The sequence below is a fragment of the Malus domestica genome, chromosome 13 (assembly GCF_042453785.1).
Source record: "Malus domestica chromosome 13, GDT2T_hap1".
Classification (NCBI taxonomy): domain Eukaryota; kingdom Viridiplantae; phylum Streptophyta; class Magnoliopsida; order Rosales; family Rosaceae; genus Malus; species Malus domestica.
In genome coordinates, this window is record NC_091673.1 from 4,436,569 (window position 1) to 4,503,017 (window position 66,449).

A 66,449-nucleotide genomic window follows, 5' to 3' on the forward strand; every position below is an offset into this window, starting at 1 on the left:
TTTTTTTTTTTTTTTAGCACAGAGCTCACTCTCCTCTTCTCATCAATCATGCATGCCCGCCCAGATGGACTCAGAAGCTTCTCACGTGCGTTTTATTAGAAAAGTATTCTCATTGAGTTGAATAGTCAGGGTACATTTGGTATTTACACAAAGAGCTACATTTGACAGCTCATCAAAACTAACCTATAACTATTCAATAACAAACTAACTGTCCAATTACAACTAATCACTATCCTTAATACGTTTGACTCACTCAGATTTTGAAACCTAATTTCCATATATATGCATATATTTATATAGATATATATATATGTGTGTGTGTGTGTGTGTATGTACGTAGAAAGATAGTTAAGCATCAATCTGAATCCTATCTGTTTTAGGCAGTAAAACCGAAAACTGAAAACTAAATTTAAACTTGATTTCCAGAAATGAAGTTCGGGAAGGAATTTTCTGCACAAATGGTGCCGGAATGGAAAGACGCATACATGGATTACGACTATCTAAAATCCCTCTTAAAAGAAATTCAAGTCTGCAAGCAAAGAAACAACCCCGACCCACAGGCCGCCGCCTCGCCCCGCAGCTACGGCCTAAAGCGCAGGTTCACGTTGTACAGATCCTTCAGCGGTCTGACAAAAAGTAGGCACACCCAGCAGCCCGCCAGCCCGTCTTCCACCTCCGACATTGAGAGCCAGGCCATTCTCGTCAACTCCGTCAACGAAAACGGCTCTGAGAACTACCAGACGATGTTTCTGATGGCGGCGGAGGAAGGCGGAGTTCAGGAGCTGGAGTACTTCAAGAGGCTTGACGACGAGTTCAATAAAGTGGACAAGTTTTATAGGTCGAAGGTTGACGAGGTGATGAAGGAAGCTGCGGTTCTTAACAAGCAAATGGACGCTTTGATTGCGTTTCGGATCAAAGTGGAGAACCCTCAGAGAACGTTTGATTGGTCAGGGGGGATGACTCGCCTTGCTTCCGATGTTGCCACGTCTACAGCTGCATTGGCTGCAGCCACCCCATGCAGTGCCAGAGCAAGCAGTAAGTATACTCATAAGCACTTCTGCTAGAAGTGCTTAAAAACATGTTAGAAATTTTATTGAAAATTGGAAGCAGTAATTGCTAATATTGTGTTTACGTCTAAAATTGCGTCGTTTAACATTGCGATTTGCGAGCAGGGCGGGTACTGGCTATGGATGCGATTGAAGAGAGCGGATTAAACAGTTCGGGTGACGAAGAAAAAGAAGACAAAAGGAGTGGAGACGTTGAGATGAAGGTGAAGAAGCCGGAGAGCTTGAGAGGCACTAGGCCTACGCCACTGGATATACTGGACCAGGTGACAATGAATCACATGGCTGAGACGCCGCGTTCCACCATCAAAGGCTTCCTCAACGTGGCTCCACATACGGAGCTCAAGTTCAGCAGGGCTAATCTCAGCAAAGTTGAACAACAGCTCAGGCGCGCTTTCATTGAATTTTACCAGAAACTTCGGCTTCTGAAGAGTTACGGGTAAAGATATAACGACTTTGGGGCACCTAATTTGGTTGGTTTTCCTTCTGTTTTCTTGACTGTGAAGCTAACTTTGTTATCCGCGAATGAAACAGATTTTTGAATACGTTGGCTTTCTCAAAGATCATGAAGAAATACGATAAGGTGGCTTCAAGAGATGCATCAAAATCTTACATGAACATGGTGGATAACTCGTACCTTGGCAGCTCCGACGAGGTGAGGATTCTTCATGCGTGACGCTAAAGAGAGGAAAGATTTTTCTGTTCATAGTTTTAATTTCTTCATGGCATTTGCCACTACTGCAGATTACCAAGCTTATGGAAAGGGTTGAAACTACGTTCATCAAGCATTTCTCGAACTCCAATCGCCGAAAAGGAATGGCGGTCTTGAGGCCAAAACCGAGGGTAGAAAGACATCGGACAACATTCGCTATGGGTAAGGTCTCTAGCTTAATAAGTATGGTAAAATTTCTTTCACTGAACAACGACAATTTCGGCATCAATTTCTTTCGTCTGAATCTGTTTACTCAAAAACCTTCAGGTTGCTTTGCTGGCTGCACAGCTGCCCTCATATTAGCCCTTGTATTGATCATTCGTGCTCGAAATATTATGGATAATCCGGAGAGAAGTAAATACATGGAAAACATGTTTCCTCTATACAGGTGACTAACCCTATGCTTTTCTATTCATTCTAAGTTTCCGAAAAAAAGGGATAATACTGAATTTTTCGTGACATGTTATTCTTCGTTGCAGCTTGTTCGGATTCATAGTTCTCCACATGCTTATGTATGCCGGAAATATATACTTTTGGCGGCGGTTCAGAGTCAATTACTCTTTCATATTCGGTTTCAAGCAAGGAACCGAGTTGGGATACAGAGAGATCCTCCTTCTGAGTTCTGGTCTGGCAATGTTAGCACTAGCCTCTGTGCTCGCAAATCTTGACATGGAGATGGACCCGAAAACCAATGATTACAAAGCGCTAACCGAGCTTCTCCCACTCTTCTTGCTCCTGGTAAGATCATATTTTCAGTTGAACTATTTAATTTCGGCTGCATTGGCTCATCAAACATCTAGAGATTATATACTGAAACTAAATTCTTCTTATGCAGCTTGTGATTGTGATATTATTATGCCCCTTCAACATCATATATCGCTCGAGTCGCTACTTCTTCCTGGTTTGTGTGTTCCACTGCATCTGTGCTCCTCTCTATAAGGTAAAATTCCACTGCAGACACCTTGATTATTCGAGTTAAAAACTGTAAAATGTAACTCGGTTGGACGTTCTAATAGAAGTTTTAATTCCTTTACAGGTCACACTCCCGGATTTCTTCTTGGCAGATCAGTTAACTAGCCAGGTGCAAGCCTTTAGAAGTCTGCCATTCTACATTTGCTATTATGGCAGGGGAGACTTCAAAGTCAGAGAAACAACTTGCACATCAGATGACGTCTTCAAAATTTTTACTTTCATCGTGGCGTGCGTTCCATATTGGTCCCGCCTCCTTCAGTGCATCCGCCGTTTGGTTGAAGAGAAAGATCCAATGCAAGGTTATAATGGACTGAAATATTTCTTCACCATCGTAGCTGTCAGCATGAGAATAGCCTACACTCATAACAAAGACGTGAACTGGAAAATTCTTGCTGGGATTTTCTCAATTGTTGCAGCCATCTATGGAACATACTGGGATCTTGTCGTGGACTGGGGACTTCTGCAACGCCGCTCCAAGAATCGATGGTTGAGAGACAAACTCTTGGTCCCTTACAAAAGCGTATACTTCATAGCCATGGTGAGTGCTCTTGATTAGTGGTTCAGATTCACAGTATGACAGTATAAGTTTTACTAGCGATTTATACAATGATTAAAACATTGCAGGTGTTGAATGTGCTGCTGAGATTTGCCTGGCTGCAGACAGTTTTGAATTTCAGTGTCTCCTTCATGCATACACAGACAATGATCTCGGTTGTGGCGAGCTTGGAGATAATTCGTCGAGGGATATGGAGTTTTTTCCGGTTGGAGAACGAGCATCTCAACAATGTCGGAAAGTACAGAGCATTCAAGTCAGTGCCACTGCCCTTCAACTATGATGAAGACGAATGCAAAGATGAGTAGGCAAAGCAAATCGCAAACATCTCAAATTGTCTACAGGCTGCTGAAACTTTTCTTCTTTTTCCTCCCCCTTTTCCCTTCATTTATTGCTGAATGCAGAGTTGCATCTGTAGTTCTTTTTTTTCCTTTGATTTTTTGGGAAATTTGTATATGGAATTCGTTACATTTTACGTAATGTAATCGCCTTGAAAAAATTATACTCCTATGACTGATTAACAGATCGAAAAATTGATGCACTCGTCAATACAACTTTCGCTATATGCAATTTCTTATAAACCAGAACCAGAGAATTTTTTTTCAGGATCAACAACGAACAAGGCGATTTCATATGTACAATTACGAAATGAGCCTACATATGTTAATTGTGAATTCTCCACAATTAACCACAGATCGTACGTTTGTTCTTGGTTTGCTGCTTCATTATACTCGGGTGCATGAATGGAGCGAGACTGTGTCATGTTTAGTCATCCTTGTCAGCGTCCTCATCGTAGTAACTGAAGGGAAGAGGGACTGACTTGAAAGCGCGGTACTGGCCTACATTGTTCAAGTGCTCGTTCTCTAACCTGATTAAATTGTACATGTTAATCTCTCAAGCATAAGTTGCTTAAAGGATGCAACGACTGAAGACAAACACAGTAAAAAGTCTCAATGTTGAATTTCATGAGAAAAATATACCTGAAGAAGCTCCAAATGCCACGACGAATGACCTCTAGGAAGGTGATGACAGTTGTTATTGTCATTTTATTAATGGTACGCAATTTAAATTCCAACACCAACTGCATCCAAGCAAGTCTCAATACTACATTCAAGACCTGCAATGGATTTCCATAAACATACTGTGAATTAATAGTAGAAGTTGCAACATAGAACCCCATAACTCTCGAATTCAGTCACTTTAACCTTACCATGGCTGCAAAGTATACGATCTTGTGTGGAACTACAAGTCTATCTCTCAAATACTTGTTCTTTGATGTCTTTCGCAGAAGGCCCCAGTCCATTACAATGTCCCAATACGTATTCATTGTCGTTGCGACAGCTGAGCTAATCAAAGCTAACACCATCCAGGATGTCTTTCCCTTTTTCATTTCATAAACAGTTCGTATAATAACTGCAACGATTGTTGATAAGTACTTCAAACCATTGAAAATGTACTTCACATCCTTCTCATCACAGAATCGACGAATGCACTGCAAGACAAGATACACTACATTTAAGTGCATCTTTCCACACAGAAGACGTGATCTTCCAGAGATTATACGAAATTATAAGCTAGAATACAAGTGATACTATCCATCTCCATATTCATTTTCATTGTGAATAAGAGTGGCACACGCCTTTGAAAACACTAGAAAGTGAAAAATGTAATGAGACTGATGTAGAACTGCGGTAGTATTAGGGTGAACAAGGGTGTGACGGGACCGAGAAGAAGTAAAAGATCGAGGAGACGAATTAGGGGTCGAGGAGACGAAGGGAAAGGGGAAGAAATCAGGGAGTTCTAGTAAGGAGATTTTTCATTCCTCAAAATTAAATTAAAAGATTACAATCTGCTCTATTTATAGAGACAAACTTTGAAAAATTAGGAAAGCAATTTAACTAATAAGAAATCCTTTAACAACGGGGAATTCTTAACTAAAATAGGAAAACTAATAAAAGGAAAGCTAATCCAAGTAGAATTAGGAGATGCATTCTGCATCATTCTCGCCTACTGAAAAGAACTCGACACAGGCGAGTAAGCCAATATTAAGGACAACGACGACGTTTGTAAGTATGGATGATAGGAGGACGGGATGCTGCCAAATCAAGATCCTGAAGAGCATCTTGATAATGGTGCAAAAGACTGGAATCCAACTCGCGAAATTCAGCTTCTGTAATCCAAGTATCCTCAGTAGCAGGCTTTCCCACCCAACGAACCAGATAACGGGTCGATCCTCCAGTAGACGAAGTCACAACTTCATGATCCAAAACGTCAGCAATCTGCTCTGTAGGGGCAGAAATAGTGGACGGAAGTCGTGGTGCCATAGGAGGAATGGAACTCTGAGCAACATCCATCGACAGAGGTGGAGAAAAGGTTCCCCGATAAGGAGATAAGTCAGAGACATTAAAAATGGGACTGATCTGCATCGTGGCAGGTAACTCAATCAAGTAAGCATTGGACCCAAGCTTCCTAAGGACACGATAAGGACCCATCGAACGAGCATGAAGCTTTTTAAAAGATTGCTTAGGAAAACGCTCAGGACAGATCCGCACCATAACAAAATCCCCGTGCTGAAACTCCTGGTGACGACGATGAGCATTGGCGGCCAGTTGATAACTGTCGGTGTGCATGGCTATTTGCCGACGGACGTCATCATGCAGTTGTCTAATATGTTCAGCAAACGACATAGCAGAGTCGGAGGCGCGGGCAGCCATAGGAAGAGCAACTAGATCCACAGGTGATCGGGGAGAAAACCCGTGAACAACCTCAAAAGGACTTTTACCGGTGCTTCGATTAACTGAGTTGTTATAAGCAAACTCAGCCACAGGCAACAAGAGATCCCAATTACCAGGCTTATCCCCAACTAAACAGCGAAGTAAATTTCCAAGACTGCGATTAACCACCTCCGTTTGTCCATCCGTTTGGGGATGGAAAACGGAGGAAAACTTCAAAGTAGTCCCGAAAAGCTTCCACAAGGTTTTCCAAAAATAACTAACAAATTTGACATCACGATCAGAAACAATAGAGACAGGGAGGCCATGCAAACGAACTACTTCCTTAAAAAATAATTTGGCCACATGAGAAGCATCGGTATTTTTGGCACAAGGTAGAAAATGCGCCATTTTAGAAAAGCGATCAACTACGACAAAGATAGAGTCATGGCCGCGACTAGTCTTAGGTAAACCAAGCACAAAATCCATACTAATATCCTTCCAAGGAGCATGAGGGATTGGTAGAGGGGTATACAGACCTGTGTTACGTTTGCGAGCTTTAGCTAGCTGGCATGTGCGGCATTGGGAGAGGAGCCGAGCAACATCACGTTTTAACGACGGCCAATAGAAACGATCTTCCATCAAGGCAATGGTTTTATCTTTACCAAAATGTCCAGCCAAACCACCACCATGTAGTTCCCAAATAAGGAATTCACGAAGAGAAGTACGAGGAATGCATAATTGGGTTTTCCGAAACAAGAACCCATCCCTTGTAATAAAGTCCACATACTCACGACGGTTACCGTTGGAAACTTCATGGAAAATAATTCCAAAATCTGGACACGACGAATACTCGGCCTTAATACGATCAAACCCAGTGACCTCAACTGTCATTGTGTGCAAAATAGTAGCCACGCGACTAAGGGCATCAGCTGCCTTATTGTCAATGCCTGGACGGTGTCGTAAAACAAACGTAAAGATCTGTAGATATTCGGACCACTTGACATGTCGACTGCTGATGGTGCGTTGAGAGTGGAGATATTTCAAAGCTTGATGATCGGAATATAGCACAAATTCGTTTGGCAATAGGTAATATTGCCAATACCGAAGGGCCTGTACCACAACATAAAACTCCTTGTCATAAGTAGAATAACGTTGCTTTGCTGCATTAAGTTTCTCACTAAAGTAGGCTACTGGATGTCCTTCTTGGCTAAGCACGCCACCAATTCCGACTCCGGAAGCGTCGCATGCCACTTCAAAGACTTTAGTCAAATCAGGATGTCGAAGAACAGGTGCTTGACTCATCTTTTGCTTCAAAAGTGTAAAGGCCGTGGCAGCTGCAGGGGTCCAAAGAAACGCTCCTTGTTTCATGCAATCAGTTATTGGTGCCATAATAGTACTGAACCCGGGAATAAATCGGCGATAAAAAGAGGCGAGACCATGAAAGCTGCGTGCCTCTGTTAATGTCGTAGGTGTTGGCCAACGAGTAATAGCCTCCACTTTAGTGGGATCGGTGCTAACCCCAGCTGCAGAAATATTGAACCCCAAAAATAGAACTTGCGGTTGAAGAAACGAACATTTGGGTAAGTTAGCATACAGTTTTTCCGCTCGTAATGTAAAGAAGAGCGAGTGAAGATGTTTGAGATGTTCTTCTCGAGAGTGGCTGTATACAAGGATGTCATCAAAATAAACCACCAGAAATTTGCCAATATAGGGCCGTAACACATGAGTCATCACCCTCATAAACGTGCTAGGTGCATTGGACATGCCAAAGGGCATAACAAGCCACTCATATAAACCATCAGGGGTTTTAAACGCGGTTTTCCACTCATCTCCTTCACGAATTCGGATTTGATGGTAACCACTGCGAAGATCTATCTTAGAAAACCATTGGGAACCAGCCAAATCATCCAACATATCCTCAAGTCGCGGTATTGGGAAACGATACTTAACTGTAATTTTATTTATGGCGCGACTATCCACACACATTCGCCAGGAGCCATCTTTTTTTGGTGTAAGGAGAACTGGAACAGCACAAGGACTTAAACTATGACGAATAAAACCCTTAGCCAGCAACCCCTGGATTTGTCGATTTAATTCCGCTCGCTCAGGTGGGTTCATACGATAATGGGGAAGGTTAGGAAGTTGTGAACCAGGAACAAGGTCGATGGCATGCTGAATCTCTCGTGCTGGAGGTAGTTCATCTGGTAAGTCCTTAGGTATAACATCAGAGAATTCCGTGAGTAGCTGCCGTATGGGTTCGGCAAATGGAGTGGGGGTACATTTAGAAACCGGTTTAAGCAAGAGAGCAAAGACCACACCCGTGTCTTGTAGTTCATGTGTAAAATCTACAGGTGATAAGATACTTAAACGATGCTCCGAAGCCTTCCCGTTTAAGGGCAGTGTCGGTTGAACCTCCTTAATTGGTTTGATGGCTGGGTTGGAAGGCTTGAGTGTTATGTTTTTCCCTTCATGTTGGAAAGTATAGGTGTTCTCTCGGCCGCAACTTTTGACGTTACGGTCATAAAGCCAAGGCCGGCCTAGTAGCACATGTGCAACACTCATAGGTAGGATATCACAATAAAGTTTCTCGTGACAGGGACCCAATTGAAGAGGAACAAGACATCTTTCAGTAACAGGTAACCTAGTTTTATCTACCCAGCCGACTTGAAAAGGATGGGGATGTGGTTCAGCCTGAAGGTGAAGACGATCGACGGCAGCTTTAGAAATAACATTCAGCGTACTTCCCCCCATCAATAACTAGCTGGCATCGAGTGGTACCGCAAGGGACATAAGTCTGGAAGATACTTGTGCGTTTCCATGAATCAGGAGGTGGAGGTGTAGATGCTGAATAAATACAACGCATAACACTCAGTTGTTGCAATGCTTCTTCCTCACAACAATTATCAAGGTCGGGATCATAAATAGGTTCAAGGGGCTCCACATACTCGTCCACACGAGGGTCCTCAGTGTTGGAGCTAATATTTAAAGTTCTGTGGGGGCAACGGGAGGCGATGTGGCCCTTAGCATGGCAACGATAGCATTCGAGGTGAGTAGCCGTGGATAGGGCTGGTCCCTTCTCTGTGGCAGGTACCGTGGGAGCAGGTGGACCAGTGATGCCATATTTGGAGCTTGGATTACTGCGGTTTGGAGCAGAAGTGGCAGGATACCCGGGAGTCCCGGTGTACCTACGTTGTGGCCGCAAAAAGGTTTCAGCTTCCAATGCATGGCAATATGCATCTTCCAACGTATACGGACGGAACCGACGGACTTCACGCTTGATATCGTCCCGAAGACCATGAATAAAACGAGACATGGTGATGTCGGGTTCTTCACGAAGCCCCGCACGTATTTTGTGTTCAATAAAACGAGCGTGGAATTCTGTAACGGTAAAACTTCCTTGTGAAAGGGTCCATAACTAATCATACAATTGATGGCGATAAAATGTAGGAAGATATTGTTCGCGAAGCTTGAATTTCATCTCGTCCCAAAGAGTCACAGGCTGTTGTCCCAGTTGGTATAGTTGCTCCTCCACGGAATTCCAATATTGTCTAGCGGCTCCCTGTAATGTCATCTTACCAATGCGTAGTTTATAAGCATCCATCAAATCATACCAAGCAAAATAATCTTCCAGGGCTTGGATCCAATCAAGAAACATCGTAGGATCCCCACGACCATCAAAAGTAGGAGCGATAGGTTTGATGTGGCGGATGATCTCGTTGTCAAACTGGCGAGGGGGAGGAGGGTACTGATCATGTGGAGCGGGTGGGAGGTTTAGAGCCTGAGGAGTCACTGGAGGAGGACCTATTGTGTGTTGAGTATAATGGAGTGGCGGCATAGACCCAGTGGAGCTAAGCGGCATTCCGTAGGACACTGCCTTTAATTTAGGATCCACCGGTGGAGTGGGCAAAATGCCACTTGTTGGTGGTGGCGTAGACGAGCTTGGGATCACTGTGGAGGAAGACGAAGTTGCAGCGTGTTCAACCCGAAAGTGGTTGATAAGTAACTGAACGGAGTTTTGAAGTTTAGTGATGGCAAGGTCCGTCGTTGAACGATGGGCTTGAGCCTGTACCAACTCTTCTTTGAGGTCAGTGCTGAGTTTAGAGAGTTGGGTTTCTATGCCCGCGATATCGTCCGTGACTTTGTTTTGGAACGTATGACATTGTTCTGCAAGGTTGGCCACGGTTTGGGGTGCCATGGCAGGGATCAAACGCCAACGAAAGGGATTGTAGGCCCTGATTACCAAATTGATGTAGAACTGCGGTAGTATTAGGGTGAACAAGGGTGTGACGGGACCGAGAAGAAGTAAAAGATCGAGGAGACGAATTAGGGGTCGAGGAGACGAAGGGAAAGGGGAAGAAATCAGGGAGTTCTAGTAAGGAGATTTTTCATTCCTCAAAATTAAATTAAAAGATTACAATCTGCTCTATTTATAGAGACAAACTTTGAAAAATTAGGAAAGCAATTTAACTAATAAGAAATCCTTTAACAACGGGGAATTCTTAACTAAAATAGGAAAACTAATAAAAGGAAAGCTAATCCAAGTAGAATTAGGAGATGCATTCTGCATCAGAGACCTGTAGGAAGCGCATCCAAAATGGTACGACAGCAATAATGAAATATAACGTATTGTAGAGACCATGACTACGGCACTTGCTTTGCCTCCTTGAAGATTCCCCCAAACCGTAGTAGCAAACGTATAACACAAAACTCCTCAGGGCTTGCACCTGAGATCAGACAAAGGCAAAGAGCCTGCTCAAAACAGAGTTGGGAGTATTTACTACTTAATACCAATAAAGTTATAAGGGGGCTTTTATACCTGGCTTGTAAGCTGATCTTGTTGTGCCTTGGCCCGTTTGTCAGTGCGGAAACGAGATTCAGATTACAAACTCACCAAAATCACACTCAGTTGAACATAATAAAATACAAGAAATAAAGACACCGAGAAATTTACGAGGTTCGGCAAAAACCTGCCTACGTCCCCAGAGAGATATTGCTCTTCACTATGAGAATAACAGTACAAGTACACATGAGTTAAATCAACATAACCCAATCCCAAATCCCTTGCACACCCACTCATAGAATTTTCCCAAGAGCCTCACTCTACCCCAAAAGTTCTTTCACTAGAATACTTTTCACTCTAGCTCTCTTGATTTTCTCTCACCTGTGCCCATGCTTTCCCATGGGAGAGCCGAATGCTCTCACCCTTTGGATGCTCTCTGATGTCTTCTCAAGAGAGAACCAAATCTCTCATTCTCTCCCTTCGGTTCTTAGCAAAATAAATAGCAAAAGAAAAAGGAATCAACTTTCCCTTTTTCCACAAACATCATCATTAAAGTAAAAGCAAGCATCATCATTATGTTTTACTCATGATGATGTCCACCAAACTTTTGCTTTTACTTTGTCTGCAATTTTCATGCAACCCACACCATGTGATATTTCCACCGAAAGCAAACACAGGTCACTTCATTGTTGTTAACACATGACTCATAATTACTCACAAATGTATGAGCCAAACACAACAATCTCCACCTTGGCGAATGCACCATGCAAAAATCCTTGCACCCATCACCAAAGTTCATTGGCCTTACGTACCAACATGCACACTCTGAATCCACCTCATTGGTCCTGTTCCGATTGAGTCACTGCCAATGCATGTGCAACTGCTGCAAGCTAAAAAATCACCATTTAGCTTCAGACAGGATCTCGACACATCCTCGTCTCCTCCAGCAGGTTTTCCTCATCTTCATTGTCTGCAACCTGGAAACTCGTCAGCGCGCCCGTTTCCAGCAACAACCCATCGAGCCAGACAAAATTCCCACACTTCCTCCTACCTCAGGACCATCTCATCACCTGTGAATCCCATAGCTCCACCTGCTGCAAAACCCCTGCAACACTTGAGACTAAACATCACCAGGAGAAGTGTTGCTTCGAGTACCTAAAGGGCATACTCGAAGCCTTATGCCACAAACTTGCTACCACCCGGCCTTGCACCGTAGCACTGTGGACCCTTGCCTCCGGAACTGGATCTGAACCTGCTCTTTCTCAGATCCTCTTTCCAATTTTCTTCCACGATTCCGACCTTGAATAGCTTAAGCAGTCTCGTGCCCACCATCATCCATGGTCTCCTTTGTGTATCATTCCACACCAAAGAAGCTTGCACTTGCTCCAAACTTACTGTATATTTCCATGCAGTAAAGTTTCACAAGGTTCTAAGACAAATCTGAAAGTGAGGTAAGAAGAAAGAGGCCTTTGTCTTCTTCCTCAACATCAACTTTCGCAGTTGATCAAGCATCCCATGAACACTTCTTCTTGTTTAGGCTTCCATTACTCTCCTTTGTCAAGAGTAAAACCGCCTCTTCCTTTAAACCGCTCAACTGAAAATTCCATGGTGGACTACAAATCTGGACCTCCAACGAACCAAAGCCCCCAACGATGCTCTGATACCAATTGTTGTGCCTTGGCCCGTTTGTCAGTGCGGAAACGAGATTCAGATTACAACCTCACCAAAATCACACTCAGTTGAATAGAATAAAATACAAGAAATAAAGACACCGAGAAATTTACGAGGTTCGGCAAAAACCTGCCTACGTCCCCGGAGAGATATTGCTCTTCACTATGAGAATAACAGTACAAGTACACATGAGTTAAATCAACATAACCTAATCCCAAATCCCTTGCACACCCACTCATAGAATTTTCCCAAGAGCCTCACTCTACCCCAAGAGTTATTTCACTAGAATACTTTTCACTCTAGCTCTCTTGATTTTCTCTCACCCGTGCCCATGCTTTCCCATGGGAGAGCTGAATGCTCTCACCCTTTGGATGCTCTCTGATGTCTTCTCAAGAGAGAGCCAAATCTCTCATTCTCTCCCTTCGGTTCTTAGCAAAATAAATAGCAAAAGAAAAAGGAATCAACTTTCCCTTTTTCCACAAACATCATCATTAAAGTAAAAGCAAGCATTATCATTATGTTTTTACTCATGATGATGTCCACCAAACTTTTGCTTTTACTTTGTCTGCAATTTTCATGCAACCCACACCATGTGATATTTCCACCGAAAGCAAACACAGGTCATTTCATTGTTGTTAACACATGACTCATAATTACTCACAAATGTATGAGCCAAACACAACAGATCTGCCAAGAAAAAATTTGGAAAAGTCTCCTGAAAATTTGAAAACAATCAAGAAATCATGCTATTTAGCTACATAGTCTACTTAAATATCCAAATTGTTATCCCATGCATTACCGGGTAAAGAGGGGCGCATGTGCAGCGGAATAAGGATCGAATGAAAAAGAAACGACTTGAATGGTATATAATTTTGAAGGGCAGAAGGTGATGGCAAGGACCAACTGCACAGAGAAAGGTAACACAAATCATTTGCACAAATTGAGGAAGTTCTACAACAGAGGCACCAGGCTATAGTTCATGGAAAGGGTCATGCAGCAGAAATCAATTGTGATAATCAAGTTCAAAGGACGCCACAAAAGTGTTAAAGATCAACACCAGCCCATTAAGATCAGTCGGTACAAAGGAACTAGATTGGTCTAGTTCAAACATGCATGGTTTTCTCTAGAAGATTCTATAATGGGAATATGCTAGAAAACTCTAGCAAAGAAGGTTGTTCCTTAAGTTGGTGGAAGATTCTAGAAGAATGGTGAGGTTTCCACCAACATACAAGATTAGTGTAGATAATTCTAGCTTGGGAAGTTAGTAGAATTATCTAGATAACTCTAGCATGATGTTTCCATGCTTCTCCAAGGTTCGATCCATGCCTATAAAAGGAGAAGGCATCCACACCATTTGTATCAACCAAGTAACCAACCAACCAATCAAGAAGGCAACCAAGTGAGAGTGAGATGCAAGAATAGTCTTGTAGGAGTGTGAGTGATCTAGAGTGTGTCTCTAGAAAGTGAGTGAGTGTCATTGCTTATAAGTTGTGTCATTGTGAGTGTTGTAATATTTTGTGTGTGTAATACAAGTAATTTGTTTACTTGTGTTGTCTCTCCAACATTTGTGTTGGAGTTGTGTACTCTAAAGTTTTTTCTCAACAAAAAGATACTCCAGCACTTTATAAATCTTACAGCAAGTAAGCCCAACGGAACCAATTCTGTCACAGTCTTGTATTTTTCAGCACTCAAGTCCAAGTGTAAGTTTGCCAGGAAACCACCCAATGAAAGTACTGCAAGACCAGTGGCAAGGAGAAAAACTTCGAGGTAGCCCAGCTCCGTTCCTTTGTTGAAACCAAATATAAAGGCATAGTTGACCCTATAACACCTCCAGAAATATATATCTGCAGCATACAAGAGCATATGCAGAGTGATGTATCCAAATAAACTGCAAGAAAACCCACTTGCATATTAGAGAAAAGACAGGTCCAATGAATAAGATAACTTTTCGTAGTTGAATACCAGAGGTTTAGCGGTCACCTGTAAAGTGGGAAAACAATAGCTACCAGTAGTGCAATTGAGCAGCCAGAAAAGAAACCTGAAAGTTAAAACGAAATAGGAATTAAATTATTTTCTTTAACAGATAACTAGGAATTAACAATTGGAGACTCCATGACACACTGCTACATGTTGCAACGGTCATATTTCTAGAAAAAGGTGGAGCAAAAAGGTTAATTGGCACTGTTACTACTCTTACCGGAGAAGAATGTTACACTGTGCCTTTCTCTTTTAGCTTTTGGCCTCAGTGACTTCATACCTTCCCTGCGATTTGAGTTTGAAAATTTTTGTATGAAGGTAGTCTCCACTCTCTCCAACAGGTTAGTGACCTATAAAGAAATAAAAATGAATCGATAACTTACAAATATACACCTCTTCAACATGTTTACAGGAAGAAATGATTAGAACTTGAAGATCAACAAAGCAATAGAATTCTGAATGCTGAAATGATTAACAATAGAAAAACAAGAAATACATCTGACAAACCTCATCAGAACTGCCGACATTAGAGTTGTCTACTATTAGCATGTATGATCTGGCCGCTATCCTTGATGCAATCTGTGTTATTAGAATGGATTTTTCGTCACAACACTTTGCTTAAATTCAAATTGAGAATATGGAACTCAAAATTTTGACACATTTTGGTTTGAAGTGTATGTCTTACCTTCGCATATTTTTTCATAATCTTCGAAAATGCTGAGAGGTTCATAAAACTGGTTCATCCATTTGCAAAAGTAAGTATAAGTACATAATACTGAGTGACAACCCAAATGCAAGACCATGCATCCAAAGTGGAAGGTATGCTGACGCAATTACTATTTATCACCTGTAGTGCTTTAGCAGTTGAAGCTGGTGGTAAAATTGAATGAACGCAGCTCTTAAACGTTCTTCCACTCTCTTCAGCTCCTCTTTATCAAAGCTCAACTCTTCTTCCCTAGAGTCCTTGAAAACACCTTTTATGGTGGATATTGGAGATTCAAGCGTATTGGTAATCCTCACATGCTCAAGAACCTCCATAGGATCTTCTTTTTGGGTATAGGTTTTCAATAACTCTCTTCCATCGCTACTAGAATTCTTGACATGGTTCGGATTGACTTCTGAACCACCAGTGCTTGGTTCTCGTCGATGCTCCTCATTTACTTGCAATCCAGATGTCAAACCAGTAGGCTCATTTCCTACACATTTGGCAGGAAACTTGAATTTGTAAGAATTAATTAAAAGATTATTGTAATTGTCAACCAAAGCTTCGTAATTAACCACTCTCAATTAAGTGTACCACCTATTAATATGCTTGCACTGCATTTATTATATATATATATGCACATATAACACAAATTGATCATATATCTCCACTTACCTAATTTGTCATCTGCACTTGACTTATTACTTGTCAGGTGTACTGCAGAATTGTTATGTCTCTTTGAACGAGAGCCGTATTGATCAATCTTCTTGACTTTTAATCTCAGTGCAACCAAAGCCTCCATTTGCTTATCCAGATTATTTGCTTCTTTCTTCACCTCCTCCACTTTATCATTATAAAAGGTATTGACTTTGTTGTGTAAGATTGTGAGTGTCAAGGAGAATGACTTCTGGTTCTCAACAGCTTGTAATTCGGTTATGAGTTATTGTTGAGAAGATTACGCTATTACTTGGATGAGGTTGAGAGTCCTAATGACATGCAACTATATGTGAGAAACCTTATCAAGATCTTGACAAGAGTTCAGCAGTAAGTTGGACTGCTGCGAAACCCTAATTGATATGGAATATCCGAGTATCAGTTGATAGGCCTGGTATCCGGATTGTTAGCTATATATAAGGAGTATCCCTGCACTTACGATATTATTATTCCATTACGTGCTAAACCCTATTCTAAGCTGGAACTTCAGGCCGTTGAGTGTAGAAGATATCCTTTCATTCTTCCATTCAGAATGGCGAGTCTTTCTTCGGGTAAGTATATCTTCTTCATGTATGCATGTTCATCTATATATGTGATTCTATACATGCAGTGATTTATATGCTTACATGTGATATCAGAGCACACACTGTCGTGTTTAGAATCCTTACTAGCACAATATTTATCGAGTCGTTGATCCTGGTAAAAGACTTCCGCATATTGAACTGAAATAATTATGATCATCATCGATGTACCTTATGCTATGAACTAGCATCTATGTACACACACATATACATATGTGCACATAGATTGTTCTGCAAAATTTTATTTGCAGAAAGTGAAGGAGACTCTACGGACCTTGAAGAGCAGAATGGTTCGCTGTCACTAAACCACCTGACAGCCGAATCTCTTTTGTGAATCATGATCAATTTCAACTCAAAAGTGTTTGTATCATGTTTTCAAGTATTTGTTCAAATTGAACGTAATGATTAAACTGATGATGAATATATTCTGAGACAATTCTAAAGAATTCTTATATAATTTGGTGTATAAGTGGAATGCAAAATTAATATTGATGCAATTTTATCTGCTCAAAAGTGTTAAAATTGTGTAGCCAATATGAAACTTTGTATTTCGGTTGTGCGAACCCTAATATAATCAGTTTTCGATTTAAAGATGTGACTGGTATTATATGCTATTGATGCCATTAATTGTTCATTTGAACTTTTAATGATGAACTTATGAGAATGAGTCACAAATAAATATGGTTGATGCATATATGACCTCTCTCAACTTCTCGAACATAGAAACCCTAACAGGTTTTAATTACAAGAAGTGGAAAGAAGACCTGGAAATTGCCCTCGGCATGATGGATTTCGACTTGGCCTTGAGGGAAGACAAGCCTGCAGCGATAACTGATGCAAGCATAGGAGAACAAAGATTGAAATTTGCTCAATGGGAGAAGGCAAACAGGATGTCTCTTATGATTATGAGGAGGGCCATGACAAGTAGTGTGAAAGGTGGCATTCCAAAGAGTGACAGTGCAAAAGCATTCCTTGATGCCATAGGGAACAAGTGGTGTAAACTTGCAAGTGCACAAAGTAGTCGTAATATAGCGTTTTGCAAGTCCAAGTATCGTTCCCACGAGGATTCTAATTCAATCTCCAATTCGATAAACTAAACCAAATCTAATAATATTAATAACACACAAACACAAAACTATAAATTCAAACAACGGACTAGACTCGATCTTAATTAATAAATCAATCGAGGATGTGAAGAATTTGTTGTGATGATTTTATAAACGAACAAAAACAGAACCTTAAGTAAAAACTGAAATTAAAGAGAAGAAAATGTTGTGTTTTAAGGCAAGTGATGAAAAGTCTAGGGATTCGGAATCAACCACAAGCAATCTAATTTAGGTTTCAATGCATTCAACGGATCTTTCGATTCTTTAGATGATAATTCCCGTATCTACGTCCTTGTCAGGCACATTAGACCATAGTTTTCCTTAAGTGAATGATTCTCTCCTAGTTCAGGCAGAGGTCGTATATCCTAACATGCAATCTATCCTGGTTAAGGCATAAATTTAACAAATAGGACTCTGTACGCTCTAGAAAACAAGGGAACCAAGCAAACCATTATTCTTTGTCAAGCAACAATGTAATTTACCACACTTAACCACAAGAAGCTAATTGAATTATATTGCTAGTTCAGCCTCAAATTCATCTTCCAATCTTACTAGATGCAAAGCCCTAAGGTGATCAATCAAAGAACCCATACAAAGAGTAACAATTCAAACAGTGATTAAACATTCATCTAAAAGAATCTAGAAACCCAATGAATAACATTAAAAACCATAAACATCCATGCTAGGGCATCATCCTAACCCTAGAAGAAGAGTTTAGTTACTCATAGAATATGAAAACATAATTAACAATCTTAAAAACATGAAGAACTTAGGATCGATGAAAGGCGGCTGCTGCTCTTCCAAAAACACGCAGAGAATCCCTCCCCCAAGAGAACCCCTCTTTGCTTCCTACAATCTCTCCCTTATAGATTCGTCAAAATCCTAGCATCCTTAGGTCTTTTTCAATCTTTTCCTCATTTTTATTGGATAATTGATGATGTGGCAGGTAAGTTTCCCAAGTAAATTACTCCAGACCCATTTGAAATAGGACTAAAATCATCTCCAACGTTTTCTATCTTGGGCTTTGGGCTTCGACTGAATTATGACTTGAAAAACCCAACAGACTTTGCAATTTCCGCGTAGACTTGGCTGACCGACGTCTTGTACAAAAACTTTCATAACATCGTCTAGGAAACTCGAAATCACAGTCCGTAAAATTCCTCTGAAAGCTAACATCCATATCTTTCCAATGGTATAAGGCTCAACAGCTGGTTCATTCTGAGGAAGTACAGTTTATTCCGTCAAGTTGGCTGATCTGCACAAACAGCTTCTGCTTCCAGGGCACATAACTCACTTCAATCGCCAAAGTGCTCATTTTTCTTCTTTCTTCATCTTCACTCTTCAAATCTAAGAAAAACATAAAACTAAATGAAACAAACTAAATTCACTCAAAAACATAACAAAAATCTAAACTAAAGGGCATTAAAATGTATGCAATATTGGTCGTATCAACAAGTTCAGAGAATCTGAGAAAGCTGAAACTGGAAATTTTCTCACTAAGCTAGCATCCATGAAGTTCGATGGTGTTGGAAGCGTGAGAGAACACATTCTGAAGATGTCAGACATTGCACAGAAACTGAAGGACCTGGAGCACCCTTTAACAGATCAGTTTTTAGTGCACATGGCACTGAATTCCTTACCTGCACAATATGGCCAGCTGAAAGTGTCATACAACACTCAGAAAGAAACTTGGGATATTGATGATCTAATCTCCATGTGTGCGCAGGAAGAGTTGAGGCTGTCAACTGATAAGGTGGAAACTGTGAACCTTGTTCACACGACAAAGGGGAAGCATGCTGATGCTGATCAGTCATCTGTGACTGCTGGTAAGCAGAAGAAAAATTCAACCTTTTCTTCTTTTAAAAATACTAACCCCCTTAAACGATCTTAAAAGTTTAAAGTCACTGCTGAAGCACCAAAACCTTGTTACTTCTGCAAAGAGGTTGGTCATCTGAGGAAAGATTGCACTGGTTTTAAAAACTGGCTAGTTAAAAAAGGTAATGAGATAAATGTTTATGTCTGTTTTGAGTCAAACTTGATTTATGTTCCTCCTTTTAGCTGGTGGTTTGATACTGGTTGTTCAATTCACATTACAATTACCTTGTAGGGCTTCTCAAAACTAAAGGAGAAAAATAATGAAGTTTACAATGTTTTTGTTGGGAATGGGAGCAAAGTTGCAGTCGAGTCCATTGTCAGTGTTTCATTAAAGCTTTCTTCTGGTTTCATTTTGTTTTTAAATCCAGTACTCTATGTACCTTCCATGAGAAGGAATTTAATTTCAGCTTCAAAATTAGTTCAATCAGGTTATACTTTTATTGGTGACAATGAAAGTGTAAGACTTTTTCATTTGAATAAATTGGATACCTTGCTCGGTTATGCTTCTCTTCATGTTGATATGTGGCAATTGAAGTGTGATTACTTGAATGAATGTTTTACAGTCTGCCATGTTGGTTCCAAAAGATTATTTCAAAATGAAAATTCTCCTTTTCTTTGGCATAAAAGACTCGGACACATATCCAAGGAAAGATTAGTAATTTTATCAAAACAAAATCTTATACCAAAGCTTGATTTTGAAAACTTACCAACTTGTATCGATTGTTCCAAAGGAAAAACGACCAATACCAGAAAGTTAGGATCCACAAGAAGCAACCAACTTTTAGAAATAATACACACAGATGTGTGTGGTCCTTTCCCAAACAAAACAATATGTGGAAATTCATATTTTGTCACCTTTATTGACGATTTTTCAAGATATTGTTATGTATTTCTTATAGCTGAGAAGTCTTCTGTCCTTGATAGTTTTAAAATATACAAAACTGAGGTTGAAAAACAACTTGATAAACAAATTAAAATAGTGAGATCGGATATGGGTGGTGAGTATGTTGGCAGGTTTACATAGACTGGACAACATAAGGGAGCATTTGCATATTATCTCGAAGCATCAAGAATAATCGCACAGTATACTACTCCAGGCACTCCACATCAAAATGGCGTGGCAGAAAGGAGAAATAGGACTTTGAAAGACATGATTCGATCCATGTTTTCAAGGTCCAAGCTTCCAATTTTCCTATAGGGAGAAGCACTCAAGACAGCCAATTATACATTGAATAGGGTTCCAAGTAAGTCTGTAAACGTTGTGCCTTTTGAAGCTTGGACAGGAAGAAAACTCAGTTTCAATCATTTCTATATCTGGGGATGTAGGGCAGAAGCTCGGTTTTACAACCCTGAAGAAAGGAAGTTAGATCCAAGAACTGTAAGTTGTAGATTCATTGGATATGTTGACAAGTCTAAAGGTTTCAAATTTTATTGTCTTGATTCCCACACCAGAATTCAGGAAACAAACAATGCAAAATTCATTGAAGACTTGGAAGAAGGAATGGTACAACATAGCAGCACAGACTTTGAAGAAATTGGAGATGGTTTTGATCAAGATTCTGTCTCCAAGGGTGCACCGTTACTTACAACTCAAGGAAGTTCATATTCTCTTCTTGTTGTTCTTCAAATTCCCCAACCAGATTGCACCACGCCAATTCCAGAAGCTGCACCGTCACTAGTGCACAATTATGATCATGAACAGCAAGTAGCTGACTCTGAGCCTGTTGCTGCTCAGCCTTTGCACCAACAGCAGCTGCCAACACGACAATCAAGTAGACAAAGAAAGCATGTGCAACTGCCTGATTTTGTCTATTTACAAGAGACAGAATACCACATTGGAGATGAAGATGATCCTGTTACTTATCATCAAGCTGTTAACAGCTCAAGAGCAGATTTATGGTATGCTGCTATGCTTGAAGAACTTGCAGCAATGGACAAGAACAAGGTTTGGACGTTGGTGCCACTACCATGCAATGCCAAACCCATCGAGTGCAAGTGGGTGTTCAAAACCAAAATAAATGCAGTGGGAAAGATTGAAAGACATAAAGCTAGGCTTGTAGCTAAGGGTTTTACACAAAGGGAAGACATTGATTATAATGAAACTTTCTCACCAGTTTCATCAAAAGACTCCCTAAGGGTTATTATGGCCTTAACAACTCATTTTAACCTGGAATTACATCAAATGGATGTAAGATCAGCTTTCCTGAATGATGATCTGGTTGAAGAAATAGTAATGGTTCAACCACCAGGTTTTGTGCAGAAAGGGAAGGAATTTATGGTCTGCAGACTCAACAAATCAATCTATGGTTTAAAGCAATCATCCAGGCAGTGGTACGTTAAATTTGATCAAGTTGTTGCTGCTTTTGGTTTTGAAGAAAACAAGATTGATGACTGTATATACCTCAAGGTCAGTGGCTCAAAATTTATTTTCGTGGTACTGTATGTTGATGATATATTGCTAGCTAGCTCAGATTTGAACATTATGCACACAACTAAACAAATGTTGACTGCAAGTTTCGATATGAAAGACCTTGGTGAGGCACATTTTGTCCTTGGTATTGAAATTGACAGAGACAGATCCAAGAGAATGTTAAGGTTGTCTCATAAGACTTATATTGAAAGAATCATGAAGCGTTTTAATATGAAAAAAATGTGCAAGTGGCGAGCTTACCATTGCAAAAGGAGATAAGCTAAGCACCGATCAATGCCCTAAAAATGATCTAGAGAAGGATGGAATGAAAGATAAGCCTTACGCTTCGCTTGTGGGCAGTATCATGTATGCTCAAGTATGCACAAGACCTGATCTAGGGTTTGCAGTCAGTGTCCTAGGTAGGTTTCAGTCTAATCCTGGGAACACTCACTGGATTGCAGCTAAAAAGGTGCTCATGTACTTAAAAAGAACAAGGAATCTGGCACTAGTGTATCAACAAGTTGAAAAATTGGAAATGGTTGCATATTCAGATTCAGACTTAGCAGGCTGTGTGGATGATAGAAAATCTACTAGTGGATATGTTTTTCTTATCACTGATGGTGCTGTCTTATGGAAAAGTTCCAAACAGAAGGTGATTGCTTCCTCAACCATGGAGGCAGAATTTATTGGTTGTTACACTGCCACCAAACAAGCAATCTGGTTGAGGAATTTTATCATGGGACTAAAAGTTGTGGACTCAATCGAAAGACCCATAACCATTTTTTGTGACAACAAGGCTGCGGTCTTCTTCTCCAGAAATAACAAGAGGTCAATTGCTTGCAGACTAATGGACATTAAGTTTTTGCGTGTGAGAGATGAGGTAAGAAAAGGGCTGATCAACATAGTGCATGTAGGAACTGACGCCATGATAGCTGATCCAATGACTAAGGGTCTACCAGTGGGAGTGTTCAAGAAACATGTTCACAATATGGGATTGCGAGAAGATTTTGATTCTGTTGATGAGTGGGAGTAATATCTCACTTGTTGTTTCTGTTAATAAGTGGGAGTAGTCCTCCACTTGTTGTTTTTGTTATGTTTTCTTGCTAATTGGATGTTTTCATGATGTTTAGTTCTCATTATTGAAATAATACGAGTCATGCGTATGCATGTGGCTCGGTTCAGGAGTTGAATTTTGCTTATCAACCTGAAATAATTACATCTTGTCAGACAACATAGTGCTCATGGTTTGAATGCCTGTGATGATAAATTGCACATGTAGAAGGAATTACATACTGCGTTTATGGTCTAGTATTCAAGTCATGAGTGACAGGTTGCTAAAGGTTTTGTTGCAGTTCTTTTGTGGACTAAGTGATCACCTTAGTCTCAACCAATGTAATATCATTCTTCTGGACACTCAAGTGGGAGAATGTAAGATTGTGAGTGTCAAGGAGAATGACTTCTGGTTCTCAACAACTTGTAATTCGGTTATGAGTTATTGTTGAGAAGATTACGCTATTACTTGGATGAGGTTGAGAGTCCTAATGACATGCAACTATATGTGATAAACCTTATCAAGATCTTGACAAGAGTTCAGCAGTAAGTTGGACTGCTGCAAAACCCTAATTGATATGGAATATCCGGGTATCAGTTGATAGGCCTGGTATCCGGATTGTTAGCTATATATAAGGAGTATCCCTGCACTCACGGTATTATTATTCCATTACGTGCTAAACCCTATTCTAAGCTGGAACTTCAGGCCGTTGAGTGTAGAAGATATCCTTTCATCCTTCCATTCAAAATGGCGAGTTCTTCTTCGGGTAAGTATATCTTCTTCATGTATGCATGTTCATCTATATATGTGATTCTATACATGTAGTGATTTATATGCTTACATGTTGAGCTCTTGATCGAGTTTTCGGAAGAATGTCACCTCAATATCTCCTCCTTCTTCGGATTGCCTCAGAAACTTGGTGTTGTAAACCTCTCTGCAACCGTCTCCGTGCAATGTGTTGACATCGATTACTTGGTCCTCGATATCTCCGTTGCTCCGGAGACTGCCAGATTGTAGCTCAATCACACTGATGGTTCTGCCAGGGGGAGAACGTCTCCGCTCAAAGTCTTTGGAGGGTGTTACGGAGTGCTTGTTTCGCTTGTATTCTCTGAGCTCCCTTAGTATCCTCTTGAGACCATTGTAATCCATGTAGGCTTCTGCTCACTCAGGCACCATTTGTTTCTTGAAATCTTTCCCGAATTTCATCTTGATGTTGGGTTGCAAGTAATTGCTTATGGTTACATAAAACTGATGAAAGTTCAGAACTTCCAGCTACCCCAAGTTCTGAACTCCAATTCCCTGCAAATAATAGGTGGTTTCTTAGAGAAAAACAATATCCAAAACCAAAAACCAAAACCAACAAAAGTTATGAGAAGCTTGAGCAATCAACTATGCATTTATCTGTAGATTACCCTGTTTTACTAAACCAAATGGAAATTAACGAAGAACAAAAGATGGGGGTTTTTTTCTTTCTCAGAGACCCATCTCCTCGAAACTGCCATTTTGTTAACTACATTGCAAAGATTAAGGAATTGTACAGAGAAAGAGGAAGAAGGCAGAGAGAAACAAAAGATATTCTAGAGAGAGAGAGTATTTAGAGAGAATAGGAATTGTATTGATTGAATGAATATTTACAACTATGAGACAACAGTTTATATAGCCACATTCTCAACTATCTAACTAACTATTGTTGAGCTAGAATGATATATTCAACATCCCCCCTCAATCTCAACTGGGATCCCCAGGTTGAGATTGAATGAATGCTGCAGGACAATGAAATCCTTCTTGTCGATGTACTCCTAGCCCCGCTCCCATCATCAATTAATCCTCCATGGCTGCAAGCATTGAAAAAATTACTCAAGAGCAGTGTTATTTCATACTCATCAATCAACTTCCCAAAGAATTTCAGCCCCTCAAACTGATTCACCGTTGTAGCTACCAATACCCTTTCAACCAACTGGTTCAGGTTTACATCTGTCAGATCATATCCAACTGTGGCAGCAGATAGTTCCACAACAGCCGTGGCAGCAGCATGGATATATCCCAAAACTTGTCCAATCTCCACTTCTATGGTGAAATCACATCCATCTAGTCTTCAACAGAATCAACAATCTCCCATTCATCAGTCAACACAATCTATGCTTCAGCAGCATCCACAGTCATCAAACAACAAGCTTTACAATCACAGAAATCAAGAAACACAACCCTCTTCGGCAATCGGCCTTTAATGAAGAAAGGGAACAAGAAGTGCACTCCGGCAATCGGCCTTAATGGAGTTGCACACAATAACAAGAAACAAAACTTTTCAAGAACGTTACTCCGGCTATCGGCCTTTAAGGAGTAACACACAATATCTGAACAAGAACTTTTCACTCCGGCTATCGGCCTTATGGAGGAAACAATTTGCATTCAACACACTCTTGGCAATCGGCCTTCAAGTGCACAAATCAAACAACAGAAAGGAATGGCTATCGGCCTTTGTATTCCTTCAACACACTCTTAGAAAATGGTTATCGGCCTTAATAGAGAAACCGACATATATGAAAACCCCATCGGAGAAATAAATTGTCACTGTAACATTTAAGCAAACAGATGGAGTGCAGAGCCAAGAACAAAACCTGAACCACGAAATCGACGATCTTAGACCCATCAGAGTCAACCAAGAAGTTTCCGAGCTTGATGTCGCCGTGAAAGCGTCTGTGACCATGGAGATACGACATGGCATTTAGCGTCTCTCTCATCTTCTGCCAGTCTCGAACCCAGAAGGAATTGTACAGAGAAAGAGGAAGAAGGCAGAGAGAAACAAAAGATATTCTAGAGAGAGAGTATTTAGAGAGAATAGGAATTGTATTGATTGAATGAATATTTACAACTATGAGACAACAGTTTATATAGCCACATTCTCAACTATCTAACTAACTATTGTTGAGCTAGAATGATATATTCAACACATTTGAGTTCCTCTTTCTTCGTCTTGAAGTAGTAAGAAACAAAAGAGTCGCCCAATCCAATTAGCTATGCCGTTTCGATATATGTGCATACAACAAAAGTCACCGACTAAAATAGACAAACACGTAGTGGGCATTACATGCAGTCCCGTCACATTACCTTACGTGCTTCAATTTTCCAAAATCCAACCTTAAGGTAGACCGTCAGTTTCTGATACGACACGAAAACGACACGAAAATAACAGGTTTCGGGTCAACACGATAACTTATCGGGTCATTATCGGGTGACCCGTTAAGAACCTGTTAATAACGGGGTTCTTAACGGGTATACAAGCGGGTAACACGTGGGTAACCTGTTTCGACCCATTAAGAAAAAAATTATAGTTTTGTATTATTATTCTATATAAGTTTAAAAAAAAATTTAGTCATTATTTATTTTTATTATGAGAGTTCCTTATGTTTATACCATACTTAGGGCCTCCGTATTTAGATCTCGTATAAATACTCGGGGGACTTAAATGTAATTATGTAATAAAGGAAGGGGCAAATATGTAATAAGTGAGGAGTCCTTATTCTATAAAAGGACTCCTCACCCTCACAATTAGGGGAGGCCAATTCCTAGGCCATCAGAGACCTCACTCTCTCCCTCACTCCCCTCACATCTCAGATACATACATAATCAATGTGGACGTAGCCCAAACCTTGGGGTGAACCATGATACATCTTGTGTTATTTACATTACTTGCAGATTCACGGTCGGATTTACGTTGTTCCAAGACCTCCGGTTTTGTGCATCAACATTTGGCGCCGTCTGTGGGAATCGATACGAAAAGTTATGTCGGTTCTCTCTCAATTTTTCATACCACCACCGTGAGTCTGCAAAATCAAAAAAATCCAAAAAACCAAATCTCTCTCTTTCTCCTCTCTCGGTCAGTCATACGCAGAGACCAAAACAAAAAAAAAGTCAGTCTCTTTCTCCTCTCTCAGTCAGTCTCTTTCTCCAACTTCGAAAAGCACAACTTCAAAGTTTTCGAAAGCCCAACAAAGAGAGGGTGGTGAGTCTCTTTCTCCGGAGAAGATCTGCGTCGGCTGAAGATCTGCGTCGACCGAGATCATTTCAGTCAGTCTTTTTCTCCAGCTTTCGAAAGCCCAACAAAGAGAGGGCGGTGAGCACTGGAGCTGTGAAGCCGCTAGTGGCGCTGGTGGCGGAGCAGGGGACGGGCCTGGAGGAGAAGGTGATGGTGGACCTGCCATCTGAGTACGCCCAGTCCAACTTCACTGTCTCTTCCGGGTCGAGCCAGAACCGTACTGACGACCCGAATCTGACTCTCTCTCCCTCCGACGACTTGTTCTTCAAAGGGAAGCTTGTGCCCATCGAGCCGTTGTTGATTGAATTCAACTCAGATACAGGTACCGAGGAGGAACGAGCAGAAGTTGAAGCTGCACGTGAACATATCTACCAAAATCGCTTTAAGGTCCAGCTTAGCAGTGACCTCCTATGGCGTTTTCAGCAGGATTAGCCCGTTTTCAGAGTCGATGGGATTGGGAGCCAACTGATTTGTATTCATATATATTCTCTGATACCTTATCTCATATAGATCTAGCTCTCTCGCTCTAACATGAAAGATCAGGCAATGAAGAAGGTTGAAGGAGATGATCACCATCACAATGGGTACGCCAATCGATGCCTTCCTGCCACGTCGCCATCGTCAAAATTCTGAGGAGTTGAGATCTCCAGTCCAGCTCAAGACTCCGTTTCAGTCAAGGAGGAGAAGAAGATGATGACCATCACCACGGAATCGGCTTTAGCCTCGAATTGATCCACCGTGATTCACCATCATCTCCGTTGTACAATCCGGCAGAGTCTCATTGGCAACGCGTAAGCAACGCCCACATCACCGTGTGACCAACCATTTCGGCAGAAAAGGTTCAGGACTACACGCTACGAGTCCTATAGCGAAAGACCGTTTAATCTATGTTGCAGGAGAGTATTTGGTGAACATATCGATCAGGATACCGAGTCTTCGTCCTCCTCGTGCCTTTACACCATGAAAATCGTCGACAAGGAGGCTCTGGCGATGAAGAAGAAGGTGCAGAGAACCGAGATGGAGAGGAAGATCCTTAAAATGCTTGACCGCCTGTTCTTGCCCACTCTCTACGCCTAGTTCGAAGCCTCGCATTTCTCCTGCATCGTCATGGAGTACTGCCCCGGCGGTGACCTCCACTCCCTCCGCCACATTCAGTCTCACGAACGCTTCTCCCTCAACTCCGCAAGGTTCTACGGTGCAGAGGTCCTGGTGGCATTGGAATACCTCCACATGCTGAGAATCATCTATAGGGACTTAAAACTTGAGAACGTGCTGGTCAGATTGGACGATCACATCATGCTCTTCGACTTTGAACTCTTACCATGCTCGGACGCAATCCCTGCCAGCTCAACCACCAAGCAAAGAAAAAGAAAGGCCCATCACTCCAACAAAAGCAAAAGCAAAGCAGGAAAGGGAAAGTAAAAGCAAAAGCAAGTAAGTGTGTCTGGAGGTGGAGAGATCAGGTAAAGGAATAGAAAAGAAAAAGAAAAAAGATGGCGTCGTTAGGAGAATATTTCAGAAAGCATAAAAGAGAAAGTAAAAGCAAAAGAAGATAATTGCGGTGGTGATGGCATTATGGGCGTGACCCATTGAGCAGATGGTCAGATTTATTTTTGAAAGATGTAATTTATTTTGTATCTTTCGGAGACATCTGTATAAACCCCATCAGAGGGTAATTAAAAAAAAAAAAGGGCAACCCCAAAATAATGGGCTGCAATGTTATGTGGAGGGCGAATGCCCATATGCCTAAAAGAGCCAGACCCTTTATTATCACCAACCAAGTGACCAAAAGTACGCCCAGTACTCCACAATTATTCAGCAACCTGCCGCTATTACCACCAACCAGGTGATCAAAAGTACGCCCAGTACTCCAAAATTATTCGGCAACCTGCCACTATTACCACCAACCAGGTGATGAAATATACAACCCGTACTCTAATATCATTTGGCAACTAGCCATTCATGCCACCAACCAGGTGATGAAATGTATAACTCGTACTCTAATATCATTTGGCAACTAGCCATTCATGCCACCAACCAGGTGATGAAATGTACAACCCGTACTTTAATATCATTTGGCAACTTGCCACTCATACCACCAACCAGGTGAAGAAGGAACTCATCTTCATGAGCATGAACACTACTCATGTCAATCATACATAAACATTCATGAGCATCACTCATATCAATCATACATAAACATTCATGAGCATCACTCATGTCAACATTTATGAGCATCACTCATGACAACATCCATGAACATCACTCATGTCAATCAACATAAACATTCATGAGCATCACTCATGTCAATCAGCTTCAAAAGCTTCATTTACAGAGCTCTAGCTTCGAAAGCTTCATTTACAAAGCTCTAGTTTCGAAAGCTTCATTTACAAAGCTCTAGCTTCAAAAGCTTCATTTACAGAACTCTAGCTTCAAAAACTTCATTTACAAAAGCTCTAGCTTCAAAAGTTTCATTTACAGAGCTCCAGCTTCAAAGCTTCACTTGCAAAGCTTCACCTACAAAGCTTTAGTACAGGGTATACAAATACCGCATTCGAACAACCGCCACTTCGGCTCATACATGAATTCAATTTGAAGTCTCTAGCCAACAGACTCTATTGACCGAAGACTTGGGGGACTACATTATGTACCATATATTGGGCCTCATGAAAAATACTTGGGGGACTTAGCCCATTATTTATGTATTGAGGAGCGAGCCTTTATTTTATAAAAGGGACTCCTTCACCATCATTAAAGAGCATTGCCCCAGTTGAGCAACCACATCGCCGCGAGCATTAACTCTAGCACATTATCCATGTATTGAGGAGCAAGCCCTTATTTTATAAAAGGGACTCCCTCACCATCATTAGAGAGCATCACCGCCAGCTGAGCAACCGCCTCGCCGCGAGCATTAATTCTAGCACATTATTCATGTATAGAGGAGCGAGCCCTTATTTTATAAAAGGGACTCCCTCACCATCATTAGAAGAGCATCGCTGCCAGCTGAGCAACCGCCTCGACGCGAGCATCAACTCTTAGCCCATTACTTATGTATTGAGGAGCGAGCCCTTATTCTATAAAAGGGACTCCCTCACCTTTAAATGCCACAAGTCGAGCCAACCAAGGCAACATAAACCACGAGCCGAGCAGCCTCATAGCATGTGCTACTTCTAGTTGAGCATCATTTCAGATTGAGCACCGCCTCATATCGAACATCAGTTCAAGACAACATCTAGTTACTTCGGCCCACACATGGACTGAATTTCAAGTCTCCAGCCAAAAGACTCTCTTGACTGAAGACTTGGGGGACTACTGTTTATACCATACTTAGGGCCTCTGTATTTAGATCTCGTACAAATACTCGGGGGACTTGAATGTAATTATGTAATAAAGAAAGGGACAAATATGTAATAAGTGAGGAGTCCTTATTCTATAAAAGGACCCCTCACCCTCATAATTAGGGGAGGCCAATTCCTAGGCCATCAGAGACCTCACTCTCTCCCTCAAAGGCTCTGAATCTCTCTCCCTCACTCCCCTCACATCTCAGATAAATACATAATCAGTGTGGACGTAGTCCAAACCTTGGGGTGAACCACGATACATCTTGTGTTATTTACATTACTTGCATATTCACGGTCGGATTTACGTTGTTTCAAGACCTCCGGTTTTGTGCATCAACACCTTATTATCATTACTAGGATAAATTTTACTTAACATATTGTTGTCCAAAATTAAAATAAACTAATATTGTATTTGTATAGGCAAGAACTAAGAAGACATACATACAAGTATGAAAAATGTGAAAGAATATATAAACACTCGTGATTCATCATTATTCCTCCACGATTAGATAATGGTTACACTTACATTATCGTTTAGATTTTTAAAATCCTCCAAACCTTCATGAATAATGTTTTTTATTTGAGGGAAAATTAATAAAATTAATAATAATTATTGTAGAAGTGTAAAAAATGTAAAAAAATAAATACAATCACGCATAGTGACAAACTTTACAACTTTCATGAAGGGGTCAACTTCGAAATCCAACACTATAATTCATAAACCTTAAATTTATATTTAACCGTCGATTGTCATTTACTCTTTATTTTTCTTACTGAATTTCATTTTTAAAATTTTCTTTTTTGAAAACATGATCATATGGCGGATGTAAGAAGATGAACGGTTCAGATCTTTGATATCACGTTTCGATATTTACGGTTAACTGAAATATGAGTCGATGTCATATAGTTTGTAGAAACTTTATAAACATCAAGCAATATTTTCACTAACTGTAAAACTCTAAATATAATATCAACGATCCAAACCGTTCATCTTCCTGCATCCTCTAATAGATCAAGTTTTCAAAAAAGAAAATCTGAAAAAAAAACAAAATTTGATGAGAACAATGAAGCATAAATGTAAACAACAATCAACGGTTAAATTTTGATCTATGATTTATATGATTATAGTGGCGAATTTCGAAGTTAAGTTCTTCATGAAAGTTGTAAAGCTTGTCATTACGAGCGTTTATAAATTTTTTCTATATTTTTTCTTTTACACTTATACATTAATTAAAAAACTATTAAAGACTTTAGGTAAGTGAAAATATACTTAAAAGAAAAATGTGTTTTATGTTTTGGATGTGACAATATGATATGTATATACTTATTTAGTATTATGTTTTTCATTTGATTATTTATTGGTTTAAAATATATTTTCCTTAACGGGTAACGGGTCGGGTCATATTACCTGTTAATATTATCGGGTCGGGTCATTTTACCCGTTTATTTTAACGGGTGTTACACGATACGATCCGTTAAGATATCGGGTATAACACGAAACCGACACGAACACGGAAAATACGACACGAATGTCAGGTCTACTTAAGGGTGAAATTGCTCTAAGTGATATTCTTAAAACGTAATCGAAACAGTTTTGACAAAGAAAACGTTTTCATATGATGCCAGCCAATCCAGTTTGAGTAGTCAATTTATTATCGTGGTAGGCAGGACCACCAGTGGCGAAGCCACGTGAGGGCGAGGAGTGGCGGCCGCCACTCCCCTCGCCGGGAAACACCACTGGACCCAGCTCTTCGCCCCTCCCCTCGCGCGCGCCTCGCCGGAAATCCCTGGTTCAGCTCCTCTGTTTTTCTGGGCAATCTGCAATCTGCAGATTGCAGTTTAATTTTTTTTTTTAAACCAGGCCAAAACGACGTCGTTTTGGGCCTGGTAAAAAAAATTTAAAAATTGTTATACAAAACGGCGCCGTTTTGTATGTTTGAATTAAAAAAAAAATACAAATGGGGACCGCTTCCGCGTGTCGCCCAAAAACCCTAGTTAGTCAGTCTATTCCCCCACCCAACCCGTTCCCTTTACTTTTGTTTCCTTCCGTGCCGTTCTTCACCAATCAACACAGGAGCTTTAATTTCTGCTCCCCAACATCCCAGTAGCCAGCCAAGCCAACGTGCCTTTACCAATCAACACACACATGAGCTTTAATTTCCGTCCTTCCGTGCCGTTCTTCACCAATCTAAAGGTTAATTTTTTAATTCTTAAATGTATAATCCCTAACCTAATTAATTATTCAATACAAATTTCATTTAATTGGTATAAAATTATATGGTAATGCATTAATATGGTTATTGGTTATTGATTATTGATGTGAATCATATGCTTTTATGATTATTGATATGAAATTATGAAATTATTTTTTAGGGTGAAATTATTGATACGAATTGGGAATTAGAAATTTAACCCAATTGATACGAATTATTGATACAAATTTTTGATATGCTTCTATGATTCTATGATACAAATTTAACCCAATTGATACGAATATGGTTATTGGTTATTAGTACTTTTGATTAATTGAATTGTTGGTTGGTTGGATTAGTTATTATACATACTATAGTAATAGTATAGTCTACTTTAGGATTAAGAGTCTAAGAATTTTTATTTCTTTCCATTTTACAGTTACGTAATGGAACGATACTATAAGAAACAATGCTTAAATCCTCATTCAAACATTTCGGGTGGTCCTTCTCCTTCAAATATTCCGAGTAGTCCTCCTCCTCCTCCTTCAAATATTCCAAGAAGTCCTCCTTCAAATATTCCAAGTAGGTCACAACAAAGTGAAGCCACTGAGTTGGATTTGGATGAAATATTGGCTAATCTTCCTGCAGACCCTGCACATAGACGTCGAATGATTGATTATCCACCTAATTATCGTGAAGCAATTCGTAGACACTATCTCCAAATTGATCCTTGTCAACCTAGAGACCACATCATGCCAAGAAAGGTTAGTGACAATCGATGTTTTATCATTCGTTGGTTTGATAAGTTTAAGTGGTTGGAGTATAGTATATCAAAAAATGCTGCATTTTGCCGTTATTGTTATCTTTTCAAATGTGATTTTGATCAAATGGGTAGCAGTGGAAGTGATGTCTTCACTGAGATAGGGTTTACAAATTGGAAGAAAGGACCCGAAAATCTTCGAGTCCATGAGGGAGGTGTTGGAAGTCTTCATAATAAAGCTGTACAACAAGCTAGAGATTTGATGACACAAAAACAACACATTGAAACATTTGTGATTAAGCAAACTGATGAAGCTCGCATTAATTATCGTACTTTATTGAGTGCCTCACTTGAGTGCACAAGATGGTTGTTGGGACAAGGTTTGCCTTTTCGTGGCCACGATGAATCGTTGAAATCAAGCAATAGGGGCAATTATTTGGAGCTTATGCAGTTTCTTTCCAAGCATAATGAACAAGTTAGGAAGGTTGTGTTTGAGAATGCTCCCAAGAATCTTAAGTATACTTCTTCCGATATTCAAAAAGATCTTGTCCGTGCTTGTGCCATTGAAACTGTAGATGCAATCACTAAAGATATGGAAGGTGCATTTTTTTCTCTTTTGGTTGATGGAGCACGTGATTCTTCAACTAAAGAGCAAATGGCGGTGGTATTGCGTTATGTGAACAAAAAAGGAGAAGCAATTGAAAAGTTTTTGGGTGTTCAACATGTCTCCTCTACAACTAATAGCTCTCTTGAAGAGGCCATTGAGAGATTGTTTGCTACAGCAAATTTGAGTATGTCCAAGTTACGAGGACAAGGCTATGATGGAGCTAGCAATATGAAAGGTGAGTTAAACGGTCTTAAAACAAAGATTTTGAACAAATACCCTCAAGCATTTTATATTCATTGCTTTGCACACCAACTCCAACTAGCTCTTGTATTTGTGGCAAAGGAAAATGAGGATGTTGCCAATTTCTTCATCAATGCTAGTAGTTTGGTGAATCTTATTGGATCATCGTGTAAGCGTCGTGATGCATTTAGAAAGAAACAACAAGCACAAATTCAGAAAGCTCTTAATCTTGGTAATCTTGAAACGGGTAAAGGGTTAAATCAAGAAATGAGTCTCATGCGTCCATGTGATACACGGTGGAACTCGCATTATGGTACTATAGTTAGTATTATTGTTATGTTTGAAGCCGTGGTGGAGGTGGTTGAATGGATAAAAAGTGATCGCAACCAAGATAATCTCGGTGAAGCAACTAGGTTATTCAAAGACATACAAACATTTGATTTTGCATTTCACCTTTTCTTGATGAGACTTATATTGGGAATTACAAATGAGTTATCACAAGCATTGCAAAAGAAAGATCAAGATATTGTGAATGCGATGGCATTAGTGGAAGTATGCAAGCAAAGACTACAATCCTTGAGAGATGATGACTTTGGAGACTTGCTTCAAGATGTAGAAAAGTTTTGTGAGGAGCATGATATTATCGTTCCTAACATGGAGGATTTGCATTTCGTACCTGGAAAATCAAGGCGTAAAGCTCAAAAAATCACAAACTTCCATTACTATCGTGTGAACCTCTATTTTCAAGTCCTTGATATGCAACTAAAGGAGTTGAATGATCGCTTCAATGAGGTAAACACCGAGTTACTTCTTTGTATGGCATGTTTGAGTCCGGTGAATAATTTTGCATCTTTTGACAAAGCAAAAATTGTTCGTTTAGCCCAACTTTATCCTCAAGATTTTGATCGTATGGACCTTATGAATCTTCCAATTCAACTTGATAATTACATTCATGATATGAAGATTACATTCATGATATGAAGATGCATAGTGAGTTTTCATCATTGAGAGGAATTAGTGATCTTGCAAAAGAGTTAGTGAAGACCGGAAGGTGTGAAAGCTATATGTTAGTGTATAAACTTCTTACATTGGCTTTGGTGTTACCGGTTGCAACCGCTTTGGTGGAGAGAGCTTTTTCTGCCATGAAGATTGTGAAAACATCATTGCGTAACAAAATGGGAGATCAATGGTTGAGTGATAGCATGCTTGTTTACATTGAGAAAGATGTATTTGCTTTTATTGATAATAAGCCTATTATGCGACGTTTTCATGACATGAAACATCGCCGGCAACAATTGTAATTTGTTTGTATTAATTAATTATGGAAGACATTACTATATAAAAATATTTAGTTGTTGCCATTTTTCTTTAACCTTGCATTCTTTAAGTTCGCCCCTCCCCCCGAGAAATCCTGGCTTCGCCACTGAGGACCACACTACTATTTCTTTCAGGTGCTGTGTGAAAATGAAAAAGTTAGCATCCTTGCCGGATCTTTTTTGTGAGGATTTTGAGAATCCTCAAATCACATCTGTTTATCGTACATCGTACGGTCATAAATTATTATAAATTTTTTTTTATGTACGATGACCGAATTGAAATGCATCATGAATATATTTAATTAATTAATCATTTTTATGTACTTTTTCTTGGGTACTTTGACTTTGTAGCGGTCGTGGTTGAATACGATTCACCGTACGATTTCTTGCTAAGAAGATTATCAACTTGTGATTAAATTAAATCATCAACTATTATATTTGCCTTGAGCCCAAGTATTAGAGTTACGATTATAATCTGGACAATTGGGTCTGGCATTGCTCATCAAGAAATTGGTCTGTTGAAAACTTGAAAGTGAAAGACGAAAAGAGGCAAAACAAGATGTCGTCGTGTAATTAGTTTGTAATACTATCATTTAGACATTTAGTTGCATGTAAATTCTTTCAATCTGGCTAGTGAGAACCGTATATCCTTAGTAATAATGTAAGTTGCAAAAAATGGTGTACCACTTGGTCAGGACTCGAGGACATACCTCATGGGAGTACCTCATCTTCAATAAGTTGTAATTGACGTGGTTTTAGAGTACAAACTTACTATAATAATTGCTCATTTTCTTAAAAACTGACTATTTAGAAATTATTTTTGCAAAAAATAGTTAAATTATACATAATCCATGTATAAAACAAATAGATAGTTTTGATACCAAGTAATATTTGCACGTCCATTTATTTAATGTTATGAATAACTACACGATCTTCTACTTGATTGAAGCTATTGCAAAATACAATCTTGTGATGATTAATAAATGAATACTTTCAATTAGGCCATAGTAAAACTACGTTAATCACATATAAATAAGGTAAATACAAGTATTGAGTATTAATTAGTATTAATTAATTCTGGCCAAGAACGAGCTTTAGAGAGTGAAAACTACTTAGAAATTATAAACAAAGAAAAAGGAAAAAAGCTCTTTGTACGAAAATAGTAAATTCCGACCCTCTCATGGAAAAATTGGTCGTCAACTGCGACTGCTTCCGCTACGAGTACTCCCTGGAGAAATGCGAAACATACTTTGTTTTGGGCCCCATTTGTCCTCTTCTCATCAATCATGCATGCCTGCCCAGATGGACTCAGAAGCTTCTCACGTGCGTTTTATTAGAAAAGTATTCTCATTGAGTTGAATAGTCAGAGTACATTTGGTATTTATACAAAGAGCTACATTTGACAGCTCATCAAAACTAACCTATAACTATTCAATAACAAACTAACTGTCCAATTACAACTAATCACTATCCTTAATACGTTTATTAGGTATAATTGAGAACCTTTACTCATGCGATCAATGCATATGTGACGTCTCTTTTGTACCTCCCTCAGTTATGAGGTTGTTGTCTTTGTACTGTGTCCGTTTGGACTTTGTTATATAAGTCCTCCTTGACCAAAAAAAAAATACGTTTGACTCACTCAGATTTTGAAACTCACTCGGATTTTGAAACCTAATTTCCATATATATGCATATATTTATATAGATATATATATATATGTGTGTGTGTGTGTATGTACGTAGAAAGATAGTTAAGCATCAATCTGAATCCTATCTGTTTTAGACAGTAAAACCGAAAACTGAAAACTAAATTTAAACTTGATTTCCAGAAATGAAGTTCGGGAAGGAATTTTCTGCACAAATGGTGCCGGAATGGAAAGACGCATACATGGATTACGACTATCTAAAATCCCTCTTAAAAGAAATTCAAGTCTGCAAGCAAAGAAACAACCCCGACCCACAGGCCGCCGCCTCGCCCCGCAGCTACGGCCTAAAGCGCAGGCTCACGTTGTACAGAGCCTTCAGCGGTCTGACCAAAAGTAGGCACACCCAGCAGCCCGCCAGCCCTTCTTCCACCTCCGACATTGAGAGCCAGGCCATTCTTGTCAATTCCGTCAACGAAAACGGCTCTAAGAGCTACCAGACGATGTTTCTGATGGCGGCGGAGGAAGGCGGAGTTCAGGAGCTGGAGTACTTCAAGAGGCTTGACGACGAGTTCAATAAAGTGGACAAGTTTTATAGGTCGAAGGTTGACGAGGTGATGAAGGAAGCTGCGGTTCTTAACAAGCAAATGGACGCTTTGATTGCGTTTCGGATCAAAGTGGAGAACCCTCAGAGAACGTTTGATTGGTCAGGGGAGATGACTCGCCTTGCTTCCGATGTTGCCACGTCTACAGCTGCATTGGCTGCAGCCACCCCACGCAGTGCCAGAGCAAGCAGTAAGTATACTCATAAGCACTTCTGCTAGAAGTGCTTAAAAACATGTTAGAAATTTTATTGAAAATTGGAAGCAGTAATTGCTAATATTGTGTTTACGTCTAAAATTGCGTCGTTTAACATTGCGATTTGCGAGCAGGGCGGGTACTGGCTATGGATGCGATTGAAGAGAGCGGATTAAACAGTTCGGGTGACGAAGAAAAAGAAGACAAAAGGAGTGGAGACGTTGAGATGAAGGTGAAGAAGCCGGAGAGCTTGAGAGGCACTAGGCCTACGCCACTGGATATACTGGACCAGGTGACAATGAATCACATGGCTGAGACGCCGCGTTCCACCATCAAAGGCTTCCTCAACGTGGCTCCACATACGGAGCTCAAGTTCAGCAGGGCTAATCTCAGCAAAGTTGAACAACAGCTCAGGCGCGCTTTCATTGAATTTTACCAGAAACTTCGGCTTCTGAAGAGCTACGGGTAAAGATATAACGACTTTGGGGCACCTAATTTGGTTGGTTTTCCTTCTGTTTTCTTGACTGTGAAGCTAACTTTGTTATCCGCGAATGAAACAGATTTTTGAATACGTTGGCTTTCTCAAAGATCATGAAGAAATACGATAAGGTGGCTTCAAGAGATGCATCAAAATCTTACATGAACATGGTGGATAACTCGTACCTTGGCAGCTCCGACGAGGTGAGGATTCTTCATGCGTGACGCTAAAGAGAGGAAAGATTTTTCTGTTCATAGTTTTAATTTCTTCATGGCATTTGCCACTACTGCAGATTACCAAGCTTATGGAAAGGGTTGAAACTACGTTCATCAAGCATTTCTCGAACTCCAATCGCCGAAAAGGAATGGCGGTCTTGAGACCAAAACCGAGGGTAGAAAGACATCGGACAACATTCGCTCTGGGTAAGGTCTCTAGCTTAATAAGTATGGTAAAATTTCTTTCACTGAACAACGACAATTTCGGCATCAATTTCTTTCGTCTGAATCTGTTTACTCAAAAACCTTCAGGTTGCTTTGCTGGCTGCACAGCTGCCCTCATATTAGCCCTTGTATTGATCATTCGTGCTCGAAATATTATGGATAATCCGGAGAGAAGTAAATACATGGAAAACATGTTTCCTCTATACAGGTGACTAACCCTATGCTTTTCTATTCATTCTAAGTTTCCGAAAAAAAGGGATAATACTGAATTTTTCGTGACATGTTATTCTTCGTTGCAGCTTGTTCGGATTCATAGTTCTCCACATGCTTATGTATGCCGGAAATATATACTTTTGGCGGCGGTTCAGAGTCAATTACTCTTTCATATTCGGTTTCAAGCAAGGAACCGAGTTGGGATACAGAGAGGTCCTCCTTCTGAGTTCTGGTCTGGCAATGTTAGCACTAGCCTCTGTGCTCGCAAATCTTGACATGGAGATGGACCCGAAAACCAATGATTACAAAGCGCTAACCGAGCTTCTCCCACTCTTCTTGCTCCTGGTAAGATCATATTTTCAGTTGAACTATTTAATTTCGGCTGCATTGGCTCATCAAACATCTAGAGATTATATACTGAAACTAAATTCTTCTTATGCAGCTTGTGATTGTGATATTATTATGCCCCTTCAACATCATATATCGCTCGAGTCGCTACTTCTTCCTGGTTTGTGTGTTCCACTGCATCTGTGCTCCTCTCTATAAGGTAAAATTCCACTGCAGACACCTTGATTATTCGAGTTAAAAACTGTAAAATGTAACTCGGTTGGACGTTCTAATAGAAGTTTTAATTCCTTTACAGGTCACACTCCCGGATTTCTTCTTGGCAGATCAGTTAACTAGCCAGGTGCAAGCCTTTAGAAGTCTGCCATTCTACATTTGCTATTATGGCGGGGGAGACTACAAAGTCAGAAAAACAACTTGCAGATCAGATGACGTCTTCAAAATTTTTACTTTCATCGTGGCGTGCGTTCCATATTGGTCCCGCCTCCTTCAGTGCATCCGCCGTTTGGTTGAAGAGAAAGATCCAATGCAAGGTTACAATGGACTGAAATATTTCTTCACCATCGTAGCTGTCAGCATGAGAATAGCCTACACTCATAACAAAGACGTGAACTGGAAAATTCTTGCTGGGATTTTCTCAATTGTTGCAGCTATCTATGGAACATACTGGGATCTTGTCGTGGACTGGGGACTTCTGCAACGCCGCTCCAAGAATCGATGGTTGAGAGACAAACTCTTGGTCCCTTACAAAAGCGTATACTTCATAGCCATGGTGAGTGCTCTTGATTAGTGGTTCAGATTCACAGTATGACAGTATAAGTTTTACTAGCGATTTATACAATGATTAAAACATTGCAGGTGTTGAATGTGCTGCTGAGATTTGCCTGGCTGCAGACAGTTTTGAATTTCAGTGTCTCCTTCATGCATACACAGACAATGATCTCGGTTGTGGCGAGCTTGGAGATAATTCGTCGAGGGATATGGAGTTTTTTCCGGTTGGAGAACGAGCATCTCAACAATGTCGGAAAGTACAGAGCATTCAAGTCAGTGCCACTGCCCTTCAACTATGATGAAGACGAATGCAAAGATGAGTAGGCAAAGCAAATCGCAAACATCTCAAATTGTCTACAGGCTGCTGAAACTTTTCTTCTTTTTCCTCCCCCTTTTCCCTTCATTTATTGCTGAATGCAGAGTTGCATCTGTAGTTCTTTTTTTTTCCTTTGATTTTTTGGGAAATTTGTATATGGAATTCGTTACATTTTACGTAATGTAATCGCCTTGAAAAAATTATACTCCTATGACTGATTAACAGATCGAAAAATTGATGCACTCGTCAATACAACTTTCGCTATATGCAATTTCTTATAAACCAGAACCAGAGAATTTTTTTCAGGATCAACAACGAACAAGGCGATTCCATATGTACAATTACGAAATGAGCCTACATATGTTAATTGTGAATTCTCCACAATTAACCACAGATCGTACGTTTGTTCTTGGTTTGCTGCTTCATTATACTCGGGTGCATGAATGGAGCGAGACTGTGTCATGTTTAGTCATCCTTGTCAGCGTCCTCATCGTAGTAACTGAAAGGAAGAGGGACTGACTTGAAAGCGCGGTACTGGCCTACATTGTTCAAGTGCTCGTTCTCTAACCTGATTAAATTGTACATGTTAATCTCTCAAGCATAAGTTGCTTAAAGGATGCAACGACTGAAGACAAAAACAGTAAAAAGTCTCAATGTTGAATTTCAGGAGAAAAATATACCTGAAGAAGCTCCAAATGCCACGACGAATGACCTCTAGGAAGGCGATGACAGTTGTTATTGTCACTTTATTAACGGTACGCAATTTAAATTCCAACACCAACTGCATCCAAGCTAGTCTCAATACTACATTCAAGACCTGTAATGGATTTCCATAAACATATTGTGAATTAATAGTAGAAGTTGCAACATAGAACCCCATAACTCTCGAATTCAGTCACTTTAACCTTACCATGGCTGCAAAGTATACGATCTTGTGTGGAACTACAAGTCTATCTCTCAAATACTTGTTCTTTGATGTCTTTCGCAGAAGGCCCCAGTCCATTACAATGTCCCAATACGTATTCATTGTCGTTGCGACAGCTGAGCTAATCAAAGCTAACACCATCCAGGATGTCTTTCCCTTTTTCATTTCATAAACAGTTCGTATAATAACTGCAACGATTGTTGATAAGTACTTCAAACCATTGAAAATGTACTTCACATCCTTCTCATCACAGAATCGACGAATGCACTGCAAGACAAGATACACTACATTTAAGTGCATCTTTCCACACAGAAGACGTGATCTTCCAGAGATCATACGAAATTATAAGCTAGAATACAAGTGATACTATCCATCTCCATATTCATTTTCATTGTGAATAAGAGTGGCACACGCCTTTGAAAACACTAGAAAGTGAAAAATGTAATGAGACCTGTAGGAAGCGCATCCAAAATGGTACGACAGCAATAATGAAATATAACGTATTGTAGAGACCATGACTACGGCACTTGCTTTGCCTCCTTGAAGATTCCCCCAAACCGTAGTAGCAAACGTATAACACAAAACTCCTCAGGGCTTGCACCTGAGATCAGACAAAGGCAAAGAGCCTACTCAAAACAGAGTTGGGAGTATTTACTACTTAATACCAATAAAGTTATAAGGGGGCTTTTATACCTGGCTTGTAAGCTGATCTGCCAAGAAAAAGTCTGGAAATGTCTCCTGAAAATTTGAAAACAATCAAGAAATCATGCTATTTAGCTATATCGTCTACTTAAATATCCAAATTGTTATCCCATGCATTACCGGGTAAAGAGGGGCGCATGTGCAGTGGAATAAGGATCGAATGAAGAAGAAACGACTTGAATGGTATATAATTTTGAAAGGGCAGAAGGTGATGGCAAGGACCAACTGCACAGAGAAAGGTAACACACATCATTTGCACAAACTGAGGAAGTTCTACAACAGAGGACCAGGCTATAGTTCATGGAAAAGGTCATGCAGCAGAAATCAATTGTGATAATCAAGTTCAAGGGACGCCACAATAGATACTCTAGCACTTCATAAATCTTACAGCAAGTAAGCCCAAGGGAACCAATTCTGTCACTGTCTTGTATTTTTCAGCACTCAAGTCCAAGTGTAAGTTTGCCAGGAAACCACCCAATGAAAGTACTGCAAGACCAGTGGCAAGGAGAAAAACTTCACGGTAGCCCAGCTCCGTTCCTTTCTTGAAACCAAATATAAAGGCATAGTTGACCCGATAACACCTCCAGAAATATATATCTGCAGCATACATGAGCATATGCAGAGTGATGTATCCAAATAAACTGCAAGAAAACCCACTTGCATATTAGAGAAAAGACAGGACAAATGAATTAAGATAAATTTTTGTAATTGAATACCAGAGGGTTAGCAGTCACCTGTAAAGTGGGAAAATGTTTTCCACGTACTCTGCACCCTCCTCCTTATCCAGTAGTTTTCGAGCTTCAATGCTTAAAACAATAGCTACCAGTAGTGCAATTGAGCAGCCAGAAAAGAAACCTGAAAGTTAAAACGAAATAGGAATTAAATTATTTTCTTTAACAGAGAACTAGGAATTAACAATTGGAGACTCCATGACATTGCTACATGTTGCAACGGTCATATTTCTAGAAAAAGGTGGAGCAAAAAGGTTAATTGGCACTGTTACTACTCTTACCGGAGAAGAATGTTACACTGCCCTTCTCTTTTAGCTTTTGGCCTCAGTGACTTCATACCTTCCCTGCGATTTGAGTTTGAAAATTTTTGTATGAAGGTAGTCTCCACTCTCTCCAACAGGTTAGTGACCTATAAAGAAATAAAAATGAATCGATAACTTACAAATATACACCTCTTCAACATGTTTACAGGAAGAAATGATTAGAACTTGAAGATCAACAAAGCAATAGAATTCTGAATGCTGAAATGATTAACAATAGAAAAACAAGAAATACATCTGACAAACCTCATCAGAACTGCCGACATTAGAGTTGTCTACTATTAGCATGTATGATCTGGCCGCTCTCCTTGATGCAATCTGTGTTATTAGAATGGATTTTTCGTCACAACACTTTGCTTAAATTCAAATTGAGAATATGGAACTCAAAATTTTGACACATTTTGGTTTGAAGTGCATGTCTTACCTTCTCATATTTTTTCATAATCTTCGAAAATGCTGAGAGGTTCATAAAACTGGTTCACCATTTGCAAAAGTGTAAGTACATAATACTGAGTGACAACCCAAAATGCAAGACCATGCATCCAAAGTGGAAGGTATGCTGACGCAATTACTATTTATCACCTGTAGTGCTTTAGCAGTTGAAGCTGGTGGTAAAATTGAATGAACGCAGCTCTTAAACGTTCTTCCACTCTCTTCAGCTCCTCGTTATCAAAGCTCAACTCTTCTTCCCTAGAGTCCTTGAAAACACCTTTTATGGTGGATATTGGAGATTCAAGCGTATTGGTAATCCTCACATGCTCAAGAACCTCCATAGGATCTTCTTTTTGGGTATAGGTTTTCAATAACTCTCTTCCATCGCTACTAGAATTCTTGACATGGTTCGGATTGACTTCTGAACCACCAGTGCTTGGTTCTCGTCGATGCTCCTCATTTACTTGCAATCCAGATGTCAAACCAGTAGGCTCATTTCCTACACATTTGGCAGGAAACTTGAATTTGTAAGAATTAATTAAAGTCAACCAAAGCTTCATAATTAACCACTCTCAATTAAGTGTATCATCTATTAATATGCTTGCACTGCATGTATTATATATATATATATATATATATATATATATATATATATATATATATATCCACATATAACACAAAACAAATTGATCATATATCTCCACTTACCTAAGTTGTCATCTGCACTTGACTTATTACTTGTCAGGTGTACTGCCGAATTGTTATGTCTCTTTGAACGAGAGCCGTATTGATCAAGCTTCTTGACTTTTAATCTCAGTGCAACCAAAGCCTCCATTTGCTTATCCAGATTATTTGCTTCTTTCTTCACCTCCTCCACTTTATCATTATAAAAGGTATTGACTTTGTTGAGCTCTTGATCGAGTTTTCGGAAAAATGTCGCCTCAATATCTCCTCCTTCTTCGGATTGCCTCAGAAACTTGGTCTTGTAAACCTCTCTGCAACCGTCTCCGTGCAATGTGTTGACATCGATTACTTGGTCCTCGATATCTCCGTTGCTCCGGAGACTGCCAGATTGTAGCTCAATCCCACTGATGGTTCTGTCAGGGGGAGAACGTCTCCGCTCAAAGTCTTTGGAGGGTGTTACGGAGTGCTTGTTTCGCTTGTATTCTCTGAGCTCCCTTAGTATCCTCTTGAGACCATTGTAATCCATGTAGGCTTCTGCCCACTCAGGCACCATTTGTTTCTTGAAATCTTTCCCGAATTTCATCTTGATGTTGGGTTGTAAGTAATTGCTTATGGTTACATAAAACTGTTGAAAGTTCTGAACTTTCAGCTACCCCAAGTTCTGAACTCCAATTCCCTGCAAATAATAGCTGGTTTCTTAGAGAAAAACAATATCCAAAACCAAAAACGAAAACCAACAAAAGTTATGAGAAGCTTGAGCAATCAACTATGAATTAATCTGTAGATTACCCTGTTTTACTAAACCAAATGGAAATTAACGAAGAACAAAAGATGGGTTTTTTTTTTTCTTTCTCAGAGACCCATCTCCTCGAAACTGCCAGTTGAGCTCCTCTTTCTTCGTCTTGAAGTAGTAAGAAACAAAAGAGTCGCCCAATCCAAATAGCTATGCCGCTTCGATATATGTGCATACAACAAAAGTCACCGACTAAAATACACAAACACGTAGTGGGCATTACATGCAGTCCCGTGACATTACCTTACGTGCTTCAATTTTCCAAAATCCAACCTCACACAGCGAATGGAAGTCGTGTTTATTAGCTGGGTCTGGATTTTGCTGGGTTGGAGTGCAACGCAAGCAAATGACACTTCAGAATGCGGATAAAAATACACCACTTTTTACACGCGTCGCCATTGGAGCCTGAAACTACTGCTGAGAATCGAGGCCACCGCGATTGATGGTGGTGACGTTCCCTCCGCCGACTCTTGAGCAGCTTCATTTTCAACCGCCATTTGCTTCGACTGTAATTTAACAGAGGCACTGGCGGCTGATGGGCCTCTGAGAGGCCGCCTCTCTATGATATTATGGAAGATGGGTTGGACTAGCCTGGCCCAGATTGTTCTGTGTAGTTGTTTTCAGCTTCATATCAGCCCAAGGTTGCGGATCGTAACACCAAACATTAAGTACTCAGATAGATACCTAGGCCATCTTCGATCGAAGGAGTTATATATATAGTCCCGTCCAGATAGACCTAGGCCGTCTTTCACAGAGTCTGTAATTTTGTTCTTTTGGTGTTTTGAAATCATCAAGTGTTTTGATTAACTTACCATGTAAAGTTGGAATATATACTTTTTTCTAATGCCAAAATCACTGTGTCTATCATTATTCGACATAAATAAAAAATACAAATGTTATGTTTGTCGATTAAATTGTTTATAACTTAAATTGTGGTTAGCGAAACTGAGTAACACGTATTCATTAAATTAAAATTTTATAAGTCGCACGTGATTAAGAAAGATTTTTCGCAAGTGCATCGTAGAGACCAGGCCATAAAGGTCATATTCTAGAAGCCTTGTTCTAAAATGCACTAAACAAGTGAATTTCCTTCCAAATGCATTGCATTTTGTCATTTTCAACTCTCAAGTCTAATTTTATAGTGAATTCTTAATAAATTCAGACTAAACTATATCAACAAAACTCTGATTGTTAAACAAAAATGTATGAAAACCTTCTAATCAAAACTGAACATAAATAAAAATAAAAGGTAATTTAATAATTTATTGAACACAAATTTAACTATTTTTTATATGAACCTTACAACCAACAAGTGATGATAACAGGTTTCGTTTGGAAATTCAATCTCTCGCCACATTACTTTCTTCCCTTTCATTCTATCTCTCTATTTTCTTCTTCCATTGTCAACGTTACAGATCGGGGTCGGGTTTGGGTGGGATGGGTCTCATAGGACGGGTCGTGTGGGAACAAGATCATGAGTGGTTTGAAGGAGGGGGTGGTGGATCGAATTGTGGAGGTTAGGTCGTAGAGAGTGGGCTAGGTAGGTGGTGGAGGGGTGTGCGTGTGTGATATTGGATGAGGCCACCGCTTAGACGGGTTTCACTGGGCACCGTTTGACATAGGTGACGGGGGTGGAGTGGTGATATATTGTGGTTTTTTTTTTTTTTTTTTTTTTAAGCAGTTAGGGATTTTATAAATTAAAAAATAAATGAATGCACTCATAATCCAATGAATTGAGTGGCAAAAATTAAAAATTGGCACACACATCAAGCTTAAAAACACGAGTATGGCAGTAGATGTAATAGAAATAGGCTAGAAGGCTTTCCCCAGAGAGGCCACAAAGGATTTTCACACTCGTATCGCGTGTGCCAGTTAGCTAGTCTAAAATAACCATAATGCTAAGAATAATGATACGAAAATTAAAATTTTAAACTAAATGATGTGTCACCAGTGTAAAATAAGCGTGTTAATCAACAATTAAATAACAATACAATTAAAACAACCACATTATTTGGTTTACAAAGTTTTATTTTAAACTGTTATTGTCCCGAACCCATTGTTAATAATTTCGATTTGGGGACTCACATAATTAATTCCATTATTGGTTGGGCTTTTGTTTATGTTAAATATATTTGGCATAAATTTAAAAGAAAACTAATGAAAAGGGCTTGAAAACTTTGAGTTTTAATGATAAGGAAAAAATAAAGGGTAAAGTGAATAGTACTAGGATTGACTTTTTAGTGTAAAAATGTGGTTTTTCGTTAAAGTAAACAGTACCGGAAGCTTTTCGTTAAAGTTCCCTAAATTTAATTTTGAAAGTTCAACTGTATTAAAATAATAATAATAAATTTCAACCAAAGCAAGCTGCATGCGCAATCCGCCTGCCACGTTTGGCCTGTTGAAGACGAAACGAAACCAGGCGAAACCCCTCCTCATTTCTACGGCCTTAACCACCACGCCGAAACAATACGGAGACTCTTCCCACTTCCCAGAATCCCAGTCCACCTCCCTCCCTCCCCTCTCTCTCTCTCTCTCTCTCTCTCTCTCTCTCTCTCTCTGCAACTGCACTCGTTTAATGAAATACGAACCGAGAGATAACCATGGCATGCTCGAATCCAATCGAGATATCATAATTTATGAATGGATTTGAGAGAATCCAAAAGCAGGAGGCGACTTTCACCGCAACCGAACCCCGCGGGCCGTAATAAACCCGTCTCAGCCGATCGGGTCGCCCCGTCGACGTCCCGGCTGATGACTCCGATGAATCTGACCAAGATACTAGCTGTTCTATTGGTCTCTCTCCCGGTTCTCGTCACCCTCTCTCTCGTTCTTCAAAACTCGCCTTCCAATCAAATCAAAGGCTTCGCCGACGCCAGAATTATCGAAAGACTCGTTCAAAATGACACGTCATCTTCGTCCAGCTCAGGTAATATATGAGTAAGATTCAGTATTGTTCAAACAGCCTTACTTATTGTTTGGTTACCGAGAAAAATGCAGGGAAAGTTCAACAATGAATTTCATACGTTGAATTCGTAATTTTAGATTTTCTGCATGCAAGATTGGTAATCTGGTTCTGGTGTGGAATTGGGTGACGATCAAAGTTCGATCTTTCTAATTATTTTGCTCTGATTTTACAGTAGATGGTTTCTCAGATCATACTCACATGCCCAAAGACGAGCTACATGATGGACTAATTGCTCCTGGATTTGATGAAGGTTCTTGCTTGAGCAGATATCAATCCAATTTCTACAGAAAAATTTCACCCCACAAACCATCTTCTCATCTTCTCTCCAGACTCAGAGGTTATGAAGATCTCCACAAGAGATGTGGGCCCCACACCAAACCCTACAACAAAACCCTAGAGCAACTCAACTCCAGTGACCCTATCACTGCCATTGATAGTTCAGAAGAGTGCAAGTATGTGGTTTGGATATCTTACAGTGGCTTGGGGAACAAGATACTCACCATATCCTCTGCTTTCCTCTATGCCTTGCTCACGAACAGAGTCCTTCTCGTGGACCCTGGAAAGGACATGGCCGACCTCTTCTGCGAGCCCTTCCCTGAAAACTCATGGCTGTTGCCTAACGACTTCCCTGTTAAAGACCGCTTTGACGCGTTGGATCAGAAATCTCCTTATTGCTACGGAAACATTCTGAAATCAAAGAATAATAAGATCGCAAACGCTTCGGCATCATTTTTGTATCTTCATCTGGCTCATGATTATGATGATCAAGATAGGCTCTTTTTCTGCGATGAAGAACAAAGTCTGATCGAGAAAGTTCCTTGGCTGATTATGAGAACAGATAACTACTTTGTTCCATCGCTTTTCTTGATGCCGTCTTTCGAGCAAGAACTCGAAAAGCTTTTCCCGGAAAAGGAAACTGTTTTCCACCACTTGGGTAGGTATCTTTTCCAACCTTCAAATCATGTATGGGGGTTGATCACAAGATACTACCAAGCTCACTTAGCAAAGGTAGATGAGAGGATTGGGATTCAAGTTCGAACTTTCGAGGCAGGGCCTAGCCCGCTTCGGCATGTGATGAACCAAATCTATGCATGCGCTTTCAAGGAGAAACTGCTTCCTCAAGTGGATAGGAAGAAACCAATCGTCACAGCTGCATCAGGAATACCGAAACTTAAGTCGGTTTTAATTACTTCTTTGACCTCAGGGTACTCTGAGGATTTGAGGAATATGTACTGGGAACATCCGACTGTGAATGGGGACACAATCGGGGTTTTCCAGCCGAGTCACGAAGGGCATCAGCAGACGGATAAGAATCTGCACGACCGGAAAGCTTGGGCTGAAATGTACCTGCTTAGTTTGTGTGATGTGTTGGTCACAAGTGCATGGTCGACTTTCGGGTACGTGGCTCAAGGTCTGGGAGGTCTTAAACCGTGGATTCTGTACAAGCCGGAGAATCAGACGACACCTGATCCACCTTGCGGTCAGGTCATGTCGATGGAGCCATGCTTCCATGCTCCACCGTTTTATGACTGCAAGGCGAAGAAAGGAGTAGATACGGGTGCACTTGTGCCTCATGTGAGACACTGTGAGGATATGAGTTGGGGACTCAAGCTAGTGGATAGTCATGAATCTCATGGCCAGTTGTAGCTGTTTGTTCTTAAATGTAATGCGAGATAGTAATTCTTTTGGGCACCATTGTTGATATAGTCAATTTTTTCCTTCTTATGTCCCTTTCTCTTTTGAAAAAAATTACAAAGAAGATCCTTCGCGAATCTTTTAGTGAATGCATGTATCAAACTATATTCTAGATAGTACAATCTGTCGAATGCTTCATTTGAAAAAACTTTTAAAATGACTGAAAGCGTTTTTTATGAAAGTGCCTTTGCAACCAATTCTTAGTGAAAAGCAAGTAGATTCTACTTTAAGTGTTTCTTGCAGGACACACTTTTTTTGGTAATCATGCAGGTTTGGAAACCAAAAACACCTTCACCAAAAACGATTTCAATCGTTTTAAAAGTACTTCCAAACGAGCCCAAAAATTACTAAACCAATCACACGCATGATCATACTAACGTCCTAAATTGGTAAATTCATAGGTCCTATTTAGACATGGTTTCAATATGGTCCCTGACGTTCGTAAACTCCGCACATTGAAAATCGATCAATGTCATTGCATTCCAAGTTAAAAGGCTGCTCAATGTTTTTTGCTTGCGCCATTGCAACTACAGTTTAACTCAGACAGCATTCAGCATGGAAAATTCTAGTGCAACAAAGTTCTGTTACTTGCCATTTTACCCAAAAGAAAGTTACCATAAACATGCTTCTGAATCATATAACTAAACTGGACTTCTTCATTTGCCTTGATGGAAAAATATAAAAATATTATTAAAAAAGATGTTGACAGAGAGAGAGAGAGAGAGAGAGAGAGAGAGATATAGCATTCATCAGTCATTAAGCATAATGCCTACAATATCAAAGCAGTATCTAACTAGAAAACTCATACATATGGCCAAAGTTGCAGACTTGCTCATCAGAAAATCAAAGGTCTTAATTCTTTCTGCCTTCGCACAAGATAATGTGGTAACCATGCCTGCACAAGTATCCAAACAACAACAAAATATGAACCAAACTGTGTCTCTAAATTCTGCACAAGTATAATATCACACTTCAAACTTAATGGCATCTTATAGCATCTAATCCAAAACCAAAATGAAAGGATTGGGCAGGAATCATACTGATAATTGAATGCTAAATCGACAATAGAACGTGTTTCGTTGCAGGTTTAGTGCCGATTGGTGAAAAAGTTTTATTTTAGTTTCAAGAATTGCTCAAGTTCTATGAGAAATGCCAAGGAGACTCTCAGAGTGGGACTCTCCATAGACTCTCTTTCACCTCACGGTTTAAAGTTAATTCATGTGTCAACATTATAAAACATTGTGCCAAACACCTGAGCTGAGATAGAGTTCGTAGAGAGTCTCCTTAGCATTTCTCAAGTTCTATTGATAAATATGAAATGAGTGATAAGAATTGCAGCCAAGCACTGCACAATCAACAAGCAATCTGATGTGACCTAAAACATGAGTTTATTGACTATAATCCAATCCAAAATCAAACAACACACGTATATCTATTCCTAATCAGCTGCGTAAACAGGTGACAGGACTAATCTAACCAATCAGCCAAAAGGAGTAGCAGATAAAAAACTGAAAGATTGAAACTTTGGAAACACATACGTCGATTTGAAAGGCGCACTGGTTGCCCCAATTGGAGTAGCGAAAGCAACATCCTGAAAAGGTCCTGCCATCTTCCCGCGAGGGAACCACCCAAGATCCCCGCCTTTCTTCCCCGACGGGCACTCGGAGTACTCCGCCGCCAGTTTCGCGAACTCCGGCTGAGGGACTTTGTCGCCGTTTTCGAGCCATCCGTCCTGCAGCTTCTTGTAGGCTTCGTTGATTTTGCCCTGCTTTTCACAAAGTATGTGCCTTGCTTTCACATAAGTGCAGGTGCCTAGCCCATCGGCGGCCTTCCCGGATTTTCCTTTTCCTTTTCCTTTTCCTCCACCGTCGTCGCTGCCGCCCGCCGCCTTTCCCTTCCCCTTTCCTCCTGCCTTCGCATCCTTCCCCATCTCTTTGACTAATTTATCCTATAAAATTACCGTTTAACCAAAATTAACACACAAATTAACAAAACCCACAAACATATTTCACAAATGAAATCTTAATTCTAACCGATTGGAGGTCGGAGTGATCTTCTGGGTTTTGGGTTTCAGTTCAACTGTGACTGAGGATATGCTCTCCCTTGGTGCCAAGACGACGGCCTGGACTTTGCAGATTTCGCAGACTAAAGAGAGAAAGTAGTTGGTTAGGATTTGCCCTCCAATTTGTGACATATTACTATTTGCCCCTATTAGTTTGGACCTTGTGTAAAAAAGAATGGGCCCATATTTTGTTTGGTTTATTCTAGCTGAGCCTCAGAGTATTTATCAAAAATTGGACTCCAAAAACATGTCAACAATTAAACAGACGGTTGAGATTTAACTAAATTTCAATTAAACCTCATTTGTTCATTCATAAAAAAATAAAAAAAAATAAAAAAAAAAAAGCGTGAGAGAGAATTTTCATTTTTTGGAATGGGCATTTACCTGTTGTATATTGTGGAAAAGTTGGTGATGTAATTGATCAGATTGGCTTAAGTTATAAGAGAGCAATGCATGTTTTAGTAGGAGAAAAAACATTTCATCATTCCGTCGGATCAGTTGATTGGAATACTCATTCAATATCGATAAGCATATTGAGAGGTTACTGCCTATCAATATGTCAGTTCATTTTTGTATCATAAATTTCGATATCTTTCAATAAGAATTTATGTAACATACTACGATGTGATATTATTTCATTAGTTGGAAGAGTAATTTTTTTTTTCTTTCTTTAGATCGAAGCTGGAAGAACACTTTTTTCGTTGTTTCAAATCGATCTTGTAATCATGTAAACAGAAAGTGATCCTTGAGATATGCTTGTGGAAAAGAGGAGTAAAAAAGATTTGCTCCATGATATACCTTCCTTTTGACCATGGTCGGAAGAACATCTTGCTTTTTTCACTTTTCTATATAAATATTTTTAATTTATATTTGATTTGTGCACATATATAAGTTTCGTTATGTATGGTGACGCACTGTTAGATTTGATATCAAATGTTGACAATGACGGAGCCATGATTTTAACCTAAGAGGGGCCTAAAAGTCTCAATCCGAAATGCTCTTCTGATTTTACAAAATTATTTTGTCATGTGGTGAGCAACGTACTACCGTCGCTTAAGTTTGGTATGGTGTCGTCCTCATCATACTCTTCCTTAAACCTAAACCCCAAGCCTTTTTTTTTTCCTCTCTCCCTCCACAGGTCCCTATACCAGAGTCTTCCTCAAAGCTCAAAAACAGCAGATTGCTTGAACTATGTAGGAGCCACCAACCTTAAATCAAACCCAATGAAATAAATTAAAGTAAAAATGTTGGATTAGGACCCTGAGCTTACAGAAAAACCTTGAAAATGATAAGAATAACAGTAAACTTTTATGCGTAAAAATATATCAAGATGGGCATGAGACCATCATAATCCCTTCATGGCTTTGCCTCTGGATGTTGAGATTAAAACACTAACAATACGTCATTTTATTGATAACCGTAGATATTAAATCTAATGATGAGTTGCAACTTAATACTACGGTATGTAATATTATTCTTCACTTGTAAGTGAGAGGCTTTACATTCGATTCTCACCAAAGACGAAGTTGAATTACATTATGGCGCACCCATTGTAATGTTTAGCCCACTCTCACATCCACTTAGGCCTCGTTTGGTAGCTCGGACTGTACTGACTATTTCTGTCAGATAGGATAAATAGCCACCGGATAGTACTGACTAAATTAGTCAGGCGTTTGGTGCAGTATCAGACAAATGACCGTATTATTTATAGTGTGTTTGATTTTATACCGGATAGGAAGAATCAAACTTTAAAAAAAAAAAAAAAAAAAAAAAAAAAAACCATCACTTTTGTTCCCAGATCTCTCCGTTGCACCCCTCAAACTCACTCCCTCTCTCTCCCTTCTTCTTCTTCCCCGACTGCAGAAGAATCCCAAATAATTGTTCCCCAAATCTCTCAGTCGCACCCCCCAAACTCCCTCCCTCTCTCTCCCTTCTTCTTCCTCGACTGCAGAAGAATCCCAAATAAATTCAAACAGCCAGTTGCAGAAGAATCCCAAATTGAAATCATCTCTTCACCACACCATGTTTCTTTGCAAGACCTAGTTACAGAGGAGGACGACGAGTAGGCGATGAGGAAGGCCACAATGAGAAGACGACGAGGAAGGCGACGAAGACTAGGAGAGCAGAGATGGCGAAAGAAAGCGACGGGGATGACGACGATGGTGAGAGAAGGTGACAGGGAGGACGATGAAGTCGAAAGAAGGCGAGAGAGAGATGGCCGACTAATAATCCAATCCTTTTGGTTGGTTTTATTAATCCGGCGTATATCGTGTTAAATAAATAGACCGGTTAAATTAATCTGGCGCTTATTTAGTACGAGTGAACGCCAAACACCCGCGTTCGTATAACTAGTCCTATCTGATCCTTTATCCTATCTGCCAAACAGGGCCTTAGTATAGTTACTATCGTTTGTTCAAAAAACAAAAAAAAAAATTCTAACAATGATTTACCATACATTTCATCTTTCTTGATCACCAAACAAGAGATAATGGTCAAAGTAGCATCCACTGTAACTGTTCATTTCACTGTTTCTGTGAGAAAAATAGATGAAAGATGAAGATGATTCTTCACATTAGACCAATGTATTAAAAGCATGAGGTGTGGGCGAGGTGTCCGAGGGATAGCCCTGCCTAGGCGTGAGGCGAAGCCTTACGGGACCTAAATTTTTTAATATATACACTGAGCGTACACATATATTATATTAAAAAAGGTAAATTACATAGTAAACCCTCAGGTTTGAGGTAGATTACAACCCTATACAACAACTTTAAAACATTTCACTTTCATATCTCACGTACTATTTTATTTCAAAATAATACCTCTGTTAGATTTTCCATCCATTGGTCTGTTAAATGCTGACGTGGCATTAGTGGACCCTATTACACGTTAGCCCACTTCCTCCAAAACTTGCATATGTGGATATCCATCTGCCACGTCATGCCAACTTAGCAAAAAGTGCCCACGTGGACAAATTTTCAAATTTCAAAAATTTCCCGACAATTTTTTTTTTTAATTCCTATTTCTCTATGGGTTTTGGCAGCTAAGTTATGAACAATTGCATCAGATGCAATCCAAAATGCAGAAATGCATATTCCCACATAATTGAACCTAGTAATCAATGAATAGGCAAAATCCAATATCCAAATAGGCAACTAAAGTAGCAATATATTTCACTTTCTTGGTAACCAAATAACAAGCATGTTCCATATATTGGCAACCAAAGCTAACATCGTTCAACTGGAAATAACCATAAAAAAAACCCTAACAAGCTAGCATGTTCCCAAAAGGATATCCAGCCAATAGCAAAATAACAGTTCCTAATAACCTACAAATCTAATTGGGAGCAAAATAACAGTTCCTAGCGAAGCAAACAAAATAGTTCCTAGCTGCTGCCAACATTCACAAAAAATTCTAGCCACTAGCAAAAAATTCCAATATAAAAAAACCTAGTTTGTTCTTGTATGGTAATACTTTTCACTTTCTTGGTTGCCTTGTCTTTCTCTTCTACACTCTTCCATCTGTTTGAACCTTTGAATTACCTCCACCAGCTGTGCTTGATGCCTACATCCAATGTTCAATACAACAATATCCAAATCACCAACAATATAGACCATAAGTTATCACAAAAGAATATCCACATCCAATGCATACAAAAGAATCCCTAAGTTATCACAATATAGGCCACAAATTCATTTACAAACCCTAACTAAATAAAACAAGTGAAACAATGCTTACCTTGGGTTTCCTTCCCCTTTTCCTTGGTACACCACCTGGATTACTAGATGCTTCATGTGCAGAACTTGATGCCTAAAACAAATTAAAGGATTTCAGGATTAATAAAGTCTTAAATCAACTTAGAAATCATAAAACTTTGTACAAGGTTATATGTCACCTCTTGTTTTGTAGGAAGATGTCTGTGATGAGTCCTGGTATTGTGGCCTTCTTTTTTACATATTCCACATTTAACGGTCCCTTGGCCTTTCCTTGAGCGCTGTTGTGGCTGTAGAATATCTCCACTGGTGTTAGTAGCCTCATTTTTGTGTAGGATTAGCTTTTTTCTCATTTTCTTCAGCCTCTTTGTTTCTCTTCTTCTTGGGTCTTCCAGGTTGTCTAGTATATAGAAGAGGCTGAATAGGTGGATTTTTAGTGACCTCCCACATCGACATCCAATTCAGTGGCTGGATCAAGTGTCCATATATTTCCAAGTACATGACCTTGGAATAACAACCATCCAAATAGTCTTCTGGCTTATCCTGCTTGTAATTAATGGCAACAATGGCATGGTTGCATGGAATACCAGTGAGATTAAATCCCCAACATGAACATGTACGTTCAGTCAAGTCAACAATAAATTGGTCACCTTCTCCAATATCCACTTGGAATTTAGTCCCACCAGACCATTGAGCAATGCATCGACCACTCTCTATTTTTGCAACCTCCAACTTCTTCTTAAATCTTGGGGCACAAATCTCCAGGTTGTCTTAGCATAATGTCTATTCTCATTTGAATCATTCTCATCAACATGGTATGAATGATCTGAAACATGGTTACAATTGGTTTCGACCTTACCTTCACTATCACGGTATTGAAACTTTCACAAAAGTTGTTCAACAACATTTCACACTTGGTATGTGTTTGAAAATGGGAACTATTCCAGTGAATGACAGGTCTCTTCATAAGCCAATCATATGCATCTTCGTTCAACAATCTAAGCTCCTCCATGGCTCTTCTAAAGTGTGAAATTGTAGTGGTCTTGGCAACAGCCCATAAAGCATCCTTTAATGCCTTACCCTTAAACTGTTCTCTATAATTTGTTTACAAATGCCGCATACAAAACTTGTGGTGACAATCGGGAAGAACTGCCAAGAATGTAGGAATTAAACCATTCTGTTTCTCACTAATGAATGTCCAACGATGCTAATTTATAATCCCAAGATCTTCGGCTACAATCTCCAAGAACCAAATCCATGAACTTTTGTTCTCCATCTCGACAACTGCATAAGCTATCACCCAAGTTTCATCATTGGGACCTATCCCCACAGTAATAAACAATTGACCTACATGCTGAGACTTCAAATGATAACCATCTAAACCAATCAAGGGTTTGCAGCCATGCTTGAAACCTTCCTTGCATGTACCCAAACACACATACATCATTTGAAACCTTCATTCATCCAACTTTATCTTCACAGTGCTCCCCCGGTTTGCCTTTTTAATTTCCTCGCCAAAATCCCACAATCTCGTGTATTGCTCAGCATGTTTACCCTCTATAATCTTCATAGCAGTAGTCATAGCCCTATAAGCTTTCATCTTAGAGCAATTGTGTTTCCATTTAGCTTCAATGATGTCTATAAAAGACTCAACATGCTATGTTGGATTAAGTTGGATCCTTTCCAAGTACTGCTCAGTAAGCCAAGACTATTTCATATTCCTATTCATCCATAATCTACCACATGTGTGGTGATCCAAAATCTTCTTTATCTGCATGCTGTTTGAATTGCACATCTTCCAACACTTAACAAGCCACAGACAACCGTCTTTGCACGTTGCATCAACCTTGAACTTCTCATTCCGTGGAAAATAGACATCTCCATACCCATTTATCATAGAGTGCATAACTACTGCCTTTTTGAACTGTACGACATCCCTAAATATCAACCCTAAGGAAAAGTATGGGTTCTTCATGTCAGTCTTCTCATTAAACTCAAGATAATGCTCATTGTTGCTTGAACCACTGTCTTCATCTTCATGCACACTGTGAAAGCCATCCGAATTGTAATTCGGCTCACCAACAACATCTACATCAATCTTTTCTTCAAAATATTCCTTTTGTTGTTGAGATCCCTCCCCAAATTGTGGGTTATTTTGTTCTCTAATACTAGCCAACATTGCATCCTCCTGTGCATTCACATGATCATCTACAAACTTCATAAACTGTAAGTGATCTTTATCAGCAGGAAATTCTTCTTCTATGAAGTCACTGTCATTCTCAATCTTATTCTTCTGCTCATTCATTGGCCACTCATTCATTCTCCACCCCTTTATCGGCCACTCTTTCATCCTCCCTCCCTTCATCAACCATTCTTTCATCAGCTACCATTTCATCAGGCACTCCTTCACCCACTACTTCATCACCAACTACTCTATCACCCATTTCATCAGGCACTACTTCAACAACTTGAGTCTGTAAACACGGAAATTCCTGAAACAAACGAGACAAGAACACGTGTACAAAATAATATTTTGTATTAATGATTTTGGGGTTACAATCTCTCTCAAATTTGATCCTCTGATTCGATCTCCGTAAGGTGTTGATTTGTGGATGTGCGATTGATCCAAGGGTCGTCGAGGCTTGATCTTGGATGAACGGTTGAAAGTTTTCTTCAAGAGCCGTTGGGGCTTAATCTTGAAGGTTGTGGGAAGTTTCTTCAAGGGCATTTGGGCTTGATCTTAAAGGTTGATGGATGAACGGATCTTCAAGGCTTTTAGGCTTGATCTTGAAGAACTGTTGATGAACGGATCTTCAAGGGCCTTTGGGGCTTGATCTTGATGAACAATTGATGAATTGATCTTCAAGGGCTTTTGGGCTTTATCTTGAAGAACGGTTGGAGATGTAGATTTGTTGATGTTGTTGATCCAAAGGGCCGTTGCGGCTTGATTTTAGGATGAACGAATGATGAACGATGAACGATTTCTTCAAGGGCCGTCGGGGCTTGATCTTGAATTGGTGGAAGTTCCTTCAAAGGGGCCATTGGAGCTTGATCTTGAAGGTTGGGTTGATGAAGAACGAAGAGCTTTCTTGATCCTTCAGGATTTGCTTGGGAGCTTTGGAGTTTCAAAGTTTCAAGGTTTTGGGGTGAGGTGAATTGGTTATGAATTGGTCCATTTAAATGAATGAAATGGCTTCTATTTATAGAATTTTCCAAGGCCTAATTTTGAATATGATATTCAGATGAAATAAATTGTTTCTGCCAGGTGTTGACACGTGTCCTGCTTGATGACTTTTCTGATTTATTTTGATTTTTCGTTTAGTCACATGCTACTTGTAAAATTTATATGACACGTGAGCGTTGAAATTGTAACTATTGGTCAACATTTATTTCACAGAAATTTCGGTGTCTACAAATGCCCCCACTTCAAGGCGCGTCATATACATGTGATTGTCGTGTGTAGGAGATGCGTTTTGAAGTCCCTTAATGTAGATGTCGATCCAAGGGCCATCGAGGCTTGATCTTGAATTTGGCTGGAGATTTCTTCAAGGGCCATTGAGGCTTGATCTTGAATTGGGCTTGAGATTTCCATAAGGGCCATTGAGGCTTAATCTTGAATTGGGCTGAAAGTTTCTTCAATGACCGTAGAGGCTTGTTCTTGAACTTTGCTTGAAATTTCTTCCAAGGTCGTCGAGGCTTGATCTTGAAGGTTGAAATTGGACCACAAGGAGCTTCACGTGGTAGATGATATTTGGCCTTGGTAATGGATGAATCGGCGTGATTTTGTTGCGCTTGTTGACTTTCCACAGCTTTGATCTTGAACTGGGTTGGAGGATTTTCTGGATTCCTCCAATTGTTTACTTTCCACAGCTTATTCTTGAACTGGGTTGGAGGATTTTCTGGTTTCCTCCAATTGTTGACTTTCCATAGCTTATTCTTGAACTAGATTTGATTCAAGGGTGGTAGACACTTGATCTTGAATTGGACTTGTGATTTCCTCAAGGGCCGTCGAGGCTTGATCTTGAATTTGGCTGTAAGCTTCTTTAAGGGCCGTTGAGGCTTGATTCTTGAAGGTTGACTCGAACACATGGCAAACAGGCACGAGGTCAAGGTGACGACTTGTTGCTTTGTTCAATCTTTCTAATTCATACCTGAGCAGTTTGGTCAACGGTATGATCTTCAAGATTGATGGGCTTTTCTTCCAGTTGGTGACTTGATCTTTAAGGATTTGATTCAAGAGTGGTGAATCGGCACGTGCAGCCCACAACGCCTAGCGAGTCGACCCAAGAATTTGAGGGTCAAAACGAGTCCACTACCCAGAGTGATTGCAACCCTGATGATATGAGATACTTTTGATTTTGAAGAAGTAGCGGATGAATCGACACGTGCTTTGTTGTGCTTGTCTTCACATGCTTCAATGTATCATTTTCCTTTGCCTTATCTATTCTTCTGACATATGTGGTATCTTCTCTGGAAGCATAAGATGTTGAGACAATGGGTACTTCGAGAGCAGTGCTAGGTAAGCAATCAGGGAAGGGTTCCAGGCAGTTGGTTCCAGATCGGAAGATTGACACAAAGTGCTGGCTGATTGCTTTTTTTTCTCCTTGTCCCGCATGTAAGAACAAGGACAAAGAAAAGAACAAAGAGAAAGCATGATATGAAATACTTTTGCTTTCGAAGAAGTGGTGGCGATTTGACAGCATTGCACAGCGAGGCTTTGCTCTTCGGCGATGGTGCCGTTAATATGTTATTGAAGCTTCTTGAGCTCTTGGATTCAACTCAGACTCCTTCTGCTGGGTTGGTTGATTGTGCAGGGAAGTGGAGACTTGATCTTGAAGGAAATCAGCACATAACCTCCACATGCTTCAAGGTATCATTTTCACTTGCCTTATCTGTTCTCCAGGAAAATGTGGCATCTTCTTCGAAAGTACATCAACAGCTAAAGACGAGTACTCGAGAGCAATTCCAGGTAAGCAATCAGGCAAAGGTTCCAGGTAGTCGGTTCTTTACTCGGAGTTTGAGTGGAGGTTCCGACATATTGCTTTCTTTATCCTTGTCTTTGCAGGTAAGAACAAGGACAAATGAAAAGACAGGGAGAAAGCATGATACGAGATACTCTTGCTTTCTACCTGGTGATATGAGATATTTTTACTTTGGTGTCATTTGTTTGCAAGGGTATTCCCGGATAAGAAGAAAACTGAGTATTTCAAGAGGCTCTACTGGGAGTGTACTCTTGGAAATGAGGAAGGGTTGGGTATTTTTGCAGGTCTGCCTTGCTATGGAGGATGAAGGTCGACATATATAGGAATTTCCCAACAGCCAGTAGTCATACTATTCCTTTACTCTTATCGGCAACCGTTGGGTAATTGAAACAGTAAGATTCACGTGTTTTCAACTTTGTCAGAAATCTTTGACAAAGTTGCGCGTGATTTCCGCAAAGTTGAGGTTGTGTGTGAAGGATGGCGACAAATCTTGAAAAGCCGATCTTTTTGAAATTCGGAGAGTGGTGTCTCTTCGATCTTTGAACCGGTGGCCTTGTTGCCTCCTTGATTTCTGAACAAACGGCCCGGCTTTTGAAATTCGGGGAGAGGTGCCTCTTTGGTTTCTGAACGACCACATTGCCTCTTCGATTTCTGAACAGGCTCTGTTGCCTCTTCTTTTTATGGAGGCATGAATCGTGTTCAAAAACACATTTAGAGAGTTGCTACCTGTTAGGAATTTCCCTCATTTTGTATTTTCTAAGAATTCGACTTACACGACCTCTTCTTCTTTCATCATTTTTGCAAATGGCTTGCCTATCTGATCGTCGTCTTGATTTGAATGTTGGGGAAGATGTTGATATGTCTTCTCCAGACAACATATGGTGCCCGTCCTTCTTATCCGCCACCGGTCTTCTTACAGTTGGGGACTCTGTGATCAAGAATGACATAACCGTTACGGTGATAGCTAGAAATCTTCTCACCCCCAAGGACAACAAGATCCTTTCCAAGCGGTTTGATGAGCTGGTTGTTTAGGACTCTCTGGCTTTCAGTGTTCAGTGTGCGGGCTCCGTATCAAACATGGGCCAACGCCTTCTTGCTCGAACTCGTCAAGTCGAGTCACTGATGGCTGAGGTGGCGAGTCTTAAGCAAGAGATTAGAGGGCTTAAGCATGAAAACAGAGAGTTGCACATGCTTGCCAATAGTTACTCGACGAGCATGAAGAGAAAGCTCAACCAGTTGCAGGAATCCGAAGGTCGGATTGAGAGTGACCATCAGATGTTTGTGGCTTTACTCCAGAGACACCTATTGCGTTCGTCCTCTAGAGTTTTACCGAGTGTTGAGGCTCCAAACAGTCAACCTCCGACTCCTCTTCTTCCTAGAGTTCCGCCGAGTGATAAGGCGCCACCTGATCATCCTTGAAGATCCCCTCCTGTAAATTTGATTTGACTTTTATTTTATTTTATTTATTTATTTTAGGTATGTATAATGCAAATTTATGTAAAATTTCCAGAAAAAAATAAATAAAATGGACTTTATTTCTCTTAATTCATTTGTTTTTTTTTTTTTTGCTGTATACATACATATATTATGTACATATATATATATATATATATATATATTTGAATTATTATTATTTTTTTTCACGTGGACTGATCCACCATTCCAAAACCCTTTCCCTTTTTTTTTGCATGGTGCTAGCCACCAAGAATCCACTTTCTCCTTTTTTATATATATATATATATATATATATATTTCTTTTCCATCTGCTTTCGGTGCCAGATGCACCCCCCCCTTTTTTTTCCACGTGGTGTCAGCACCACTTTGGTCCACTACACCAACGGAAGCCGTTACATTCCTAGGAAATCCAGTCACCCAAAGAATAACTACCCCAACTACCTTAACCTCTTCAGTTCCCAACTCTAACCTAAAAATTTACACTCTTTATCTCCTAAACTCTATCACCAGAAACATAGCTATCCTCTGCTCCACGAAGCCAGACACCGCCGACAACGAAAAACCACCATATTCGACCGACTATATACATATATAGAAAGGCCCAGCTTTTAGGTTGTCTTCAATCCAAGCCCGAATATATAGAAAGGTTCGTGCCCCAAGTAGTGAACTACTTGATGGTTTGATGAGGATTTAGAGAAAGGAACGCAATGATCCACCTTTGGATTCTTGAAGGCTGAATAGTCTTCAATGCATTGCAAAATAATTGGCAAACCACAAAAAACTTTTAGGGTATGTCTGGGTGAGGGACTTTCAAGTTCTCAGAAATTCTCCGCAATCGTGCGCATGGGTTATTCACTTCAAATTATTTCTGCCTTGATCGTCTCTCCCCCCCCCCCCCCCGGCTTGTGGATTCGTCTACTATTTGACCAAGTATTGAGGATGAAGTTCTTGATGCAAATGATCGCTGAAGTTTTTGCTTCCCATATCTGCTGCCAAGCAAATTCGGTTATCGTCTTGCTAAATTCGCCCTCCACTCGGGGGTGATTGTACTTGGTTTGATGAATCTCCTATCATTATTTGTGATCTTCTTCTTGAGGAGTACCTCTCCATTCCTTGTACTATTTAGTTTGTCGGGCTTTTGAAATGAAATGAAATGAGATATCGCATTTTTCTTCAAAAAAAACAAATCCCCCCATGTAAATACTATCATCTTTGTACTGTCTTTATACTGTCAAATTCTTCTCCAAATTTCTTGACGGTTATGCAAAATGATGAAGAAATGGAAGTAGAAAGTTAGAAGGAATTAAAAAATACACTACATGTATATTACAAAGATATATAAGAGGGATTATAAATGACTCATTCTAAATAACCACGAACGTTTTACGGTTAAATCATGTGCCGGCTAAACTTCAAAGAAGCGTGATTTTTGTCATCAATGAGTTTGGGACAAGGACTTCTTGACTCGGAATTTGGAATTTCAATCCAGGCCATCGTCTACCTAATTAAGCATTCCTCCATACCAGGCCACCAGCCCAGAATCCCAGATGCTTGTACTGTAGATGACCCCTGTTTTCGTTGCCAATATATATGAGAAGGGAGCCTTTGCACTATGATATTGGTGTGTTTGAGATGAAAATAAGAAAGGGTTTTATTGTGTATTTCTCTATGACATTACTATTTTCCTATAATGTTATTTGCATTTCAAAGAAGTTATAATATACACCTTTTCTTAGCGAAAAAAAAAAAAAACGAAAGTTAACCCTAACATTGTATATATGTTACTACTCCTGCACTTTGCACTTTAAATCACTAGTGCACATTTATGTGTCTTTATAGTGATACACTATATAGAAAGTACCTCCATCTAGCTAGTCATTTTAGTTCCAACTTGAGCCAGTTCTGTATAAGAATAAATTTCACATAATTTTTCTAAGTTCCGTCTTAAGAAACTTACCTCAAGATAGTAATTATCATTAAGTCTATAAATATGAAATGTCACCAAAAAAAAATTAAGATGAAATAAAATATTTTTCTAAATTGTCCAGAACAATATTTTATTTATTAGGGTCAATGTTATGTCTTTGAGCTTGCACATACTTAATAACTCGTAACATGGCACGTTGTTGTTGTTCCAGCCAAAATGTTTCTAACTTCTCAAGCATGTTTACAACTTTTAGAATTAAATTTTTGGCATTAAATTGAACAACGCTACATTATGTAGTTTTTTTGTATAAATTCATACATACATACAGCAGCTATTAGAGACTAGATGTCTCCCTTTTCCAGTGGTATATTTTGAAAATGAGTAATGCTATTCATACTGTTTATACCATATTTAGGGCCTCTGTAACGACCCAAAATTCCTAATTCGGAAGCTAATTATTAAGATAGGCCCAAATTATTTTTCTTAGCCAACTTTCAAGAAAAGAATGATCTCAATTATTTTATTAACCACAACAAATTTCTTTCGTTAAAGAAAACCAACACAATATTTAATTTGGGTTATTATTATTATTATTATTATTTTATTTATTTATATGTGGCTGCATCTAACCGTCTCGTTAGACTGCCTACATACCCTACGAAGGGATCAAGCCATTCGTAGTTCGTCGTTTGTAAGAGATTTTTCACACACATCACTTAAGCATTTGAACAGATTTCTTATGAGTCTATGACATTTATTCATGCTTGTTAGAATTGAACATGTTACCCAAAAAGAACAACATGACTATTATTTCCCTAGGGCGTAGTTTGTCCATTTCATTCCGTTTTCCATTCAGTTCTCATGTTGTTTCTTAAGTCCATAAACATGCCGTAATGGACATTTGTTTCAATAATAATAAATCCAAACAAATTTCAAGTTTACTCTTCTCTTACGAAAATCCAATTTCTTCAAATACTTAAACCCAATTAGAATTGATTCATTTTTTTCTATGCCACTCCAGCATGACAACAAAACCCAATTGCATGTACCAAAAACCAACAAATTTCACCTATCAACTTACAGAAAATTTAACCAGAAAAAGAAAAGTAACAAAGCAAAATAACCCACACCTGAATCGAAGCATGATACGACCTTCATCTAAAACAACAACAGGAGCAATCCACGTAATATAAGAATAGAGCCAATTCATATTCAGATTGCAGGAGGTTTGAAAGGAGGATGTGTCTCCAACTCGCTGGAGTTCGCCCATTTTCATGGTTTTGGTAGCTTGGATGGTCTGCTTCGAAAATACTATGTCTTACAGTGCACCGATGGTGAATGCAAGAACCCAGTCGCGTTGTACATGCTCTATAGATTCGAGATATATGGTTTTGAGGTTAGATTATTCAAGGAAATGGTGGTGATGGTGGCTAGTTTACCACGGTGCCAGAGAGAGATGGAGAGTTTTTCGGAAATATGAGGACTCCCCCGGAACCCCCTGCATGTCAAGTGGCAAATTCACCCGTATAGCTATCTTGCCTGTATCACATGTGAAACTTGGGAATCTCCCCCCACACGCACACACACACACACCTAAATATATTTTTCCTACTTAACAATAAATTTTTTTTTTCCACATAATCCTATATTTTTAATTTTTTTTCCAAGGTATTACAGCCTCCGTATTTAGATCTCGTACAAATACTCGGGGGACTTAAATGTAATTATGTGATAAAGGAAGGGGCAAATATGTAATAAGTGAGGAGTCCTTATTCTATAAAAGGACCCCTCACCCTCACAATTAAAGGAGCCCATTTCCTAGGCCCTATCACCCCCTCTTAAAGCTCTCACTCTCAAAGCTCTCTCTCCCTCAGATAAATACATAATCAGTGTGGATGTAGCCCAAACATTAGGGTGAACCACGATACATCTTGTGTTATTTACATTTCTTGCAGATTCACGGTCGGATTTACGTTGTTTCAAGACCTCCGGTTTTGTGCATCAACATTTGGCGCCGTCTATGGGAATCGATACAAAAAACTATGTCGGTTCTCTTTCATTTTTTCACTTTGACCGTGAATCTGCAAAATCTGCAGAAACCTAGAAACTCCCTAAACAACAGTTTATTCTCTTTCCTGGGCTTCTTCCAGAAAACCACAATTTATTCTCTCTCTCTAAACAATACTTCCCCAAAGAGGCCAAAATACCCAAATTGGATGATCCAATCGCCAACACCCCCCGCCCCCTAAATTGGATGTACCAATCCTCTGAGTGCCCCTTAATCATCGACCCAGAATTCAATTGCCAAATGAAAGGCCACCCGGGCACAGGAAAATCCACCCTGGCCCACTCTTTATCCTCCACCTTCAAATTCCCGCTCATCGACAAAGACGATGTGCGCGACAAGCTCCAAGCTCTCCAGTCCCACCCCGCCGCCGTTTTCTTCCTGCTCAACGACACGTCCTACAGCGTCGTCTGGCAAATTACGTTCATGTAGCTCCGCCTGGACCTCAGCGTCATCGTCGACTCGCCCCTATTCCATAGAGCCCACATTGAGCACCTGACCCAGCTAGCGGTGTTGTGCGGGGCTCGTATGCTGGTCGTGGAGTGCAATCCTCAGGATGAGGCTGAGTGGCGCTGGAGGCTCAAGCGCTGCGTTGCGGCTGAGGTTGGATCATCCATCCG

General features: G+C 39.9%; 5 protein-coding genes and 2 pseudogenes across 6 annotated transcripts; 4 read left to right on the forward strand and 3 right to left on the reverse strand.

The window, feature by feature from the left end:
• Window positions 1-379: 379 nt before the first annotated feature.
• LOC114822906 (phosphate transporter PHO1 homolog 3-like) lies at window positions 380-3,834 on the forward strand. The gene is made up of 9 exons (XM_070811287.1): window positions 380-1,035; window positions 1,173-1,503; window positions 1,599-1,719; window positions 1,809-1,938; window positions 2,044-2,164; window positions 2,256-2,514; window positions 2,612-2,716; window positions 2,813-3,286; window positions 3,373-3,834. Exons 1-9 carry the CDS (start codon window positions 429-431, stop codon window positions 3,607-3,609), a joined length of 2,385 nt encoding a protein of 794 aa, XP_070667388.1. The 5' UTR covers window positions 380-428; the 3' UTR covers window positions 3,610-3,834.
• Window positions 3,835-3,956: 122 nt separating this feature from the next.
• LOC103401438 (phosphate transporter PHO1 homolog 10-like) lies at window positions 3,957-24,089 on the reverse strand (annotated as a pseudogene).
• An 8,809-nt stretch (window positions 24,090-32,898) lies between these two features.
• On the forward strand, window positions 32,899-35,040 carry LOC139190465 (uncharacterized). Its single transcript, XM_070810785.1, has one exon. It carries the CDS (start codon window positions 32,899-32,901, stop codon window positions 35,038-35,040), a length of 2,142 nt encoding a protein of 713 aa, XP_070666886.1.
• Window positions 35,041-36,977: 1,937 nt separating this feature from the next.
• LOC103423874 (phosphate transporter PHO1 homolog 3-like) lies at window positions 36,978-41,237 on the forward strand. The gene is made up of 9 exons (XM_029098063.2): window positions 36,978-37,815; window positions 37,953-38,283; window positions 38,379-38,499; window positions 38,589-38,718; window positions 38,824-38,944; window positions 39,036-39,294; window positions 39,392-39,496; window positions 39,593-40,066; window positions 40,153-41,237. The coding sequence occupies exons 1-9, from the start codon at window positions 37,209-37,211 to the stop codon at window positions 40,387-40,389; spliced, it is 2,385 nt and encodes a 794-aa protein (XP_028953896.1). The 5' UTR covers window positions 36,978-37,208; the 3' UTR covers window positions 40,390-41,237.
• Window positions 40,152-45,749, reverse strand: LOC103452324 (phosphate transporter PHO1 homolog 10-like; annotated as a pseudogene).
• Window positions 45,750-47,344: 1,595 nt separating this feature from the next.
• On the forward strand, window positions 47,345-49,717 carry LOC103451794 (galactoside 2-alpha-L-fucosyltransferase-like). 2 transcript variants are annotated; one of them, XM_008391222.4, is made up of 2 exons: window positions 47,345-47,894; window positions 48,106-49,717. In XM_008391222.4, exons 1-2 carry the CDS (start codon window positions 47,609-47,611, stop codon window positions 49,578-49,580), a joined length of 1,761 nt encoding a protein of 586 aa, XP_008389444.1. In that variant the 5' UTR covers window positions 47,345-47,608; the 3' UTR covers window positions 49,581-49,717. The 2 variants fall into 2 exon arrangements, with proteins under 2 accessions (XP_008389444.1, XP_017192254.1); XM_017336765.3 differs by having other exon boundaries at window positions 48,109-49,717.
• Window positions 49,718-50,287: 570 nt separating this feature from the next.
• Window positions 50,288-51,832, reverse strand: LOC103451793 (uncharacterized). The gene is made up of 3 exons (XM_008391221.4): window positions 51,662-51,832; window positions 51,167-51,576; window positions 50,288-50,523 (listed from the first exon to the last, which is right to left on the reverse strand). The coding sequence occupies exons 2-3, from the start codon at window positions 51,556-51,558 to the stop codon at window positions 50,481-50,483; spliced, it is 435 nt and encodes a 144-aa protein (XP_008389443.1). The 5' UTR covers window positions 51,559-51,576; window positions 51,662-51,832; the 3' UTR covers window positions 50,288-50,480.
• Window positions 51,833-66,449: the final 14,617 nt, after the last annotated feature.

Excerpts from the sequence above, each read along its gene's own strand:
- LOC114822906 (XM_070811287.1), top strand. The coding sequence starts at position 429 with ATGAAGTTCGGGAAGGAATTTTCTGCACAAATGGTGCCGGAATGGAAA. Across the intron at positions 1,036-1,172 it reads ATGCAGTGCCAGAGCAAGCA|GGCGGGTACTGGCTATGGAT; the intron begins GTAAGTATACTC and ends ATTTGCGAGCAG. Across the intron at positions 2,165-2,255 it reads AACATGTTTCCTCTATACAG|CTTGTTCGGATTCATAGTTC; the intron begins GTGACTAACCCT and ends TCTTCGTTGCAG.
- LOC139190465 (XM_070810785.1), top strand. The coding sequence starts at position 32,899 with ATGGAACGATACTATAAGAAACAATGCTTAAATCCTCATTCAAACATT.
- LOC103423874 (XM_029098063.2), top strand. The coding sequence starts at position 37,209 with ATGAAGTTCGGGAAGGAATTTTCTGCACAAATGGTGCCGGAATGGAAA. Across the intron at positions 37,816-37,952 it reads ACGCAGTGCCAGAGCAAGCA|GGCGGGTACTGGCTATGGAT; the intron begins GTAAGTATACTC and ends ATTTGCGAGCAG. Across the intron at positions 38,945-39,035 it reads AACATGTTTCCTCTATACAG|CTTGTTCGGATTCATAGTTC; the intron begins GTGACTAACCCT and ends TCTTCGTTGCAG.
- LOC103451794 (XM_008391222.4), top strand. The coding sequence starts at position 47,609 with ATGGATTTGAGAGAATCCAAAAGCAGGAGGCGACTTTCACCGCAACCG. Across the intron at positions 47,895-48,105 it reads GTCATCTTCGTCCAGCTCAG|TAGATGGTTTCTCAGATCAT; the intron begins GTAATATATGAG and ends CTGATTTTACAG.
- LOC103451793 (XM_008391221.4), bottom strand. The coding sequence starts at position 51,558 with ATGGGGAAGGATGCGAAGGCAGGAGGAAAGGGGAAGGGAAAGGCGGCG. Across the intron at positions 50,524-51,166 it reads AGTGCGCCTTTCAAATCGAC|GCATGGTTACCACATTATCT; the intron begins GTATGTGTTTCC and ends ATACTTGTGCAG.